Below are 68,836 nucleotides of genomic sequence, written 5' to 3' on the forward strand. Positions count from 1 at the left end.
AGCCGTTGAGCCAGGGCGGGCAGCCTGGAGGGTGGGGTGTATCTGCAGGCCCCGAGGTCTGTTGTCCGAGGTAAAGGCCTCTATCAGCAGGGCCGGGGCGTAGCTTCCTCTCGCCGTTTCCTCCTTCTCAGGCCCGTTTCCTCCCGGAGCCAGCCCTGCACGTCAGGGCTGTTCTCCAGCGGGAAGGTCGGGCCGCTGGGTGATTGTTTCTGTTTCTATGGCGCCTCAGGCTGGGGGCAGCAGGTGCCGGAATGGAGTGCAGGGCGACTCCCTCGCAGGGCCACCGCTCAGGCCCTTGTTTCCCCTAATTAAATGGTGCTTCTCGGATCTCCCCGCCCCCCGGGCCACCCGGGAAGGAGCGCTTCCCAGGCCCCGGCCTCACTCGAGACCCTAATCATTGACATCATTTCAGCACAGGCACTGAGATTTCCTTGTGGGCAGGGCTGAGCTGAGGCGCGGACCTGGGGCAGGGTCACCGTCTAAACTGACGGTAAGCCTGGGGTTTGGTCAGAAACTTACAGTTTCTAGGTTCACGCTTTGAATTCCGTCGTGCCTCCTCTTTCCTTCTTCTTAGCTCTATAGAAACATTGTTTTAAAAAAATTCCAGCCCGATCGTCACTGAACCAGGAACGGAGTGGCGATGTTGTTCCCCATAATTTCATCTAGAGTAGTGAAAAAGGCACAGTATTGAAGGTTGAGAGGCTTGGATGGAGACGCACCTGCGCCAGCGCCCGTTCCGGCCCCGGAGCCGGAGCCTGCTCGCTCGGACACGGAGGGCTTGGCTCCAGGAGAACCCCAGGACGGGGACAGGCAGGAGGCACTCGGACGGGGGGCACGGGGACCGGAGGCGGCTCCGTGCTCCTCAGGCTCAGCCTCCCCTGAGAACCCCCACACCCCGGACCCCCGCACGCGGGGCTGGAGCCGGCTGCGGCCGGGCCCTGGGAACCGACACCGTGCTTCTGAACTTAGCGTCCTGACCGTCACTCGCGCTTCAAAGTTTCATTTGTTGCTCTCGCTGTGATGCGAGCCTCTCCTTCAGTGACTCTTCTCCGAGTGTCGCCGTGCCCGCGTTAGTTGTGGTCGTCCGACCCTCCCGGTTACCTGGCCCTTCTCTGCCCCTGTGGGCACGCCGGGGGGGGGGGGGGGGGGGGGGCGGGGGCGCCGCCCCCACCCACCCTGAGCTGGGAGCCCCGGCTCTGCCCTTGACCCTGTCCTTCTCTCCGGGGTTCCCACGGCACTAACAGCCTTCGTGCGTGTGAGCGTGCACCTGTGACTCGGAAGGGAGGCGGGCAGGAGAGAGGAGGGGACTCTGGGTAAGGTTTCCACACGTGAGGGGTCGTGGCCGAGCAGCTGGCCCTTTGTACGCAGACCGTCGAGAGCCCCGAGCGGGCTCAGGCGGGGTGAGGTGCGCGCACTTGGAAAGCCTCCTGGTGGCGTCCCGGCGGGCGTTCGGAGCGGCCGCAACATGGTGCGTCCACGTCACCGGCTCGGGCCGCCCAGACGCCGCCTGCCGAGGCCTCTGGACCTCGAGCCGGTCGGTCCCAGACGCTCCTGGCTCCTTCCCACGTGGCTCGTAGCTTCTGCTCGCTTTTTGCATCCTTAGCTTCCAGTGGAACGTGAACGTAATGGTTATCACCTGCTAAGAAAACGTAAGCTGAATCGCATCCAGAACGACCTGAACTGTGTATCCTAGAACTTGTGCGTTTGGAGCCCAGCGTGCCCACTGTCCAGCCCCCCACCGTCTCCCCTCTCCTGCCTCTGTCCTTTGAACTTCCCTGGCAAGTCCGCGCTACGGGAACAGGCCCTCTGCGGTCCCCACCTCCCCGTCTCCCCTCAGGCAGCTTCCTCCCTTGGGCGTGACCTCCTCTGTCAGGGTGAACCCATCTTCCACGGGGAGTGTGTCCACGTGCAGTGGCTGAGAGCACGGCTTCCAGAGCCCAGCTTCCCGCTTGTGTGTCCAGCGCGTCCCGGCTTTGCCACGTGCTGCTGAGGACGATTGCCTTGAGCTTTGTGGCGAGCTTTCCCTTCTGTAACATTAGGAAACCATAGTACCCGTCTCATAGGGCTGTTGTGAAAGCCACAGGGTGCACCGTCCGTGATGTTAGCGGTCGTTTTTACTTACTAGCCCGCCACATACTGTTTGTGAACGTGTCTAGCTTCCTCAGTATTTTGAAACCGCCTAGAAGTCAGGAACTCTGTCCTGTGCACCTGTCTTCCCTCAGTGCGTGTGGCCCAGTGCAGAATGTAACGTCCCGTCGACTTTTATTAAAATACTGTGGTCTCAGCCCTCCACGAAGGTGGACCCTGGGCTGTGGGGCAGGTCTCCTGTGGCCATTTCTCCTTCCACAGGCTGCACGTGGCCCCGAGACGCCTGTCCTCAGGTGATGCCCGGTTGTCGGGCCGGACGGCGCGCCCGCCCAGGTGCCTGGAGAGGAGCCGTAGGTCCTTGCGCGGACAGGCGGCCCCTTCGCATCTGGGCCGGGAAGCAGTGTGGCTGTTCTCTGCCGCCTTCCCCGGACAGCAGGAGGCTTCCGTGGCACCCCGCCGTCGAGGTCTTACGTACGGGTGTTTTCCAGAAATCCGACGCCGAGGTTCCAAGGATCCCTTGGTGAAGGCCCTTCAGCTGCTGGACGGTCCCTGCGAGGCGGGCGACACCGGCACGAAATCGGAGACGTCAGCCAAGAGACGGAGCTCCAAGGACCTCCTGGGGAAGCCCCCCCAGCTGTACGACACACCTTACGAGCCCACGGACGGCGGCTCCAGGACAGAGGAGCGGAGGACACGACTGCCCGCGGGGGACGAGAGGCCAGCGGCCGAGTACGAGCAGCCCTGGGAGTGGAAGAAGGAGCAGATCGCCAGGGCCCTGTCAGGTGAGGGCTGCCCCCAGGCGCCGGGAACATCTCGTGTGGCTGGAAGGCCACGCGAGGCTGAGCCCTGGAGGCCTGAGACTCTGGGCGCCGAGTGCCTTCAGTGGCTTGAAACGCCCGCGTGGCCACTGCTCTGTCCCCACACGTCTCAAGCTGTCAGGTCGGGAGCGGGTCCTACCGGCTCCTGCTCGGGGCTGCCCCTCACGCCTGGTGAAAGTCCCGCTGAGGAAACGGCAGCACTGGGTGCGGTGCGTTGCAGGGGCCCCTCCTTGAGGCGCAAGTGTGCAGAATCGCTTAGGAGACGCGGGCGATGGGGCTCGGTGTGAAAGGTGGTCTCCCTCTGTTTGGCCGACAGCCTCTCTTTCCTTGGATTGGGAAAAGTCAGGGATGTCTTTTTCCCTCCACCAGCGAAGCCAGGCTGGTGGTGCCGGGGTGGTCCACACACAGGCTCAGTGGAGTTCGGTTTCCGTCCTGTTTTCCGCCGACCCCGTGGCCACCTGCTGTGCCGCGTGTCGCTCGTTGGTGTCTCTGCTCCGTGCGGCCTCGGTGGTGTAGCGTCCAAGGCACCGTTCGTAGTTTCTGTTTCCAGGTCGATCTGTTATTTCACAGTAAAAGCGGCTTATTTGGTTTCCTAGAATGTTACGCTCTCATCTCTTATTCTAAATTTACTAAAAGTTTTTAGAAGTACACGCTAGGCGCACTCTGGAGGCCCCCAGGACGCACCCCACCCTGGGTGGTCGGCACGCGTCAGCCCTGGCGCAGGGGGCTTCCTTCCCGAGGCGAGGCCGGCAGGGAGGCTGCCGCTTTGGCATCCGCCCCGGCCACCCCTGTGGCCTCCGTGTTAAACGAGCCTTCTTTCCAGTTCAGTTTGAAGGCTCTGAGCGACCTTCCGTCAAGGAGGACGCGGTGAGGCCGCACCCCCGTCAGAAGAGCTGGACCCCGAAGGTCTTGAAGCCGGCCGCCTCCGAGCACGGCGAGGGCGAGAAGGTGGACCCGGCCCTGCCGCTGGGGAAGCAGCCGTGAGTCTCTTCGGCACTCGGGGACGAAGGGTGGCCGGAGCTTTTGCGGGCGGGGGGGGGCACTTTGCACGATGAGTTTTGCTCGTGAATACTTGGTGGGTGGGGCTTAACAAACACCTGTTTTCAAAGCCTGTTGCATTTGTGCAGAGCGGAAAGGGCACCGCATCCCGGAGCCGGACTTCAAATTTCGTCCACCCGTGTGGACTGAAAACTCTTCGGTGACACCAGCCCCGTTAACTCCCTCTCATGCCTGATCCATTTTGTGATCCACGTTGACCCAAATCTGTGTCCCGTCTCTTCTGAGCGTGAGGCAGATTCTAGTCCAGGCTATGCAGCTCCCACCAGAAGTGCATTACAAATGATATGTTTTGGGGGCGCCTGGGGGGCTCAGTGGGTTCAGCGTCCGGCTTCGGCTCAGGTCATGATCTCGCGGTCCGTGAGTTCGAGCCCCGCATCGGGCTCTGTGCCGACAGCTCGGAGCCCGGAGCCTGCTTCGGATTCTGTGTCTCCCTCTCTTTCTGCCCCTCTCCCGCCCTCCCTCCGTGTCTCTCTCTCTCTCTCTCTCTCAAAAGTAAATAAAAACATTAAAAGAAAGTTTTAAATGATACTATTTTATGGAGCGAGGCCCCGTCTGGATTTGTTCTCTGATGTTGGTGCCCCCTTTACAGTTGGTACCATGGCGCCATCACCCGTGCGGAGGCCGAGAGCCGGCTGCAGCCCTGCAGGGAAGCTGCCTACCTGGTCCGCAGCAGCGAGTCCGGGAGCAGCCGGTACACCATCGCACTGAAGTGAGTACCGAGGCCACGAGCGCTCTGCCCGGGAGGCGGGCGGTGCGCCCCGCGGCCCTGTCCTGTCGCGGGCAGGTGGCTTCTTCAAAGAGGTACAATTTGAAGGCGGGGCGCAGGGGTGCGCCGGCTCGGACGACAGGGTGTGAGGGCTGGGGCTGGCACGCGGGGCTGGGATGGGGTAGATGCGCCGGCATCTCCGGGGACAGCGAGCGCCTCTGCTCTCACCCGTCGGTCGGTGTCCGCCTCGCCCTACCGGATCCAACGAGGCCCCCCCTGTGGGTCCAGCAGAGAGAGAATCCCCGACAAGAAGAGGAATTTCCAGTGGGACGGTTCAGTTGTTTTATTTCCTAGTGTTTGAGACTTCAGTACATCAGGTCCCTTGATGTCAAAATGCCAACTGCAATTGGACACCAGCTTCTCGTGGGGAAGAGGGAGACGCTGGCCGGGTGTGTCCCCCCCCCCCCCCCCCCCCCCCCGTAACCGAGCGCTCGCTCTGGCCCAGCGGAGCTCCTGTCATGGAAATTCTCGCGGCTGCGGGCCCAGTGCTAGAGGATCATTGTCAGAGTCCCTAACAGCATTTCCTTCCTGAGGAAGCGGAGCCCCTGAAACAATCAGGCTGGAGGGAGAGAGGCTGGGCTGGTCGGGCGACGCGGCCCGGAGCGGGCCGGCCGGCAGACACACAATGGCAGGAACAGCGCCACTGCGTTCCTGACGCGGGGCTCGTGCACACATCTCAGCCTGGGTGCCGGCTGTCGTCCTGTTCAACCAGGGACAGTCTTCCCAGTTTGGGGGGTGGGAGGGAAGGAAGGAGGAAACTGGGTTTTTCTTCTTCTTAACCTACTCTGTGGGAAGAAAGGAGGAAAGGACCTCACGTCCTTGCCCCGTGACGAGGAGGGGGCTTAAGGGGGATTTAAACCTCACCTCAGCGGTCTCCTGCTTGGGCTTAAGCACTAGCCTGGCAATTTGGGGACTGGGCTTTTCCCCCACTTTTGTCTTTTTGGTCCAGTCCCTGATGACCTGTGTGTTACGGACAAACAGCCCAAGTCTGACCCACCTTCGGCCGAGGCCTCGAAGCCTCCCGGGGCCCCTGGCGAGCGGGATACGTTTCTGTTCGCGTTCGTAACGGTTCCCGGCACGAGCGAGAGCGCGTCTGCCTGTGACTCCGGCCGGGATTGTTGTCCGTGGGGGACGACCCCCCGCTCGCTCGGTCCCATCTCCTCCTCGATTCTGTCTCGTTTCAGGACTAGCCAAGGGTGTGTGCACATCATAGTGGCCCAGACCAAAGACAGCAAGTACACGCTGGACCAGACGAGCGCGGTCTTTGGCAGCATCCCCGAAGTGGTGCATCACTACTCCAGCGAGAAGTTGCCTTTCAAGGGGGCGGAACACATGACCTTGCTGCACCCCGTGCACAGCAAGCTGCACTAAGGTCCGGCCAGCAGAGCGCCGGCCAGGCCCCTCCTCCCGTGACGTCGGCGCCCAACCAGCATCCCGGGGGGGCGAGGCGGGGACCGCGCCCCGGGACTTGGCGCGAAGCGAGTCTCCGTCCAGGAGGCAGAACCTGGGGTCCTAAATCCATTCCGCGACACTCGGTCGCTGACCTGTTGCTTTTCCACAATGAGAAATCACGATTTACCGGCTGCCTCCGCTCTCTGGGGTAGGTGTTCTGTTCTGGGGAGGGGAGACTCTCAGGAAAGGTGAGTCAGGAGGCCAGGAATGTTGTTTTCCAGACACGTGCTAGTTGTCACGCGGCGAACCTGGTCTCTAAACAAACCAACAAAAATGCAACTGGCATCAATGCGAGGCAATAAAAATGGTCACGTGGGCCCCGGGAGCGCAGGTTACGGACCCCTTTTTGGGGAAACGGACGAAGAGTGGGAAATGAGCGAACAGCAGGTGATCTGGAGAAAGCCGTGGAGTCCGTGAAGATTCACAAGTCTGACAAGATTACTTTGTTGCTCAGCCCTCTAAGAAAGGTGTGTTTTCTCAGTCTCTGGGGACTTTTTTATCATTATTCATAGAAGCATAAAGAGGCAGGAAGACGCCCTGGCTTAAGAATCAGCAGGATAAATTAAGCCTTGGCGTCGTTTTAATGCGGAATTCCAGAATGAGATACACAACAAGTCTGAAAATCTGAAAAGCTCAGCAGCCTCGAGCTGGATGGCTTTCGCTGGACGGTTTTGCAGGACCCTACCACCTTTGTTCCATCCCTGGGCATTTCGGCTGTCGGGGCTGGTTTTTAACATTTGCTCCCTAGTTTGATTTGCTTTGTGTTTGGGAGTAAATGTTAAGTATGCGCATATACGTACCTCTCTCCGTCCGTCCCTAGGATGTGACTGCCCGTGCTCCCCTCCGAAACGTGCAGTGTCTCCTGGGCTGTGCAGAGCAGGCCAGCTCCCGGCATAAAGATATTTCTAAAGAGACCAAGGTTTCCCTATTAAGATATTAAATTAATATTCCTAGTCTGCTTACCTTCATGGTTTATTGGGAACTTACATTGACCGTTGACTTACTGTGAAAAAATGATGTAAAAAACCACGAGAATGGCTTCCTGTGAGGAGACCCCGGGGACGGCCAGCGGTTAGAGCCCAGCAGACGCTTCTGTGTTCCGGGTCTGCCGCGTGGACCTCAGAACTGGCCCGCGTACACGTGCACCGTCACCCACGAAAAGCTCATTTTTGTGGCTCCTTTTAAATACACGGAAGAAGTTGATTCGGTTAATTTTTAGGAAAGCATATCTTTCTGGTTAGTAGTTCTCATTCTGTCACGATTTAGAGGTTAGTAAATCCTTGCTTCTTCATTCAGTTAAGGTTGTCGCCAACGGGTTGCGTGATCTTGGATTTAAAAACTTGAGAGGAACCTTTTCTTACCGAATCTCAATGATTTTATTAATAAGAGTCTCCTGTGTTTTAAATACTGACAGAATGTTTTCAGTGTGTATCCGTCCGTGTGTGACATCTTTGGCACAAGATTTTTTTTCTTACTTTTACCATCTACCGTTCCAATTCCAAATCAGCAAATATTTATTATCTTCCATATGCAAATCACTTATTAAACTTATTTTTAGTTCAACATTCTAAAAGTGAAACCGTATTTTCTACTTAGACTTATTCTACAGAACACAGCGGTTATCCTAATTGTAATAAATGCTAAAAGCTTTGTACAGTTTTTCCTTGTGCACTAAATGGTTTCTGTCGCCCCCGCCCCCCAACTGAGGAGCGTGCAGCGAAATGACATTTTGACAGCAAACCCGATGTGTTACGTGTTCATTAAGCTTCGATCACACGCTCAGTATTGTGCTTTCTCTGCAGTCATGACTCGTGACCTCCTTCATGCGCCTGGAGGTAGACGTGTGGGCTTCTAAATGGTCCAGCTCCCTCAAACCAGACGAGAGGTTGCAACCAGAAGAGGTTGTAACCGGAAGGGACGGAGTAAGTCAGGAGGGGGCTCGCCTGCTGTGCTCTTCCCCGCGGAGGAAAGCCAGGGGCTTCCCGGCTTCAGGTGCCCTGGAATCACTTCGGCCCAGCAGGTGTCACTAGAGGCTTCCTGGGGTTGGGGGCGCGGCTCCTGGGCCAGCTGATCCCAAACCCTGTGACGCGTTTCCACTCTGGGCTCCGAGTGCTTGGGTTTTTTGTCATCTTGTCTTGATGCAAGTATTTGGCCATAGTCTTCATCCTTGTGCGTTACCCCGGTCTCCCAGGGTATTTTCCGATTCCTCCTAAAGAGGATCACGTCCTCTAGCAAATCTGTGCTCCCTGGCCTTGAATATGCCATCCTCGGGCTTCGTCCGTCTGTGACCCTTCTCCATCACCGGCCCGTTTAAAAAATGATGAATTCAGTAACTTCATTTCCAGCCTATAGGACATTTCTTTTTACTTTGCTACCATAGCTGTTTCTCTCAGGATGGATTTCAACCAGTGGAGTTGCAGATTTTCAATAACTAGGAGTAGAATAACGGAGCATTACCATGTGTCCAAAAAGGAGAGTATTGATATGCCGCCTCTATTGGGGAGAGAAGTGTCCTTTTAAGTTTTCCAAAGTACTGTCTTCTTACGTGTTTAAAAAAAGAGCCTTTATTCTTTGCTGACTCGTCCGTCATTTATTGGCCTCTGCCGGAGGCTGGGGCCGCGAGTAGAAGTTGGAACGGGTGGGGAAATAGTTCTGATCGTTGCAGGGATTATTTGGCCGTAATATTACTCCGTTAATGGCCATTGTTAGTAGACCACACTTGATTCCGAAGAACTGAGCATCTGAGATAGTCTTTAGTTGCTTTTTGAACAAGGGCAGCCTTTCTGTTCTATTAAAATGCCCTTTTTCAGTCGGAGGTCCGTGCCTCCTGTTTCCTTCCGTTTAGGGGAGAAGGCAGACTCCCTTGTCCGCCACGCGCACCAGTTCGCGACACGTCCTTGGCGCCTGCCTCACAGACTTCTCTCCGTCGTCAGTTGTCTGCCCGCCGTTTTCCGTAAGCAGCACTGTTCTCGGGCTTCTGTGCCGGCCGCCCGATGACCGTGCGTCCAGGTGGCGCGTGCCCGCCGCCTAGCGGAGGGAGAGCGAACTGCAGGCGGCCCTGCGGCCCGATGGCGCGCCTCGCTTGCCATCTGGAAACGTGGCCTTTCCTGCCGCCTCGGTGGTTTGCGGACTGTGACTGGATAACGTCGTCTAGAACCTGAGCTGTGTTTTCATGAAGCTGCAGGCGGGCATCTCATTGGTCGAGTCCTTGACCGTCCGGCTACCTTGTTGGCGGGCTTTCCGTTTTCCCACAACTAACACGTACGTTTAGCTTTTGAAAATGCTGTTGGGACGTGTGTGACCCCAGCACCCACGTGTGGCACTTGAGTCATTTATGCCCGAGACATTGTATAAAATTCCAGCCCTCCTGAAGGTTTTACTCTCGGGTGCTGCTTCAAATAAACACCGTTCCAAGGAAACTAGTGTTTTTGCTCTCGGGTTAGTTTTGAGAATCCCGCCCTTTGTAAGCGCCTCCTGCGGCGGGGGCAGCAGCCCGGGGCGCCTTCCACCTGCTGTCATTGCTGACCTGTGGCAGGAAACCGCTGGACCCACCGGCAGACCCGACCCTACTTGTTTCTCCCGGGGCACCTGTCTGGCTTCTTCCCGCACCAGACGTAGTGTCGTGAGCGCCCCCCCCCCCCCCCCCCGTTTCCTCGGCATCTTGTGCGTGGACAGCTGTGGCCTGTGTCCTCACCTCTTACTCGGCTGTAATCGTACAGGTGCCCCTGTCCCACCCATGGGAGGTGATGCTTCAGTCTGTGGTGAAGCTTGAAATGTATAATTTTTTAAACTTGCACCAGGTGATCCTGATACCCAGCCGTGGCCAAGCACCCCCGGTGGCAGGTGCTGTTTAGGACAAGTGCGCAAATACATCCATTGAGGTTCTAGAAGAAGGCTGTCGTGTTGAGTTCTTCGGGATCAAATGGTTTTTTTTAAGTTTACCTATTTTGAGAGAGAGCACGAGCAGGGGAGGGGGAGAGAGAGAGAGAGAGAGAATCCCAAGACTCAGCACTGTCAGCGCAGAGCCCGACGCGGGGCTCGAACTCCCGAACCGCGAGATCGTGACCTGAGCCGAAGTCGGCCGCGTCACCGACCGGGCCCCCCGGGCGCCCTTCAGGATCCAATTTTCAATTCCCACCGAACGTTCACATAAGTGGCCTGGCGGTACGAGTGCCTATCGTGTCTTCCCGTCTGTGTGTAACGAAAGGAAGGTCGCGTTGAAAATGAGGTCCCCACCCCCCAGCAGTCAGAGTAACGGTTTTCAGGATCCAGGTTGAACACGCGTGTGAGAGCCCAGGCTGTGGCCGTTGAGAGTCAGGCTCCGACCCTGTGGACCGTCAAGGTGAGGACCCGGTGTTTTGCCGAAGTGCTTCCTTGCTACCTTCCCGCTCTCGAGTCCCGCGCAGCTCGCTGAGCCAGGCCGGGGCCCCCGTCTCCAGATCCGCACGCTCGGAAGAATCTGGCAGCGAGTCCCGGGCGAGTCCCGGCGGAGGGCGCCGGCCACAGCCTGCTCCTCACGGCCCGCGCCCTCCCCTCCCGCAGAGAGAGCAGGCCAGGCCGCAGAATCCCCCACCTTTGAAGAACACCAACGGGGTGACGGGTGTGAGCTAGCCGCGCGGTTTTGGTTAACGAGTGAAGCATAAAGTTAAGAGCAACACCAAGCCAATGGCCAAGACGTGGAAGCAACTCACGAGCCCACGGACTGATGAGCGGGCAAAACCAGGTGTGCTCACGACAGAACGGGACGGTAGCCGGCCTGAAAAGGAAGGAAACGCGGACGCGTGCTTCGGTGCGGGTGGGCCCGGAGGGTGCGTGCGGGGTGACGAGCCAGGCACGAGGGGACACGTATGGTAGGACTGCACGTATAGGACACCCAAGTTCACAGAAACGGTGAGGAGGATGGCGGGCGCCGGGCTGGGCACAGCGGGCAGTGGGGGGCTCTTTAACGGCACAGGGGTCGGGCTCTGCGAGACGAGATGCTCCGGAGGCCGTGAACGCCACGGTGCAAAGATACGTACCGCCTCCACCGAACTGCACGCACACAAATGGTCCAGTGAAAATTTTATTATGTCTTTCACCGGGGGATAAAACCCACAACGGTGCCGGTCTGTTCGACGTCCAGAGACCAGTGGGTTCTCTCCCCGTGTGTGAGCCTCGTGGGCTCGGGCCGGGAAAGCAGGGACCGGGTGTGAGGTATGGTCTCCACCACCGGACCCGTCAAACCCGTGCTGGGTCTGGCAGGTTGGCTCTGAGGGCCTATCCTCTCCCCGGCTTGGGAGAGGCTCTCCTCGGAGGAGCGATGGTCTGAGGCCCTGATAGTCAACGTACTCTTAGGCAGGGAGGGGATTCGGGCTGCAGAGTGCAGGTTATCACCTCCAGACCCACACGGGGCCCCGGAATTCCGGCCCCCCCCACGCTGTGAATCGTGACGGGGTGAGTCACCGGGCCGTCTTGGTTCAGACTTACAGTGCTTCCCACATGATATTTTTTTAATGATTCAGATTGCCTTCTGATTTGCGTTCATAAACGGGATTCCTGAGTTGGATTCATTGAGCGAAACATACGTTACTTGTGCCTATGAAAGCTAATCAGTTTATCGGGGTATCAACCGGCGTGTTGTTGACCAGCGTGCATCGTGGTCTCGGTGAATGATAGTTAAGACAGACACGTCGGGACTCATTTTGGGGTGTTTTCAATGGTACGTTTGCAAGTGAAACATCGCCCCTCAGATCCTTGCAGTTTTTAGAACGGAGAATGTCGGGGCTTTGGAAGGACTCTCACCAGGAGCCGCCCCCACCAGCCTCAGCGCGGGCTGCCTCGTCGCCACCTTTGTTCAACCCACGGCCGCACCTCCTCACGCTCCGTAAACGTTCTTCGTACGCAGCGTGGCTCCGCTCTTCCGCACCAGGGGGATTATAACTGCTAAATGAAAAGCTTTCTTCCATTGTGAAAAAACACACATGCTCATGAAAAAAATCCTAGCGCGTAAAAGAAAACAGGAGCTCCGTCGTCTTCGTGACTTCCCGGGCTCTGGAAAGTCACAGAACTGCTCAGCTAGTGCGTGTACCGGGCACCCTTGGCAAGCCTCTCCCTGCGAGGCCACAGCCTGCCTGTCCGCCTGCACCTCACACCGGACTGGCCACCCGCTCCTAGAGATGGCATCTGCTCAGAATTGTGGTGGGCACCCAGCGCCCTCCCGTGTCCCCGCGGCCGCGTCCTCCCGTGTCCCCGCGGCTGCCCCCTCCCGTGTCCCCGTGACCAGTGCCCCAACGCGAGGACACAGCACTGGTCAGGCAGACGGGGTTGGCGGCCTCGTTCAGCCTCTTAACTAGCCCGGAGTCTTGGGCCACTGCCTTCACCCCCGCCACCTCGTCTGTAAGCTGGCGAGAACGCTCACCTTGCCGCGCCCTTAGGCCGAGGGAGACTGTCCCGTTTGTGCATGTGCTGGACGGTCCACAAATGGTAGCCGCCATTATTAGCGAATTGTAACAGGTCCTTTCTACCAAAAAGGGGCCGTGAACTTCCCGGCGGCCAGTGTGGCCGGTGCCGTCCCTCTCTGCTGTCCCCAGATTTCGTCTCCAGTTAATGCTATACGCTGCCACAGAAGCCCGCTCCGGCCTCGTGGCCTCCGGCACAGAGACCCTCGCTTCTGGCTGCACAGAGGGGGACCTGGGGGCTCCCACTCAGGCCCGGGGACTCGGCTATCGTGAGTCAGCGGTCTGGGACTGGGGCGGGAGCTCCTCAGACCCTCGGACCTGTCCCCGGAAACGACGGGCTGAAGGACGCCACGTCCCGAAATGGGAAGCCCCCACAGCACCCGCCTCCTCCTAGAAATGGCCACATTTCAGTCACCCTGGGGCTCGTGACCCCCTTCCTCAGAACCACCTGGGGACCGACTTACCTTTCTGCGCCCACATCAGACCCACCCACGGAGTCCCTACAGTGCACCCGTGCGGGTCTGGGCCCGGGCGGGCCAACACAGGGTGCCATCTGTCCCCCAGCCTCTCCCTCACTCTTGCTGGGCACACACCCCAGGAAGTCACACAACACCGAATGTTGCAAAGTCCCTGTTGCGCAGAACGGAAACTCAAAGCCCGAAATGGAGTACGAGTGTCCTCCTGACCAATCCCGTTCTTCAAACAGGCGTAACGAAATGTTAAAATGCAGCTTCCGTGACTCAGTGAGCCATCCGTGAGCCCTGAGCGGCCGTGTTAAGCAACCTGAAGTTGCCTTAGAGCACCCTTAGCCGAGTATTTCATGCGTCTGTGGTATGAACCTTTCACGATTTTACTGAAAAAACTCTATTCGTGTGGATTGTCGCCTAAAACTTGTTACGAAACAGGACGTGGGTGAGGTGGTGTTTTGTTTTCTAAGTGACACGTTTGCGGAAGGCAGGGGCTCCCGCAACGAAAGCGCGGACTGGTCCGCATTTGGAGGCCGGTACGGGGCTCACGGTCCCTGACTGTCACTGCTCGTGCACCCGCCCCACGGCCAGCCCGCCTGCCACCACCCGGCACTGCCGGGCCACATCTGGAAGCTCGGGGCCTTAGGGCGCCCGCGGGCTCCGTCGGTGGGGTGCTCGGACTCGATCTCGGGGTCGTGAGTTCCAGCCCCACGTGGGGTGTAGAGATCGCTCTCAAGAAAAAACTTTTTGAATTCAAAAAAAGGAAGCAAGCTCGGGCCTTTGAAGAGCACACAGGCCGGCGGCTTCCCGCCTGTGGCCGGAACTGCTCACGGACCCCGAGAAAGGCCGGGCGTCCTCGCGCCTCACGAGCAGGAAGGGCTTCCTAAGCGGCTCCTCCAACAGCTGCGTGTCTTTGGCCTTCTCTCCGAGACGCGCCCACCGCCCGCCCGGGTCTCGCAGGAAAGGGCACTGCGACCGACAGCGACGCCCGGAGAAGAGCAGGGCACCTCCTTCTCCCCCCTCCCGCCCCCCGCGGACATCTGCTTCCTGCGGCGCCTTCTGCCGGACCGGGACCAAGCTCGAAGGAGCCGGTGGCGCCCTGGAGGCGGTGGGCCGGGCAGGCGCGGCCGTGGCTTCCGTGGCTTCCCTCCGGGCGCCCCGCGGGGCCTCGGCTCGCAGCCTGAGCCACGCGGTCTCTGGGCCCCCGGCCTGGCGCCGCGGACACAGAGCCGCTGCGGGATGGCTCTCGTCCGTCGGGGAGGCGCGGGCGGGCCGCGGCCCGGGTTTTCCTGCCAAAGACCCTTTGCGAGAGGGGACGGTTCCAGGCTGCCGCTGGGGACGCGGCGGCGGCTTTGTGATCCCGCCGACGCCCCCTGTTCAGTAAACGGCCTCCCGATGAGCCGCGGCCCATCCCCTTCCTTCCCCGCCGGGACGGTAAACGTGGCACCGGCACCCACACCCTTCCGGAAGCCCCGGGATTCGTTTGGGGAAACGTCTGTACAATTAAAGTCTTTCGAGAAATTGCTATTGTTTCTCGGACTTATCTGATTCTTTCTAGAGGCGACTTGGTCCTGCACGGGGCGAGCGGGGCCGAGGGCTCCACTCGCTGTTAAGCCCTTGTCCCCTTTCACCAGGCAAGTCCTTCCTCTAAGCAGCCCGGTGCCCGAGGCATAATCGCATCTCAAGCATATTTGTAGAAATTATTTATTTCAGACACTTACAGTTTTCACTTTAAACACAAAATAGCTGATAAAAAGAAAAACATATTGAAAACCATCATACTGACCCTTTGCCCCACATACAGACATCAGCGTTTGGTGTTTGCTTTCAGGTAATTAGGTAAAAAATAAACACAAAAATTAAAACTATTATTTCTCTCAAAAAAAAACCAACCACATTGTAAAGTTGAGGTATTGTGTTTAACAGACTCGTGACGCCATCCAGGTGTGGTTTCTGCACGCACAGCCTTGCTACGTGCTGTTCCTTTCTAAAGCGCGGACGTTCGCAGACTGGCAGTATTTCCTGATAATCATTAAGGTTGTCATAGAAACTCTGAGGCCCTCTGAGGCCCTGCGGGGGACGCTCAGAGGCTTCTGGCGAACAGCCCCGTTGCAGCCGGGGAGGCCAGGAAGGGCCACCCGGTGCCCGTGTCTCCAGATTGAGACAGCAACTCCCCCTGACGCCGGCTGCCAGCCTCGTGCCCAAGTGGGTCAGCCTTCAGGGCCTGTGACGAGGTGAGACAGCTCAGCTGGGCAAGACATTCTTGAACATTCTGCAGGAAACCCACCTGGCATGAGCACTCCCAGCCTGCTCTGTTCACCACCAGGCGGGCTCCAGCAGCCGACGGCACGCGTGATGATGGTGACCCACCCCGGGGCGGGGGGGTGGGGGGGTGGGGTGGGGGAGGGCGGCGGGGGGCAGGGATTCTGTGAGCCCGGAGCCCGGCAAACAGAAGGGCAAGGCCCCATCTGAGCAAGGAGCGCTCGGAGTTCCCAAAGGCTCTGCAGACACATTCAGCGCTACCCCCCAGACATCTCAAACGGATTTTCATTAATGCTACAGGAATTACTGACCACGTTAACTGACCTGGAACCAGGGCGTTTTCAGCTCTTCCCACCCGGCAGGATGAGCCGTCATTTCACACGTGACCGCTGCGGCGGCCGGTGTCAGGTGGGTGACATGGCCGTGGAGGCGTCACGGGCCCGGGGGGCGGCCTCGATTGGCACAGAGAGCGAGCTTGGCAGGGGCCCCTGTGCCCGCCAAGCAGCCTACAACCCAGAGGAAAACACTCTTCCTTCATTTGCGCTAGCTTATAAAGAAAGAAAGGGAGAAAACCCTCTTCAATACACACACACAAAAGGCAGTTTCATTACAATAATAACGAAAGCGGTAACAGCGTGGAGATCACAGCGGCCCTGGTGCCCTCAGCAGCCCAGAGCTCCGGATCGCCATCTCCCGCCCACGGCTCAGCCTGCCACCAGGGTAGAGCCTCGTGAAGACTCAAGGACCCACAGGCACAGAATCACCCTTTCTCATGCACACACCGGCTTTTCGTATTTCCCGTTCACAGCGTTTCTGCTGTTCTCAAAGAAACGGTATAGAAAAACAACAACAACAACAACAAAACCCCTGCCTAACTTCTGTCGGCTTAAGACCGGTTGTCAAGAGCAGCATCAGGGCCTGAGAGCTGCCCACAGCATGGCAACGAAACCCGCCCACCGGGGCAGGGACAGCGTGAGCCCGGCGAACAGCGAGCGATGCGTGGTCGTTCCACCCCGCTGCCGCCTGTCTGGTGCCGGTGGTTGTTTTTCTAAAAAGGTAGCTGATGAGAAAAGTCTGTGGTTCCTAAGTTTTCAGCCGTGGCCACGAGGCTGACTGATCACAGCTTCATCCTGGGACAGCCCGTGCTGCTGGAGGGCACTTGCTGGGGAAACCTTGAGCATCCCCCGGTTGTCACGGCCTGGACGCACGGCCACGGCCACACGCTCCGCGCTGCCCCCATCCCAGCTGAGCTGAACCGAATTCAAGGAACTGAAGAAGGCTCCACAGAAGCAGGCTTTGTAAGAAGGCCACCGCCCCCCGTGCCCGGGGCTGGGGTGGGGGGCTGGACAGCGTGTCCCCTGAGGCTGCCTGGAGGGGAACAGCTGCTTCGCCCCAAGTTCGAAAAGAGGCAGTTGTTTTAGGACAAAAAGACAAGACAGAGAATGAAACCTGACTCTGCTCGAAAAGGAAAATGGTCTCTTCTCCTCCTTTTCCCCTTGACGCAGTTTTGTGCTACACAAGCGTCCTCGTCCTCACCGAAGTGACTCCTGTCCCGACACAGGGCTCTCGCGGGCTCTCGCGCCCTCTCAACATCAAACAGCAGTTCTCGTAAAAAGCAGGTTAACAGACGTTCTTGCCAGTTCTTTCTGTCTTTTCACATAAATATCATCTTCCCTTGTTTCCTTGGGCTCAGCTGAAACGAAGGAGACAGAGCCGGAGCAAAGCGGGCGTGAACCCCTCGCCACCATGGAGGAGGCCCCCGCTGCCGGTTCTTGGGGGGGCGAGGAGGCCTGTCCCCAGCACCTGCCCCCCTCGCCGTCTCTCCTCCTTTAGTCCTGGGGTCCAGACGGGGAACTGGAGCCAGTGCACCTGCCTGCGGTCCAGCCAGCGCCCGGGACCCCCCTTCCCATTCAGCACGATGCGAGCGAGGAAGGTAGTACAATTCCACTTCAGACCCCCAGGCCCTGAGACGCTCTCCGACCCGTCTGTGCTGTTTTCAGGTGTGGGGAAGGCAGGCGAGCTCTCTCCCGCCCCCGGACCTGAGAAGACCGAATGTTGAAGGCACTTAGGACTCAAGCTGGGAGGTGGCTCGGTGCAGGGCACCAGGGGGCCGGCGGACGGGGGTCCCGCCTGCCGCAGGGTGCAGCTCGTGGAGGCGAGCGGGGTGTGCGGACGGCCAGCAGGTCAAGTACGCCAAGCCTGCACAGCCCACACCCGGCTCTGCTCCCCTGAGCGTCCAGCACGGTGGACCCACGAGCCTGCGTGGGCTCGGGCCCCTCGGGGGCGTGTGGGAAGGGGCGGTTCCCGGACACCAGCAGGGGCCGCACGCCTGTTCCAGGAAGCCAAGCGCCTCCTGCGAGGCCGCCCCGCGCCGCCGGCGCCCGAGAGGGGCCGGCTGGCGCTCTGTCCCGCACACGGCAGGGCCGGCCTGGCCCCCGCCTGCCCCGCGCGCCCAGCCAGCTATCTGGGTAAGAAGTAGTCTCTGTTACTGACGTCGTAAGGGCTCCGGGGGCCCCTGGCGTCCGGCCGGCCGTGCCCCGACGTGTCGTCAGACCCGAGGCTGCCGGGGTTCACGGGAGGAGAGAGGAGGGGGACGAGCCCCGGCCTGGGCTTGGGCCTCTCGGGGACCAGCTGCCCCAGAGCATACGGAGGCTGTGTGCTGGCCTTGCCTTCCTTCAGGGCCTGCAGCTTCCACGTCTTCCTGAACCTTCACGGAGACAGACAAAGACAAAGCACACGGCCGTTAGTGCCCCGGGGACGGACCCGAGTGAGAAACGCCGGCCGCTGGCTTCCCCGGGGGCCCGGCGCCGGCCTCCCGCTCAGAGGAGCGAGAGCCGTCTACTCCATCACAGGGGCTTACACGGCACGGCGCCTTGAAGAGCTGGGGGTTTCAAAAACACGCCAGGGGACACGTGTGTACTGTTGGTCCCACTTACAAACGGGGAAACTGAGGCACGCGTGGCCAGGCGTGTCCCTTCACTGCACTAAGCACGTCATCGGTCCTGTGCCACAGGCTGCGCACAGGTGCACCATGGGTCCCAGGCCCATTCACTTGGAAAAGAGAGGAAGGAAAACGGGCCTGTGGGTCAAGCTCCGGCCAGCGGGGCCGACGGCTGGCAGCCTCCATTCAGCAGGGGCAGGGCTGCCCCTCCGTCCGCAGCCCTGCTCCTCTGGGCCACTCCAGCCACGCTGGTGAGTCCGCACAGACCCTGCCGTGGGCACCGTCGGGCACAAGTGACTCATCTGACAGGAAAGCAGATCTTCAGCAGGAAGGAGATAAGCATCTCCGATCTCGGCTCCCCTCAGGCTGCTCTGCGCCGGGCCCACGGCCAGGGCGCAGGGGCCGAGAAAGTCACTCGCGGGCCAGAGTCTCCAAAGATACATCAGGCCCCTTCCTGAGGGGCCCCGTGACCACGCGGCCGGCACCCCGCTGCCACCGCTGCCCCGCTCCCCTCTGTCACCTCCCTCGGCCCCACCTGACGTCAGCTGCTCCAGGAAGGGCTTGGAGGGAGGAGGGAAACCAGTGTCAAAAACAAGGTTTGGGGATTTTCCTTGGGTTTCTTTTTATATCAACAGGCTATTCCTGTTCTGGTGACGATAAATCATTGAGAGTTGGCTCCAATCTGCCATTGGCTGCTAGCCTGTTACCCAAATGGAATAAACAATCTTCAGAATGTTCCTGAAGGCTCCGCCATTCAGGCACCGGGCAGGGAAGGCAGCGGGGCCCTTGGGGGGAGCTACCCTCCCTCAGGGGAGAGCCGAGGGCAGGCATGACACTCTGCGTTTCAAAATATTCAGACCCTCTGACCCAGGAGTTCCATTTCTGAGAAAACACCCCAAGGAAATAGCAGGGCTGTGGGAAAAGCGTTCCGCGCGAAGATGTTAGACTCGGCGTCGTCTGTGAAAGCAAACCCACCCGAACACCCATCGAAGGCTGCTGCAGTGAGCCTGGGCACAGCGGCCCGACAGTGGCTCAGGAAATTCCTCAAGTTCAGGAAAGTGAGGTGTGACGGCAGTGAAACGATGCGGGGAAAGCGCTTAGGTTGTAACTGATGCCAAATTCACAAGGCAGGACTCACGGCCGTGGATACAGGACAGTCACGGCGCCGTGAGGACAGAACTGAGCCGAGGACGAGGCTCGGGAAACGCATCTAAACGCCATGGTTCTTGATCGGGCTGTGGACCATTCGCTCACTTCGCGCAAGCTCGTGCACCTGCTGGCTTGGGACGTGTGCACTCGTCTGTGTCCGTCAGGCTTCGACCACATTCACGTTTTAACAAGCAAAAAGGCCGTCTTTGGATAACGCGGGATTTTTTTCTTCCTTCTACTTATCACCATTTAGCAAACAAATTTGTTTTGAAGCCTCTATCGGCATTATTTAACCTACAGGGAGAGCAGCGTCTGACCTCTTTTTTCCAAAGCAACTAACTGGATGGGTAACTAAGAAAGACGAGCTTTTCTTCTTTTGAAATATTTTGAGTGAATGAGACGCTTTCTACAAATGACTAGGCTCAAAGGGACTTCGGTTGCAGCCAGCCTGGGGGGCGTCCACGGCAGGCACTGCTCCGGCCTGAGCGGGGTTTCTGAGCAGGCCGGGGGCTAGAGAGGTTGGGACATGGGGGCAAAGAACAAAGCTGAGCGGCCAGACTTCATGCACCCCAGTCGCCACCTCGTGTCTTTACATATTTGGGCTTCATGATGTTTTAAGAAAAGTTTCTGCAGCTAAAAGAAAAATTTTAAAACATTTATAACAACTGTCACTCTTTTAAACAAGTAACCCAGTGAGAAGGGACACACAAGGTAGTTTGAAAACACTGGGATGAGGGGTGCCTGGGTGGCTCAGTCAGTTGGGCGTCCGACTTCGGCTCAGGTCATGATCTCACGGTTCGCGGGTTCGAGCCCCACGTCGGGCTCTGTGCTGACAGCTGGGAGCCTGGAGCCTGCTTCGGATTCCGTGTCTCCCCCTCTCTCTGCCCCTCCCCTGCTTGCTCTGTTTCTCTCTCTCTCTCTCAAAAATAAACATTTTAAAAAATTAAAAAAAAAAAAGAACTGGCCTGTTTCCAAATACATTTGCCTGATACGAGAGAAAACGGAAAGTCAGCAGGTGAGGAAATGAATTACTGTGTGTTCTCAACACGAGGCTGCGTAGCAACCACCCAGCGTCCAAGCACCATCCGCAGGCGCGCAAACAAGCTTCATGACGAACGGCAGGCGGTTAGCGCCCAGCCTAACGCTTCTCGCTCAGTGGTGAACGGCACAGCGAGACGGGGCCGCCGGTCAGTGAAGCCACCGGCCAGGAGCGGACGGGGCCGGACTCCCCGGGCCCACGTCGGCCCCAGCAGGCTGGCCTGGTGGGCGGGGACTCTCGGGGCTCGGGCTCTAGTCCTGGCTCCAGGCGCAAAGTCGCCCTACTTCTCGGGTCCGCTCCCTCATTTGTAAAAGTAAAGAACTTGCCGAAACGACCGTGACGGCCACATCCCCAGAACATGAGCTTGGGGCTTGAATCCTGGCCTTTGCAGCCGCCGTCTCCCACGCTCCCCCAGCTCCGGCCTCCTCGCGGGCCAAGTGGAGGCCCCGACGGTTCCTCGGTGGGGTCCGTGGCGGGCCCGCAGGCGGCAGGAGAGGGGCGGCGAGTGCTGGCAGGGCCCCTCTCTGCTCCAAACGTGTAAGAGCTGGTGAGACCTCGGCCTCCCGCGCTCTGGCCTCACCTGCACACCCTCCACACGACCGGCTCGCCACTGCGCTGGGCGTCCAAGCGGACGCCACCCGAACGCGGTGTGGGTCGTCACCCGGACCACCGTGGTGCCACGGCCGCTCCCGAGACTGCGCAAGGGCCCCGGGAGCGTGGCGGTCGCTCGCCCCCAGGCCTCCCCTCACGATCACCGGCGACAACCCGGACGGCCGCCACCAGACAAGAGGCAGGAGGGACAGGCTCCAGTTCGCCCTGCGCTGGTCCAGCCACCGGCCAAGCCTCCCGAGACCTCGGCACAGGCGACGCCGTGAGCTCCCGCCAAGGCCACCAACACGCCTCCCGCCCACGCCTCAGGAGCACTGCTGGCCGACGTGTCCGCAAGCTCGGTGTGAGTGACAAAGCCGGCGGCCACCCGGTGGGAGAGGCCACGTGAAGGGGGCACGGTGCCCATCGGCCTGTGTGTTTCCCAACCTCAGCTAGAGAGGTGCGAGGACACAGCGCTGAAAGGCGACCCCTGCAGGTCCCCGGGAGGTGTGGCCAGGCCCCTCGGACTCGCCCGGGGACAGACTTCCGTGGTGAGGCCCGCGTGGCACCCTCCCCGTGTCTGTACACGGCTCCCGTGGGACAGACCGCGTGGAACGGCACCGCGGCCCCAGGGCCGCCTGACGCCTCGCTTCTGCGTCCCACACACACCCCACCCCCCCTGCCTCCGTCAGCACGGCTCCCGGCTCCCCTTTGCGTCCACACAACCTTCCCGTGTTGGAATTCCGCACGGATTGTCCTGGCCTTGCCCACATCCTGTCTACATGCTCGCAGTCTCCGCGAGACTGACAGTCCGCCACACGCCCAGCTGCTGAGGCAAGAGACGTGAGGGTCACGCTGGACCCTTGCCCCTCCTCCTGCTCATCTGATCCGTCTTCAAACCTGGCCAGTTCTTCCTCTAAAACACATGCCGCCACCAGCAGCACAAGCTAGATGAGGAGGGGGAGGCCAGCACGGGCCCCCCGGGGCCCGCTCACCACGGGACGAGGCCACGGGCCCCTGGACCCTGCTCACCACGGGACGAGGCCACGGGCCTCCCGGACCCCGCTCACCACGGGACAAGGCCACGGGCCCCTGGGCCCCGCTCACCACGGGACGAGGCCACAGGCCCCCAGACCCTGCTCACCACGGGAGAGGCCACAGCCCCCCGGGGCCCGCTCACCACGGGACGAGGCCACGGGCCCCTGGACCCTGCTCACCACGGGACGAGGCCACGGGCCTCCCGGACCCCGCTCACCACGGGACGAGGCCACGGGCCCCTGGGCCCTGCTCACCACGGGACGAGGCCACAGGCCCCCAGACCCTGCTCACCACGGGAGAGGCCACAGCCCCCCGGGGCCCGCTCACCACGGGACGAGGCCACGGGCCCCCCGGACCCTTGCTCACCTTGGGACGAGGACACAGCCCCCCGGGCCCCGCTCACCACGGGACGAGGCCACAGGCCTCCAGACCCTGCTCACCACGGGACGAGGCCACGGGCCCCTGGACCCTGCTCACCACGGGACGAGGCCACGGGCCTCCCGGACCCCGCTCACCACGGGACGAGGCCACGGGCCCCCCGGACCCTGCTCACCTTGGGACGAGGACACAGCCCCCCGGGGCCCGCTCACCACGGGACGAGGCCACGGGCCTCCCGGACCCCGCTCACCACGGGACGAGGCCACGGGCCTCCCGGACCCCGCTCACCACGGGACGAGGCCACGGGCCCCCCGGACCCTTGCTCACCTTGGGACGAGGACACAGCCCCCCGGGCCCCGCTCACCACGGGACGAGGCCACAGGCCCCCAGACCCCGCTCACCATGGGACGAGGCCACGGGCCACCCGGCCCCGATCACCACGGGACGAGGCCACGGCCCCCCTGGGCCCCGCTCACCACGGGACGAGGCCACGGGCCCCCCGGGCCCCGCTCACCACGGGACGAAGCCACGGGTCCCCCGGACCCTGCTTACCTCGGGACGAGGCCACGGGCCCCCCGGGCCCCGCTCACCACGGGACGAAGCCACGGGTCCCCCGGACCCCGCTCACCTTGGGACGAGGCCACGGGCTCCCCGGGCCCTGCTCACCACAGGACGAAGCCACGGGTCCCCCGGACCCTGCTCACCTCGGGACGAGGCCATGGGCCCCCCAGACCTTGCTCACCTCCGGACAAGGTCACTGCCCCCCTGGACCCCGTTCACCACGGGACGAGGCCACGGGCCTCCCGGACCCCGCTCACCACGGGACGAGGCCACGGGCCCCCCGGACCCTGCTCACCTTGGGACGAGGACACAGCCCCCCGGGGCCCGCTCACCACGGGACGAGGCCACGGGCCTCCCGGACCCCGCTCACCACGGGACGAGGCCACGGGCCTCCCGGACCCCGCTCACCACGGGACGAGGCCACGGGCCCCCCGGACCCTTGCTCACCTTGGGACGAGGACACAGCCCCCCGGGCCCCGCTCACCACGGGACGAGGCCACAGGCCCCCAGACCCCGCTCACCATGGGACGAGGCCACGGGCCACCCGGCCCCGATCACCACGGGACGAGGCCACGGCCCCCCTGGGCCCCGCTCACCACGGGACGAGGCCACGGGCCCCCCGGGCCCCGCTCACCACGGGACGAAGCCACGGGTCCCCCGGACCCTGCTTACCTCGGGACGAGGCCACGGGCCCCCCGGGCCCCGCTCACCACGGGACGAAGCCACGGGTCCCCCGGACCCCGCTCACCTTGGGACGAGGCCACGGGCTCCCCGGGCCCTGCTCACCACAGGACGAAGCCACGGGTCCCCCGGACCCTGCTCACCTCGGGACGAGGCCATGGGCCCCCCAGACCTTGCTCACCTCCGGACAAGGTCACTGCCCCCCTGGACCCCGTTCACCATGGGACGAGGCCACGGGCCCCCAGGCTCCACTCACCACGGGACGAGGCCACAGGCCCCCAGACCCTACTCACCACGGGACGAGGCCACGGCCCCCCCTTGGACCCTGCTCACCACGGGACGAGGCCACGGCCCCCCCGGGCCCCGCTCACCACGGGACGAGGCCACGGGCCCCCCGGACCCCGCTCACCTTGGGACGAGGCCACAGGCCCCCCGGACCCCACTCACTTTGGGACGAGACCACGGGCTCCCCGGGCCCTGCTCACCACGGGACGAGGCCACGGGCCCCCCGGACCCTGCTCACCACGGGACGAGGCCACGGGCCCCCCGGGCCCCGCTCACCACGGGACGAGGCCACGGGCTCCCCGGGCCCTGCTCACCACGGGACGAGGCCACGGGTCCCCCGGACCCCGCTCAACTTGGGACGAGCCATGGGCCCCCCGGACCTTGCTCACCTCGGGACGAGGCCACTGCCCCCCTGGACCCCGTTCACCACGGGATGAGGCCACGGGCCCCCCGGACCCCACTCACCACGGGACGAGGCCACGGGCCCCCCGGGCCCCGCTCACCACGGGACGAGGCCACGGGCCCCCCGGACCCCGCTCACCACGGGACGAGGCCACGGGCCCCCCGGGCCCCGCTCACCACGGGATGAGGCCACGGGCCCCCCGGGCCCCGCTCACCACGGGACGAGGCCACGGGCCCCCCGGACCCCGCTCACCTCAGGACGAGGCCGACGCACAGGAGCGTTCCGAAGGCCAGGCTTCCTCCGGCCACCAGGAAGGTGGGCAGTGGCACCGAAGAGTCTTGCACTAGGAGGAGAGAGAACAGGAGGAGGAACAGGAAACCAGGTGCCATCAGGACCCCAGGGAACCTCGCCCCGGAGGCCTGCCCTGCTAGCCCTCCAGAGCCGGCTCCGGAGGACTCGGCCCAGCGCAGTGCGACCCCGGGCTCCCAGCCTGGCGAGAGACGCCCCCCCACCCCCCCCCGCTGAACAGCTCTGGCCCGGCCCCCAAGGCACGGGGGTGCAAGAGCCCGGAGGCTTTGGGGACCCCGTCGACGCAACTCCACTGAGGACGGAGTCAGGGGCTCAGGCAGGTGAAATCAAGCTTTCTCCACTGGGGTGTCACCTGTCACCCCACTTGGTCCTCAAGCCCCAGCCACGTGGACCTCATCTGTCCACCACGTGCCGTGTTCCTGCTCCTTCCGGACCCCCCCCTGCCCCCAGTCTCCTTCTTCCCTTCCAGAATGCTCTTCCCGCCTGAGCCGTCCAGCCCCAACCAGACCTTCGGCGTCGCAAGAGGTGATGCCATTTCTTCTGCGGAGCGACCTCGCTCCGGGCGCCCGTGGCACCTCTCCAGCTGCAGCTCGAGCTCCCGGCAGCGGGGCCACAGGTGTCCCCACGGTCAGCCCCCCCTGCTCATGCGGAGCCCGCACACATCAGGCTCTGCGGGGACCGAAAGAACAAACTGGTTCGTGGGCAACCACGTCCCCTCCCGCAGCTGCCACACGGAGCTGGTGCCCGGAGTCCACACTCTGTGGCTGGGCCCGCACACCCTCGCGGCTCCCGGGCTCCCCCCAGGCGTGTCCACCATGGGCCGCGATGCCTCCTGACGCTCATCACTTCAAGCGCCCGCTGGACGCGGCTGTCAGGAGCCCAGACCAGGCACCGGCTGCAGGACAGGTGTCCCCGCGCCTGGCAGAGACGGCCGTGTAACAGAGGCAGTACGACTGGCTTCCTCGCTAACACTTCACCGTCTTTGATATTTGTTCCTTCCCTCATTCAACAAATGTTTATTGACTATTTATCGATAGAAGTCTCTGTTCGGAGCCACAGGGATACAGGACGACAGAAAAGCTCCCGCCTTCCTGGATCTTACATTCTAATCGACAGAGAGACAAACAAATAAATGTCACGTGACCTTAGCAGGGACAAGGGCAATGATGACAAAGAAAGCAGAGGAAGGTCAAGGAGTGACAGGGGTGGGGGCTGGGGGTGGGGCGTCAGACGTAGGACAGGCCCCTAGCAGAGGGCTCTGAGCAGAGGCCTGGCTGTGTAAAGGAGCTGGCCAGGTCAGGGGAAGAGCACACGGGCAGAGCAGGCAGCGTGTGCAAAGGCCCCGAGGTAGAGAATGTGAGTGCAGAGCGAGCGACAGGGAGAGTGGACGAGGCGAGGTCTGAGACGGGCACTGACCTCGCAGAGACCAGAGCCCAGATCTGTGACTGCACAGTCGCTCTGGCTGCTGGCTGGAGAGGGTCTGTTGGGGGTTAGGAGGAAAAGACGGGAGACCCGCACCAGCTCCTGAAGTCCTGGCAGAGGGACGAGTCCCCGGGAACAGCAGGGCTCAGGGACTGGACGTGGGGCAGGGGTAGAAGAGGACGTGCGCTCGACCCCCTCCGCCCGCCCCCGACCGCCCTGAGCGGCCCAGTGCATGTGGCACCGGTTCCCAAGACGAGGAGGACGGAAAAGAAGAGACTGGGGCTGGAAAGGGCCGGGGGCATCAAGTGCTCGGTTTCCGACATAAGTATGAAATTCCCAGCGAGCGTCAGGCCACGGGCATGTGCCCACTGGGCGCTGGGCAGGGAGCCCGGCCATCGATGGACCCACGGACGGCCTTCCCGGAGACAGGGCTGGAGGAGCTCCTCGCTGAGGCCCCTCCCCACCGCAGCCCCTGAACTGCACCCCACCCCCACCCTACCACTCGAGGCCCGTTCAAACGGCACCTCCCCCAGAACGTTCTGTGATCCCAACTGCACACACCCTCGGACATCTCCAAATTCCCCTCGCTTTATCGATGCCTCTGCTTTGGCCGTCTCCACGCCGCTCTCCATCGCACTCCCTGCTTTCCTCCATCGGAGCCTGACCCCGGGAGGGTGGGGTGGCTTCGGTCCCCCCGAGCCCCCAGCTGTGCAGAACTCAGGCCCAGGTAGTCGGCAGGTCCTTCCCAGGTGCATTGTAGCGGGGCCTGCAACCGGGATGGGGCCTGGGCAGCCAGCATCCGGTGGGGTGAGGGCTTCCACAGAGAGCCGGGAGCCGTGCCGAGGCCCCAGCCTGCGCTCCGGGAGCCCACACGTATGGCGGACCCGGGTCCTTCCTGACGCTGGTGAGCTTTCCTGCTCTTGCAGGTACACGGGAGCGGAGCACTGAAATCCAGGCTCCCAGAGAGTTCCGCCAGCCTGCATTCCGCGTCAGACTCCAACCCTTTTGTTTGTGTTCTAGGCGAGCTGGGGCATATTTCACTGATCTGTGCCATTCTCCCTATGGTTCCCTCACCGTACGTCAGCCAACGGCCTCAGACGGGGGCCTGCAAAGTAGCGTCTCTGTCACAGCTCCTCCCCTTCAGCACACTGGCCTTCTGCCAACACTTCCGAATAAGAACGGACGTGATGCAGAGAAGTCCCTGTGCCCCTGATATCACCGGAGTGTGAATACACCCAGTCCTTACCTGGGAGGCTGGTTGCATTTGCAGAATCTTTCAAGAGATCATTTTCATCGTCTCCATCAGTAGTCGGTGCCTAAAACAGAGATCCCCCCTGTAAGCGCGTTTCTGCAGATTCCGCCATCATCTGGGACCAGCTCAGACCTCCTCCTCAACCCTCTATGGTCCATCCATGGCATCCTTCCCTCTGTCTCAGGGACCTCTCCACTCCTGACCTGTGCCTCTCGACGTCTGCACCGTCATTTGTGTTATTTGTATCTATACCTCGCCAGCTCGAGGCAGGACTCCTTCCCGGCTGCCTCTCCACCAGGGCTTGGGGCACGGCACCTCTCCCAAAGGAGAGGCTCCCCGGACAGGCTACAGCAGCACTGTCCCCCACGTCCCATGCCAGGGTGCGGGTGCCCCCATCTCCTGGGAAAACCGCGGGCCAGAATCCTGGACCCCCCACTTACCAGCTCTGTGACCTTGGACAGATCCTGTAACCCGCGTGGGTATCTGTTTTCCTCCCTCGCGGGCACCACCGCCTTAGCTCTGAACCCCGGCTAACGACAGGATCAAACAAGACTGCGGGTACAGGGCTCGACACCGAGCACATCTGGGCTGGCCCTCAGCCAGCGCCCACCCCGCACCTGGCCACACGGCACAGGCTGTACCCGGAGCCTCTTCCGCCGGTGCCTGGGAAGCCCTGCATCGGCCACATATGAGGTGCGAGGCCGGGGCTCCTTCCCTGGGCTGCTGGCTCCAGGAGGGGCTGAGCCTCCCAGTTTAGCTGGCCCTCAGGGGATTAAGGACCACAGGACAGGCAGCTGGGTGGGAAATTGGATTACCCAAAGATTTGTTAAGCAGCTTCAGAGGTAATCCTCTTTCCAGAAAATTATGACACCGGGAGCCACAGGGGAAAGGCTCAGATGCACCGAATTTGATTCCGAGCTCAGTGGCGTCTCTCAGATCAGAGACGAGACCTCAGCCACGAGGCACAGGGCCTTCTTCGAGCCCGGCCAGCCAACTCCACAGACCACCGTGGCCGCGACTGTCCTGGGACAACCGAACTGCCCTGACCCCGTCGTACAGAGGCTCGAAGAGAGCACGTGACTGGCCCGTGGCCACATTTCCAGTAAGTGGCAGGGCTGGGATCCGAACCGAGTTCCGTCCGGTGCCAGCCCACAATCCCCAGCCCAGGTGCTGCTGTCCTGGCCACTCACCTGCGTGGAGGGGGGAGCCTCCGTCTTGGCTGGGGGGCTCCTGGGTTCTGCGGGCGGAAGAGTCACAATTAATGATGGACAGACCCCGAACTCTCCCAGAGTAAGCTCGTTGCCGTGTTGGCGAAAAGAACGTTACGCTAGAATAAGCTGGTAGCCAGCCCTAGACAATTAGTTATGTAAGTATATATAAATATTGCATACAAAACTATATATAAATATATAATTAAATTCGTTACATAAATTAAATAGTTACATAAGTTAGGAGATAGCCATAGGTTGCAACAGTCTTTAAAAATAAAGGAGAGGGGCCCCTGGGTGGCTCAGTCGGTTGGACGGCCAACTTCGGCTCAGGTCATGATCTCGCGGTCCGTGAGTTCGAGCCCTGCGTCGGGCTCTGTGCTGACAGCTCAGAGCCTGGAGCCTGTTTCAGATTCTGTGTCTCCCTCTCTCTCTGCCCCTCCCCTGTTCATGTTCTGTCTCTGTCTCAAAAATAAATAAACGTTAAAAAAAAAAAAATTAAAAAAATAAAAGAAATAAAAATAAAGGAGAAAAATGTTGAGAATATAGTTATACGAAAAATACAAGACAAGGGAGGCTCATACGGTCTGATGTAAAGTCCCTAAAGAAAGAGATTTAGTCCACGGTCATAACACCCTGAACACGCCCGATCTCATCTGATCTCGGACGCTAAGCAGGGTTGGGCCTAGTTAGTACTTGGATGGGAAGAAAGAGATTTATATCACTGTTTATTATACATTATATACATACATATATATTTACACACAGGGAACAAACAAACAGAACAAGTCACTGGATGGAAGCACTATTGACATTAAAATTTTTTTTTTTAATTTTTTTTTTTAATTTTTTTTTTAACGTTTATTTATTTTTCAGACAGAGAGACACAGCATGAACGGGGGAGGGGCAGAGAGAGAGGGAAACACAGAATCAGAAGCAGGCTCCAGGCTCTGAGCCATCAGCCCAGAGCCCGACGCGGGGCACGAACCCGCGGACCGCAAGATCGTGACCTGAGCCGAAGTCGGACGCTTAACCGACTGAGCCACCCAGGCGCCCCTTTTTTAATTTTTTAAATGTTTATTTTTGAGAGAGAGACAAAGCGTGAGTGGGGGAGGGGCAGAGAGAGAGACAGAGGATCCAAAGGAGGCTCCAGGCTCTGTGCTGTCAGCACAGAGCCAGATATGGGGCTCGAACCCAAAAACCGTGAGATCATGACCTGAGCCCCCCAGGCACCCCAACATTTTAATTTTCTTCTATTCACCTTTCACAATAAAAAATAGTTAAGTTCTCATCCACCCGGGTGGGTTTGGTAGGCTTTGCCCAGTAAGGGACACGGTCCAGGCACACAGGAGGCCCCCCTTCCTGGGAACAGTATTTCTGCAGAACCCCGCCCCCCCCACCCCGCCACAGGAGGCCAGGCATCAAAGCAAGAGCACCAACATGAGGACAGGCCTTGCGGCAAGCGTGGGCCCGAGGGACCAGGGCCTGAACTGTGACAGGCCACGGGTGGAATGCTCTGGGGTTTAAATATTTTCTTTCCAGCCCATCATTTTTCCGTTGAGAAGTTAAAAACACTATGGAAACAGTTTACACAAAGATACGGAGCCTAACCTGAACCAGGAGTAGGATAAGGGGACAGAGAAGGTGACCACGCTTCTGCTCAGGAGGGAATGTCCAGCAGGACAGTGCTGTCCCCAGGAGGGCAGGAAACACACAGCAGCAGCCCTGGAGGGGACACCAGAGCATGTTCACCATCCCATTGTGCAGAGGAAACAGAGCCCAGAGAGGGAAAGCAGCCAGTCCAAGATCACACAGCCAGTCAGCCCGAGATCAGCCTGGGGAAGACGGGGAGGAGCCAGTGCCCAGCGGAAAACATGCAGCTGCACAGCGGGTGTCGGCCGGCCGAGCACAGGGCACGGGGCACCGACGAGAGCTAAAACCAGGAGTCGGGGCAGCCCTGTCGGGACATACAGCTGACCACAGACGGTCACTCGATCCAGGGCTTCCCAAGCCCAGCCACGTTCCCTTCCTGCGTGGCTCTTTAGATCCCATCCTTGGTCTGTGGCCTCAGAACCTCGGGGCTGGGACCCAGATATCAGGGGTTTTAAAGGCTCTACAGGCGCGCCCGGGTGGCTCGGTCGGTGAAGCATCCGACTCTTGGCTTCGACTCGGGTCGTGATCTCAGGGTCCCGAGTTCAAGCCCCTCGTCAGGCTCTGTGCTGACAGCACGGAGCCCTCTCGGGATTCTCTCTCTCCCTCTCTCTCTGCCCCTTCCCAGCTCGTTTTCTCTTTCTCTCTCTCTCTCAAAATAAATAAACATTATTAACAAAATACCTTAAAATTAAGTCTCACATAACGAGACTTTTTAAAAGTCTTAGGTGACCTTGATGACCATGGGGCCCTGATTCAGACCATTCTGTCCCCAGAGAGAGAAGGTAAAGTCTTTTGCATTGTTCTGAATAAAAACCATTTCCACTTTACAGACGGACACACCGGGGCTCAAGGGCAGTCAGGCCAAGACCGCCAGGAAAGTACCACGAACGCTGCCGGGACCAGCCTTTGTGGACGGCCACGACGCACCAGCCCCGAGGGGTCCAGGCGCCTGCAGTTCTGTCCCGTTTTACACTCAGCGTCCCCAGGAGGCAGGCACCGTGAGCTCAGGTTTACAAAGACACTGAGGCTCAGAGAGACGTCGCCCACGTCAGGGAGCGCATTGTGCTTTCCTGTTTAGGCAAAAGCATTTCTATTTCCTAACGTCTCCCCCCGGCCGGCGAGTTGGGCGAGAGAAGGAACACACACCCGTGTCCCCGTGTCCCCGTGTCCCCGCAGCTCCATATCCCCGTGTCCCTCATGTCCCTCGTGTCCCCGCGGCCCCGGACGTGCCGTGGCGGTAACGAGAGCCTGCATTTACGGAGCACCTACCACGTGCCAGCCTCCTACTTCACATGACTTCACAAGTCCAGGCTTCGGGACAGCACTCGGTCACTCTGTCACAGTCCCGTCACTCACCCCCATTCTACAGACGGGGAAACAGCCACAGGGACGTCCAACAACTTGCCCAGTTTTGTAAGAAGTGAGTGACCAATCTTTCTGGCTCTAAGAACGCACTTTTTTTCTTTATTTTAAAACCATCTCTAGATTGAACATTTCTCAGATTCAGAGACTGTATCTTGCTCATCTCTGTGAACCTAGTATTTAACACATTTTTTCTCAAGAACCGTGTAGTTAGTAAAATTTCGATTACGGAGAAGCACTTAGGAAGAAGACTACTTGAAACATGAAGCGTGTTGCCACTGCGGGTTTTCCTCGTGTGACGATTTCCGAGACGACAGGAGGCCCTTTCACATTCGTCACAAAATCAGTGAACTAACAGAGACCACACACGAGTTTCAGGCGTTTTTTTCACACGAGTTCTTAAAACAAGAAACTTCTTTCCGTGAACTTGAGGGTTGGTCTGAGTCTGTCTGCTCGGGTTTCGGGACAGAGAAGTCCAGGATAACCTCTCTTAGACACCGTCTCCTCATTTCTGAGCAAGGCGGACAGCTTCCTCCGGGACAGATCACCTGAGATCACATGCGCGGGAAGTACCCCAGCCTGGTGCACGGTATTTGTTTTAAAACGGACCTGGGGTGCCTGGGGGGCTCAGTCAGTTGAGTATCCAACTTCAGCTCAGGTCATGATCTCGCAGTTTGTGGGTTCGAGCCCCGCGTCGGGCTCTGTGCTGACCGCTCAGAACCTGGAGCCCGCTTCGGATTCTGTGTCTCCTTCTGTCTCTGCCCCTCCCCTGCTCACACACTCTCTCTCAAAAATGAATAAACATTAAAATAAATAAATAGATAGATAGATAGATAAATAAATAAAAACTGGCCTCAAGATTGGGAACAAAGAACGTAACAAGTCCTGGGGGCGGGGGTTGCCTGGCTGGCTCAGTGGGTTAAGCGTCCAACTCTTGATTTCAGCTCAGATCTCTCAGATCTCTCAGTTCGTGAGTTCGAGCCCCACATCAGGCTGTGTGCTGGCAGCTCAGAGCCTGCTTGGGATTCTCTCTCTCCGTCCCTCCCGTGCACTCTCTCAAAATAAATAAAGAAACTTTGTAAAAATTTTTTACAAAATCATAACAAGTCCTGGGGATGTGACGCACAGTACAGCGACCACAGTGAACAGTGCCCACATTGCTTATTTGAAAGTTGCCGAGACTGGATCTTAGAAGTTCCCATCACAAGAAACAGACTGTCTGTAATTATGTGTGATGACGGACAGACAGTGTGATCGTCATTCAGCAACATATACAAATACCAAGTCATTAAGTTGGACATCTGAAACTAATACGACATGATATGTCAATTATATCTCAATAAAACCGGGGAGGTGCAGAGAACATACATTTTTTTCTAAGAAAATATTTTTAAATCGCATATTATGACCAGTTAAGGGCAGGGCTCAGGGGTAGGAGTACAGAGAGCGAAACAAGTGGGCCAAGAATAAAAAGCGGAAAAAGAAAAAAGGAGGCCGAGGTTGCAGAGAGGTGAGGGGACAGGGACAGGGGGAGGAACCACAGAGCCAGACGCCCGCAGGAAGGGGGCCAGGGGACAGCTGTCTGCAGGGCCACCCACTCTGGGCTCAGTCCCTGCTTCCCACCTGCCTACACAGGCCACAAACCACCAACCAGAAAGTCAATCACTGCTCCTCCCGTGGTGCAAACACCAAAGCCCTCACGGAGGCGCTGACAGTCCCCTGCGGCCGGGCCCCAAGCACCCCTGGGTGGTCTGCAGAGAGCCCCCTAGTCTGAGGCCACAGGAGAAAACCTCGGGGGAGCAGCTTGGCTGCCGAAGCGTCTCACCCCTTCTTTATGACACGATGGAAAATGGCAATATGGCAACAGCTACATTTTACTTAACTATTCGCATCCTTACTGAGCAAAATTAAAAGTTGGCAACCACAGGGCGCCTGGGGGGCTCAGTCAGTTGAGTATCCAACTTCAGCTCAGGTCATGATCTCGCAGTTTGTGGGTTCAAGCCCCGCATCAGGCTCTGTGCTGACGGCTCAGAGCCCGGAGCCTGGTTCGGATTCTGTGTCTCCCCCTCTCTCTGCCCCTCCCCTGCTCACACTCTGTCTCTGTCTCTGTCTCTCTCAAAAATGAATGAACCTCTAAAAGTTGGCAACCTTATATGGCCCTAAAGCTCTCTTCAGAAATGTCACAGCCGGTGGAGGCCCAGCGCGCAGGAGTGAGTGCACCGGGCAGCGTGCAGGCAGGGCTCACCGGTGCGGCCCCCCCGGGTGGTGGGACACACGTGTGCAGGTGCCTGGGGCCGCTGGACCGGGGAGGCGAGTGAGCGGCCAGGCGTGGGGGTCAGCTGGCGGCCGCCCTGGGAGGCCCCTCGGGGCACAGCCTCTGCAGAAACCTGTGCCCGACGGGCTCCTGAACCCCGGCCGTTCCCACCTGGGCTCGGGGAGGCCCCCAGCTCCGGCCTCGGGACACCCCAAGGGCTCCTGTGCCCGCAAGCCCCGGCACCCGCCCGGGGCCAGGCCGCACGTGGGGAGCATGCTGGGGGAGCGGGTCCGAAGGGCTGCCCAGGCCCCCGCCCCACACTCGCTCTGCAAAGGGGCTCGCTCGATGCCACCCTGTCGGGGCCGCGGGAGGAGGGGCCTGGAGGGCGGCCTCCCGCTCGAGAGGGGCTGACCGCCGCCTGCGAGAGTTGTCAGGGGACACTTGGCCTCCCGGAGCAGCTCGGGGGGGTGGGGGGGATCCAAGCCGCACGGGCCCTCTCCACCCTGCACCAGCCCCCCCTGCCTGGAACAGGCCTTCCGGCACCTGCCTCATCCCAAGCCACCTTGTGCAGGTGCTGGACCTTCTGCTCGCTGCACGGCCGGCCTGCTGTCCCCTTCTCTGTGGGGACAGTCCCACACACCCTCCAGGACACGACACAACCCCTCCCCCCACCCCCGTGAAGCTTCCCCGGCTCTGTCTGGGCCACGGCCCCACAACGCCCCGTGTGCGGAAGGACGTCTCCTCTCCGGCCTCGTGCAGACTTTCACCAGGGCTCTCGGTCCCGGCCGGCCTGGCGGCCGCACAAGACAGCCACCGGACCTCCAGGCTCCGACACGCCGGGACAGGAGACAGTACGTGCCCGGCCATGAGCAGACAGGCAAAGCGACACTGGGCGTGCTCATCGACACCCGCCTGCCCTGCGGGACCCGGGCACAGAGCACCGAGCAGGGCAGCCGGGACCCACGCGCACAGAGGACACGCCGGGTGCACGCGTTGGCTCCCCGACCCACGCGGGTGTGACGGCACCGGAAGCCGGGACGGACTGGCAGAAAGTACGTCACCAGGAGCATTTCGGAAAACAGGCTGCAGCTCGTTTTACAGACGACTCCCCGAAGGGAACGAGACGCACCACAGCGTCCCCACTTTCCACACGGCCCGGCCGAGGCTCTGACGGGTCACCAGCCCTGACTCCGCGCTCCGCCGTGCTCCCCACGACCCCCGCGTCCCCCAGAGGTCAGCACCCCCAGGCCGAGGCCAGGGGGCAGGCGCGGCCTGCACGCGGGGGTCCTGCGCTTGGGGAGCGCCCTGATGCCAGGGCACAGACAAGCCCAACAGCCCTGGGACTGTGCTGGCGGTGGGGCGCTAACCCTCACGCCCACGGCGCTCCCTGGTGTCCAGCCCAAACCCCCTGGCTCTGCCCTCCACAGCGGGGGACCAGCTGGCTGTCTCTCGGCATCTTTACCGCTGGGGCTCTGGAGACCCCCCGAAACCACACACGCACAGGACGGGGTCTCCGCGCTTCCGAGGCTGATGCGAGAAGCAGCCAGGCGCGGTGTGTGAGCCCCACACTCGCTCCAGCCACAGGAACGACAGCGAAAACGTCAGAGGCTGTCCTCAGGGCTGGCGCTGCCTCTGTGGGGATGGGGTCAGTCATTTAAAGAGGGACATCCGCCAGTGAGACCCGGTGCAGGAAAAGGCAGCCAGACGGGGAGCCCCGCGGGTCGGGCCGGCTGCACCACAGCCTGGAAAGAGAAAGGCAGGCGGATGCGGGGCCGGAGGCCCACAGAGCAGACCAGCCGACGGGCTCGGGTTACCCCGGGGGGCAGTGCTGGGTTGACACGAGGAAGAACTTTCTTCTTGAACAGACACTCCTCCAAAGAAGATGCACCCGTGGCCAGAAGCACACAGAAAGTTGCTCAACACCACTAATCATTACGGAAAAGCAAATCAAAACCACAGTACTGCCTCACGGCAGTGGGACGGCGAGTCTCAAAACAAACAAACAAACAAAACCAGAAAATAACAAGTATCATGAGGATGTGAAGAAACTGGAACCCTGTTCGTTGCTGATAAGAACGCAAAACGGTGCGGGGGCGCCTGGGTGGCTTAGGTGAGCAGTTGAGCGTCTGACTCTTGATTTCGGCTCAGGCCACGATCTCACGGTTTGTGGGTTCGAGCCCCGTGTCGGGCTCTGCACTGACAGTGTGGAGCCTGCGTGGGATTCTCTCTCTCCCCGTCTGCCCCTCCGCTGCTTGCACCTGCACACACGCTCTCTCTCAAAATAAACTTAAAGAAAGAAGAATGCTGGGGCGCCTGGGTGGCTCAGTCGGTTAAGTGGCCGACTTCGGCTCAGGTCACGATCTCGAAGTCCGTGAGTTCGAGCCCCGCGTCAGGCTCTGTGCTGACAGCTCAGAGCCTGGAGCCTGTTTCAGATTCTGTGTTTCCCTCTCTCTCTGCCCCTCCCCTGTTCATGCTCTGTCTCTCTCTGTCTCAAAAATAAATAAACGTTAAAAAAAAAAATTAAAAAAAAAAGAGAGAAGAATGTAAAATGGTGCAGCCACTGTGGAAAACAGCCCGATAGTTCCTCAAAGAATTAAAAATAGAGCTACTATGTGATTCAGCAATTCCACTTCTGGGTCTGTACTCAACAGAACGGGAAGCAGGGGACCGAACAGATACATACACATCGTGTTCACAGCAGCATTTTTCACAACAGAGATAAGGTGGAAGGAACCCAAGGGCCCGACCACAGAGGAGCAGTTATGCAAGACGTGGTGTCTTCACACGATGGAATATTATTCAGCCTCAAACAGGAAGGAGATTCTGACACGTGTTACACAGATGAACTCGACGCTACGGCAACAGGCCAGTCACGGGGACAGCCGCGGGGTGTCCACTTATATGAGGCCCGGCAGCAGCGAAACGCACAGAGGCGACGGCGACACCAGGGGCGGGGGCGGGGGCGCTGTTTAACGGGGACAGGGTTTCAGTTTCGCAGGATGAAGAGTTCTGGGACACGGATGGCGTGGCAGCCGCACAGCGGTGTGGACGTGGGGACGTACTTTCATTTTAATACACTTACAAACGGTTACCATGTAAATTTTAAGTTATGTGTACAAATTGCACCACGATTAAGCATTTCTAAAGAGAAAGAACTTTCCAACGAAGCAATCTCTTGGAGCCGTTTGCGACCATCTGGATCCAGGGGTTGAGCGAAGAGGTGTGCGCCCAAAGCATTTCCCGCACACGAGGCTGCGCGCAGCTCTCTCCCCTCGCAAAGGCTCCGGGGCCCCGGTCAGGTTCAGCAGTCAGAAGAGGAGCGTGTTTGGGCTCCAAGTGTGTACAAACCGAACCATGGACAGGTCACCACAATCTAGCCTGAGGGACGTCCCCATGGATTTAAACGGTCCCCCTAAGTAAGAGAGAGGGCTCGGGCCTCCCTCCCCACCCGAGTCCTTGCGGGAAATAGGCTTTGGGAAGAGGGTCCGGCAGAAACCTGCCTGCTGCCCCTGACGGACGGGTGACGGGAAAAGGGCCGGCGAAGATCTGAGCCTGCACCGGACGTTAAGCGCATCCAACTAGGAAGAGCCCACGGCAACTCGTCCGGCTCCCCCGGGACACGAGAGGCACGGGCCTCATGTGGCAAAGCAGGGGGGAAGGGGGAACGCCGCGTCTCTTCCGGGGGAAGAACACCAACCTCTGTGTGCGAGCCTTCCCCCCGGGGCTGCAGTGCGAGGACGTGCCAGCCAGGTGGGGCTGGGCAATCGCTTTTTTCCCCTCATTTCTACCTTTTCCTCTTTATCCACATGTCTTCCCTTTTTTGTTTTACTTGCCTGGCATTTAAGAACAACTCATTTGTTTCGATGGTGCTTCTGGGGTAACGAGAGCTCAGCCTGAAGCCCGTGTGGAAGCCGTTCTATAATGGAAACACTGCAAACAATGGAGTGGGCTGCTGCAGTGGGTAGTGAGCTCTCCACCTCTGGAAGCATTCAACCAGAGGCTGGACAGCCTCTCCACGCACTGCGATCTGAGAAGTTCCTGCGCTGGCTCTGGGTCTGCTGAATCCTAACCGTTCACAGCAAGGAATCAAGATGTCTCAAGACATCTCAAATCGTTTCCTCAGGAAAAAGGCAAGGCCGCTGTGTTGGCCTGCTGCTCGGAGTTCGGGAGGCACCAGCAGAACGAGGAGCATCAGGCCAAGCAGCTTCCTCTGCAAAAGCAGGACTGGAGATGGCAAGTGGGGGACACGGGCCACTGTTCCCAGAAGCCTGGTTTGCTTCTTCGCCGTGAGAGCGTACTAACTTGATGAAAATTTCGGAAGTAAAGACAAGACACTGGGGGCACCTGGGTGGCCCGGTGGTTGAGCGTCCAACTCTTGATCTCGGCTCAGGTCGTGATCCCAGTGTCATGAGTTCCAGCCCCACGTCCTGCTCTGTACTGATAGTGTGGAGCCTGCTTCCGAGTCTGTGTCTCCCTCTCTCTGCTTGTCCCCGACTCTCTCTCTCTCTCAAAAGAAATAAACACTTAAAAAAACATTAACCATGCAGTTACCACACAATACATTTCCAAAAGTATTTAATGTGAGAATGCTCACAGTATTCTCCCCCCCACTCACACACATATTTAAGGAAAGGAAAGAAACCTATGAAAATGTTCTCTCTCACTGGTTTTCTCTAGGTGGCAAAAATACTGATGATAATTTTTCTCATATTTTTGCAGAATTTTTCATGTTCTATCACAACCACAGTAATTTCAATCATTCCCCAAAGGCAATTATTTTTACCTGTAACATCTTTTTTTTTAATGTTTGTTTATTTTTTTTTTAACGTTTATTTATTTTATTTTCTTTTTTTTTTTTTAATTTTTTTTTTTTTTTAACGTTTATTTATTTTTGAGACAAAGAGAGACAGAGCATGAATGGGGGAGGGTCAGAGAGAGAGGGAGACACAGAATCGGAAGCAGGCTCCAGGCTCTGAGCCGTCAGCACAGAGCCCGACGCGGGGCTCGAACTCATGGACCGTGAGATCATGACCTGAGCCGAAGTCAGACGCTTAACTGACCAAGCCACCCAGGCGCCCCAACGTTTATTTATTTTTGAGAGAGAGGGAGACAGAGCATGAATGGGGAGGGTCCAAGAGAGGGAGGCACAGAATCTGAAACGGGCTCCAGGCTCTGGGCTGTCAGCACAGAGCCCGACGCGGGGCTCAAACCCACAAACTGTGAGGTCATGACCTGAGCCGAAGTGGGACACTTAACCGACTGAGCCACCCAGGTGCCCCCTAATGTTGGTTTATTTTTAAGAGGGAGGGAGAGAGACAAAGCATGAGCTGGGGAGGGGCGGAGAGAGAGGGAGGCACAGAATCTGAAACGGGCTCCAGGCTCTGAGCTGTCAGCACACAGCCCGACGCGGGGCTCGAACCCACGGACCGCGAGATCACGACCTGGGCCGAAGTCGGTCGCTCAACTGACTGAGCCACCCAGGCGCCCCTGCCTTTAACATCTTTTTAAAACTAGGAAATATTAGTAACTGTGGTTCACTAAATACAGCTACAGATTCTCCGAGGCGCCCCAGCTGTGGAGCGATCCCCCCCCTCCCCCGGCACCGCTCGCGTCCCAGTGGCCGCAGGACAGCAGCACGCGTCGCCAGGGACCCACAGGCAGCACAGGAGAGGCCGGGCTGGCCTCTCTCTGAAGGCGCTGCTGTTTCAGCCCTGGTTTTGGGCTGACTTTGCTAAGACCGGGGTACCCGCCCAAACCCCACTCGGTACCTGTCCACGGGGCACCCGCGGCCTCCGGGCTCCACGCGCTCCAGGAGCCGTGCCCAAACTCCTCCCGGGCCCGGACCTGCACCCTGTGCCTCGCGCCTCTCCAGGCGTCGTGGATGATGCAGTGATGCTGGAGCTCCTTGACCTGGGGTGGGGGGAGGGGGCTCGGGTCGGCGGCTCCCCGGGGACAGCGTGCCCTCGGCGCCCCGCGCCCCAGCTGCACCATCTCGGGCCCCGTGAGCCACTTGGCCGCACCGTCACCCCTGCGGCCCAGAGTGGGCCGGGCCCCCCGCCCCTGCAGGCGGAAGCTGTATGTCGCGCCCACAGAAGCCCGCCTGTCACACCCGCGGCACACCTGCCTCCCCGGGTCACACTCATCCTCCCACACAGAGCCTCGAAGAGGAGGGCCCCGTGCCATCATTCCTGCCTGACAGACGGGACGACGGAGGCTCAGAACGGTTCGGGGACTCACCCACAGCCACTCGGGCGGCGACTCACAAAGCAGGACCCGGAGCCGCGTTATTCTTTCCAGAACCTTCCCACTGCCCCCGAGGACCCAGCGCCCTTCTCCGTCCAGAAGTCGAAGGAGAACTTACCATCCACGTTGTGAACGTCTTCGACCGCTCCGCCCGGTATCGGAGCTCAAACTGCAGCCTGTAGAAGTAGGAGTTCCAGGACGGGGGGTCCCGCCAGGTGACCCTGAGCCAGCGGGGGTTTCCGGGCACAGCAGTGACGGTGACATTGACAGGCGGGTCAGGCTGCACTGTGGGGAAAGAGCAGGCACGCTCGAGCCGAGCCGGGGAGCGGGCAGGACCCCAGCCCAGCCCCCTCTCCCTCCCCCCTCCCCCAGCCCCCTTCCCCTCTGGCAAGTAAGGGCCCAGAGGCACCAGCTCAGCAGACCCCACAGCCAGCCCCTCCCTGCCCCCCACGAAGTCTCGAGGGGCCCTCGGTCAGAGGGGACAGAGGCAGCTGAGGGCGGGGGTCCCAAAGAGCCTACTCACGGATTCCGTAGCCCTCAAACGTTTGGGGATGGCTGGACTTGCTCCCAGCAGCGTTGCTGACGCACAGGGACACCACGTACAAGGAGTTGTCCCCCTCGGGGACTGCCAACTGGCAGGAGAAGGTCTGCGGCCCCGGAAAGTACTGGCACGGCTCCTCCGAGTGTCCCATGGGGCTGGTCCCGCTGCACACAGGACACGCAGCCTCACCACCAGCTCCTGTCCCTTCTGGGAGGGGGGTGGGCAGCCGGACACACCGCCTCCTGCAGGCCGAGTGCTCTTGACCCTTCCCCCCCTCCCCCTCCCCTCAGGGGACCAGGACAGCCTTCAAAGTCAGGTCAGTGCAGGGATCAAGGCCAGGCCCGATCACGATCACTATCACCATCACGAGGAGGGAGAGAGTTTCTGGCAGGCTGACGAAATATTCACATATTCGAGGTGAGTCAGATTGGGGCCTACCTGGCTCGGAGGCCTGAGACTTCCCCACTTACGACATGTGTGGGCATGCAAGGCCCCAGCAGCCACTCGCCCTGCCTCAGGGGGACAGATCACTGCTGATTCAGGTTTAGACCCCGGGCCCAGGGCAAATTCTCTCCTTCTGGGAAACCTGCTCCTGCGTTCCCAGTGGGAGTCATCGCCTCTTTCCCTCCAACACCATCCTACCTCCATCCGGGGTGGGGGTGGGGGGGTGGGGGGGTGGGGGGGGTGGGGGGGTGGGGCTCTAGTAAGCGCCTAGCCCAAGGCTCTTGCTGACCTCACCCAGCGCTCGAGGGAAGGACCGGGGAGACAGAACAGGGGGTGAGGGTGTCCCCACGTGCACGTGCCTCTTCCCAGGGGCCCGTGTGATCCCCCCAGGCGCAGGGCCCTGTGGCGGCTCCCCCCCGCCTCGGTCAATTCAGGAGGGGGCCCAGGTGCCAGCAGCTGCTGGAGGGAAGCATGAGCCCCCACACAAAGTCCGGCAGCTCAAGCGTCACCTGGGTCAGTCCTCTGCCCAGAGCAGGCTGCGCACAAACACCTGCCAGGCCCCAAACTGTCACCCGAACGACCCGGCTGTAGGTTCCAGATGGTCCCGATTCTCCCCATGGGCGGCGGTGCCTCTGCAGACAGGCATCTACACAGCTCTACGTGGAGCCCGAAGCATTAATATTAGCACGCGACACTCTGCAGACAGACCCGGCAGAGACCGGTCCCCCGGTGCAGTCACTGCTTGGGTTTCCTGACGCTCTGAAAACTCAGCTCAGACTCCCTTGCAAACGCCCGGAGCAAGGGCTGAGGCTCTGGGACCGAGAGGGACTACCCAGAGGGTCATCTTCCACCTCCTGCCCCAGCCCCGCTCCCCCAGGCCCCAGCCTGCTCCTCTCCAGGCCTTTCTAGTGGAAGGAGCCTGATAAAGGCTCCCAGTCAAGGCGGATAAGGAGCCGGAGCCGATAAGGAGCTCTCCTGGCATTGGGACATCTCTCCCTGGGGGCAACGCCCAAGATCTGGCATTTTGAATAAAACCAGACAGGCTGGGATGTGATTCCTAGGAGAGCAACTACCAGCAAGATGGCCTCAAACAAGTTAATCAGTCTCTCAACTCAGCTCCTCCGTCTGCTAAACAAGGAAAATGACCCCCGCTGGTGGCGTGGCCCCGCCCCGGCCAGTCCCCGCTCCCTCCTCCCCACCCAAAGGATGACTTTGCATTGACGGCATCGGTGTCTGGGAACTGCTGGCCGCCAGTGCCCCCCGCGGGGCTGCTGGGGGGGGGGGGGGGCGCAATGAGGATGCAGACACACACCCCGACCCAGATACTCACAACTTCCTCACCAGAAGCGTGGCCCTGGTCGTCCCGGAGGGGGGGCTCCGAGGACCCCACTCACAGGCCACCTTGCTGAGGGGGCTCTTCCGGAAGCAGGTGATCTGGGGCTCCTCGGGAGGGGCTGGAGGGAAAGGGTGGCCAGTGTGAGGGGGGCACGGCCCTGAGGCCAAACAGCCCCCCCCATACACTCACTCATTCAATCTCTGCAACAACTCCAAGCAAGTAAAAAATTAACCACATTTGGGGCGCCCGGGTGGCTCAGTCGGGTGAAGTGTCTGACTTCAGCTCAGGTTATGACCTTGGATCTCGCCGTTTGTGACTTCGAGCCCCGCGTCGGGCTCTGTGCTGACAGCTCAGAGCCTGGAGCCTGCTTCGGATTCTGTGTCTCCCTCTCTCTCTGCTTCTCCCTCGCTCATTCTCTCTCTCTCTCTCCCAAAAATAAATAAATATTAAAAAAAAAAATTAAAAAGGGGCGCCTGAGTGGCTCAGTTGGTTGAGCGTCTGACTTCAGCTCAGGTCATGATCTCACGGTTTGTGGGTTCGAGCCCCACGTCGGGCTCTGTGCTGACAGCCTGGAGCCTGGAGCCTGCTTTGGAGTCTGTCTCTCTCTCTCTCTCTCTCTCTCTGCCTCTCTCTCTCTCTCTCTCTCTCTCAAATAAATAAAAAACATTAAAAAAATTTAAAAAATTAACCACATTTGCCAGCGAGGACACGGAGGGGACAGAGGTTAAGCCGTGAAGGAGGAGCTGTCAACCAGGTCTCGGCCTCGGGCAGCAGGGTGGGGTCCCTGTCAGCCACGCGCCCCCACCTACGAGGAGCCTCCTCCAGTCTCAGTGCTGGCAGATGTCAGCGGGTCTTCCCCTGTAGGTGTCGGGCCAAAGAAATAACAGCAGTCGAAAGGGACAGCCGGGGCGCTCTGAGCACACAACTGACCTTCCACCAGCAAAGGCACAGTTCCAGCCAGGCGGCCGTCGCGGTAACAGGAGTAGTTTCCAGAGTCGCTGAGCTGCACCGACCTCAGAAGAAGCCTCCCTCCCACGTCAGCACCGCGTTCCTGCTGTGAGCCTGGGACCCGATTCCTCAGCAGCCAGTGAACCGTGGCACTGTCTCCAGTCTCCTCGCCCGGGCAGGTCAGGGTCACGTTGGCCCCAGGCCGGGCGGTCACCACATCACTCAGCACCTCTGGGCACATAGAGGACACCCCGTAAGCCCACAGCAACCAGGAAGGACTCTGCTTCTGACACGAGAAGCCACAGGAGTCAGAACTGCCCACCTGTTGAGACCGCCCGCCGGCCGGCCCCCCGGGCCACAGCTACCTCGGCCCAATTAGGGCAACGGCCTCCCACCCCCCCACCCCCGAAGCCGCCCCGGCCCCCAACTCCTTCGATTAGAAAACCCATCGAGGCTTGGTGTTGTCCCCGCGTGAGTCCCCAGCGTGAGGCGCACAGGGACTTCTGCCTCCTGGTCCCCCACCCCCCCACTCCCCACGCGACTTCCTGTGTCAGGTCTCAGCCTGACTATCCCCTCCCTGAGGCCGTCCCTCAGCCCCCAGCTGGACTAGGCCCCCCGGCTGCTGTCTCCCTCACGCTATCTCCCATCCCACACTGAGGGCGGCGGGTCCTTTCCAGGGTTTTCTATGTCGCAGCGTGGCTCTCGACTTTCTCACGTGCAGCGCTGGGTCATTTGCCCAAGACTCCCCCCGAGAGGTACTCGGACGTGTCACACGTGTCCTTTTGCTTCAGGACTGAACACACAGTCCAGTGTGTTTAAGCCGAAGGTCCCCTGATGGGCATGTCCGGTCCACATGATGACTTGCACGTGCGCCCGAATGAGGTTATGCTTAGAAGACCAGACCCACCCAACACTTTTTTTTTTAAGACTTACTTCATTTTTAAGTAATCTCTACACCAAAGTGGGGCTTGAACTCATGGCCCTGAGATCAAGGGTCACATGCTCCAACCAGGCAGCCAAGTTCATTTTTTTTATTTTTAAGATTTTCTTTTTACCACTCGACACTTTTGATCACCACATCCAGTTCTACTTTTCCGTTTTCCACCGACAACGCGGCTCTAGGGATAAAACTTCACACGGACGTCAAGCTCACGCACAAATCGCCAGCACCGTGGGAAGGAGGACGAGACCCTGCCACGCGGACTGCCTGCTGGTGTGCGTGGTGCTTACAGCACCCTACAGACGGGAGGCCGCATGCGGGTCCAGGTGGAGGTCAGGGGCTCACGCTTTCACTGGCACCTTCACAGGACACTGTCCCCATCCCCAACCATGACTGCGAGACAGTGAGCTCCCGCTAGCACTCATCAAAGAACTTGGTAGGTGCTTAGTAAACGCTTAATGTAGGGTGCCTGCGAGGCACCCTCGGGCACAGGGGCTCCACACAGAAAGCACCCCCCCCCACCCCGTGCTGCGTTCCCACCGTGCCCCGGGAAGCCCCATGCTGGGCAGCGGGGAGCCTGGCACAACCAGGAGACGCTGTGGAGCCGGAGGGAGCCCCCTTCTGCACTTGCCGGCTCTGGGGGTCACCTCCCCCCACCCCGCCCACGGAAGCTCCTGCCGCGTGTGGGACCAGCCTGAACGACGGGCTGTTCCTTCCCCGCTCGCTCTAACAATGGCAAAGCACTGGCAAGCTCAGAGAAATAGCAAATAAATAGGCTTTTCTTCTCGTCCACAAAAACAGAGCTCTGGGAGCAGCATGAGGGCCTCCCTCTGACAAGGAGCTTGAGTAATGGTTTTCTGAATCTTTAAAACTGAGTCACTGTTTTTTTTTTTTTTTTTTTAATGAGGGTGATTAATTATAAACCAGCTATTGGCAACTATTGCTTGTTCCAGTCCTTCTTCAAAAGATGTCTCTTCTAGGGGCACGTGGCTGGCTCAGTAGGTACAGCCTGCGACTCTTGATCTCAAGGTCATGGGTTCAAGCCCCACGCTGGGCAGAGCCTACTGAAAAAAAACTGTGCAAGGTACATTTCTTGCAAAACCTGTGAACAGCACTGTGTTAACTGTGCTTCTGAAAGCAGTACGCACTGGACAGACAGACAGACAAGAAAGACCAACAGGAAACAAACATGCTGAAGCCAACCCAGCCCCCCACTCAGCCCCACGCCTGACGAGGCTCTGAGCCGGGCCGTGGCACCGCGTGGCCGAGCGGGAGCCTCGGGGCCCCTGGCCTCCTGCCACGTCCGCCCAGCCCTCCAGAGGCTGAGACTAGAGTGATCTCCTCCCGTCTTCCTCTACTTTGGGGATTTTCTACGAGCCGCGTCACTCTCAGAATGAACGTGTACAGGTACTTAAGACAAAGAAGCTACATAGCCTGGGTCTGTCCAAGTCATTCAGCCTCAGGAGGAGGGAAGGTGGGGCAGAGAACAAGGGGACAGGGGACAGGAAAGGGTGACAGTAGGCTCCTTCAGGTGGGGGAGAGTGCATTCCCCCGCCCTCGGGCCCAGTGCTCCCTCACTGCCCTGGGGCCCTCAGCCCCGCTGGCCCCAACCCCTGGGCCACTCAAGGTCATGGTCCCTCCCCGCGTGCCTCTGTTTGTCTGCTCCCTGAAGCAGCCAGGAACCCCCCCTCCCAAAGCAAGTCTCCCTGAGAGGGAAGGGCCAAAGGAAAGAGACACAGCAGGTGAGCAGAGTGCCCCCGAGAGTCCCTTCTTGTTCAGTCGCTCCCCCCGCCCCCCGGCGATGGGGCGCCAGGCGGAGCTGACCCTGCGCACCGACACTGAACAGGCAGCACCCCTGTAGCACCTGCCAGCTGTGTGGGGCCAGGGCCCGCCCTCCTGAAGAACTCAGGATGGTTGTGCCCGTCCTGTGCCAGGTCACAAGTGCTCAGGGAGCACTAACAGCAAACACCTACTATGCACCAAGCCTCCTCTTTGTCCACACTGCCATCCTCGAACCCCACACAAAACCCTGCAGGGAACCTACAACGGCCTGTAATACAGGCCGCCCTGACATAAACATCAGGATGTGTGGAGGGATCCAGGGAGGGGACACTGAGTGGGGGGGGGGGGGGGGTCTGACCATCTGACCAGTGGAGCCGCAGGGAGGGGCATCCCATCAGGACGCAACAGCTGGAAAAGGCACCAAACAGAAAGGCCACAGAGGGCAGCAGCGGGGGTCCTCAGGGGCCGAGACAGAAGCCAGGAGAGCGGGAGACTCCAGCCCCAGCCCCTGACGGGAGCCAGCCCTATCTTTCCTTCTGTGTATCCTCCAATCACCTGGAGAACAAACCAGCTGTCCCCCCGTCCCCTCCGGCTCCACCAGGACGTGCCATAGAGTCAGGGGAGGGGAGGCGGGCAGTCCAGGGCCGGGAGCTTTCTTCCTTCTTCCCACAGCTAGTGTCAGACGCACAACGGCACCCTGCTCCCCAGCTTCCTGTGAAGGAAAGGGTCCCACAGAGGCCGCAAGACGTCACCGGGGCCCAATATCTGAAGAGTATCCGCTCCCGAAAACAAGCTCCAACATCTCCTCCCCGAATGCCAGGCACTTGTGGGCCGACAGGGGCAGCCCGGCGTGGAGGGGACAGGAGGCCCGAGCCCATCCCCGGTCTCATCAACGATTCACAGGCCCCGGCCAAGCCCCAGTCTCTGTCTGTGAAGTCTGAAGGTCCCTCTCTACTGCCCCCACTCCTGCCTCTGGCATCTTGCCACGTGGGGTCGTCAGCTCTGGGAGGTCAGGAAGCACGTCTATTATCTGTCTCAGCTTGAAAACACACAATTGACAGATTTATTATTTAATACTTGATGACTTTGCTTTGGACAGGGATGTAGCCGGACCCCTGTGCCCTGAGACAAATGCTTGTCTTCCCCCCGCGAAGCCCTAAGGGAGGGGGTCCACAGCCTCCCTGCCTCCCCTTCCTCAAGAGGAAGAGAGCTGAGGCCCTATAGCCCCACGCAAGCCCACTCCCCGGGGCACTGGAGCCCCCTTGGGGGTGGGGGGCTCTACGGCACAGCTCCGGGAAGCGGGGAGGAGCCCCATTCCAGACCTAAGGTCAGGTGCCAGAAACCGAAACAGCTTTGCTGTTTTTCTACTTTTTTTTCCCTCCTCAAGTAAACTTGCAAATGTCAATAATCAGAAAAACATGCCCACGGAGATAAATTTCTCAACTCTGTTGCAGCTCGCGGCCGCTCTTGCCAGCAAAAACAGGCTCGCTTCCCCGCCCCACTTATGCAAGCGGTGAACCAGTGAACCGGCTCCCCAGCGCACGGCCGCGGAGGACCCAGGCTTAGTGCACGCCTGCGAATCCCACCCCCGCTTTCTGAGCAGGGACTCGGGTCTGGCTGACCAGCCGGCTGGCACCACAGGACGGACTCCAGCCTCTCCGGCTGCCGAGGCCCAGGGTCTCAGAAGGGGTCACGGAGAAACCAGGTCCCTTCTCGGCAATAACGGCCTTGAACTGGAAGGGAGTGGCTGCTGCGAAGTCTCCAGAGGAACGTGGGTACCTGTGTCCAGAAGCGGGATTCAGTCCCGGGGAGCCCAGAGGACGTCCCCAGCGCTCTCCGTCTACCAGCTGGAACACACGTCCTGCTCTCCACGTGACAATCGTACCGCTCACCACCGATCGTGAGCTCAGCGGCTCGCCCACGAGCCCGCTGCTCCTCGCGATCACCTCGCTGGGAAGGCAAAGCCCGTCCCATATCACGGCTGAGGTGACACAAGTTCAGGGGAGTTCAGGAACTTGCCCAACTCGCACAGCTATCAAGGGCAGTAGTCTGCATCGGCTCCAGGTATCTGGCCACGCGTCTCTCTCCCCCGGGCGGGGGCCTCTCTGGGCTCCCCCCGGCTCCCCCTTCTCCGGGCTGCCTGCCAACCGTCTCTCCCCACTCTTCCCGTGCCTTTCCACCCATCACGGAGGCTGGTGGAGGGGAGCCCTGGGTGTGAGGGACCTGAGGGCAGCAGGCCCCCTCGGCAGAGCCCCCCACCGGAGCAGTAGGTCCAGGGCTCTTACAGGAGTCAGGGGCCAAGCACCCTGACTGTCCCCCGGGGCAGCAGCTTGTGAGACCCTCCACGCACACACACACACGCACACACGCACACACACTCCTGCTCTCACAGGGCACCCACTCACAGGCCTAAACTCCCCGGGACGCAGGGAGAGGCCAGCCACCTTCTCTAGCTCAGCCCCCAACCCCGTCTCTTCCCCTGCCCGCGGCCGCACCCCTCCTCTCTCGTTTGTGGTGCTGTACCTGCTTGTATTTGCCTTGTATCTGGCAGAGCCGTGTGTACCTTGGCTCCGCACGGTGACCACGCCCTGCGCGGGGAGAGGAGGCTCCTCAGGACCCACACAAAGGTGCTGCTGGATGCCTGGCCCGCGGACCAGCACCCGGACCAAGTCCTCCAGAGACAAGCCCAGGACCCTGCCCCGGCGGCCTCGGAGGGAATGTGCTGGCCCTGCCCAGGTCTGGCCCGGTCACCTCTGAGAGATTAGCACCCAATTAGAGGAAAAGATACGGAAGGGCCGCCCCTCAGGCCAACGGGGGCCAGGTGCCCACGGGCGGCAGCATGGGGGGGACTGGACCCTGCCCTCCGCCCCCCCAGTCGTGTCCACCCCTCGCCGGCCCGGAGCACAGCCAGTCCTGTCTCCGAACTCGGCCGGCTCGCGGAGGGCACCACCAGGCGCCCCCAAACGCTGCCCACCGCCCTGTGGAACTAACGGTTTGAGGCGCCACAGCATGGTGGGGGAGGGGGGGGCCTGGTCGTGTCTGCTCCTCGTCTGAGGGGCAACCGCAGGGGCACGCCATCTGTGACAATTCCCCAAGCTGCAGGTTTACGCTGAGCACACTGGTCTGTGCGTGAGGCACGGCCACGCACATTTTAATGAAGGCCCCAAGTCAGCTCCCAAGGTCCCACCGCTGCCTGAGCCCGGGCCTACAGCCCCTCCCCACGCGGGCGCGCACACGCACCACGCACCTGCACGCACACACACGCCTGCACGCACACGCACCCGTGAGCCACAGCGATCGGTCCAGCTTGCCCCGCGTCCCCAAGAAGGAGGCGGTTCCGAACCGGCAGCAGGCAGCCGCAAAGCCAGGAAGGACCCTGGCCCCCCAGCCCCGCCATGCGCTGAGACAGGAGGACTCGGCATCGTGAATGGCAGTGCTCCCTACACCCATCTCCAGATTCCACGTGACCCTAATAAAAATACCAAGAGGAACGTTTTGGACTGGACGCACGGATTCTAGAGGTCAAGGGCAGCCAGAACGATTCTGAGGAAGTGGAGGGAGGAGATGGGCATCAGCCCACCACACCTGCAAGTCACAGTTGTGAGAGCAGCAGGCACCGGCACTAACAGACTGAAGCATGCAAAAGACTAGAAATGGTTCAGAAATAACGACCCCAAACAGCTTAGTCTGCACTAACGAACTGCACACCCTAAAATGGCTAGGATGAGGGGCACCTGGGCACCTCAGTTGGTTAAGACTCCAGCTCTTGATTTTGGCTCAGGTCATGATCTCACGGTCATGTGATGGAGCCTCACATGGGGCTCTGCACTGACAGCACAGGGTCTGCTTAGGATTCTCTCTCTCTCCCTCTCCCCGGCTCACACTCTCTCTCTCAAAATAAATAAATAAACTTGAAAAAATAAAATGGCTAAAATGATAGATTTTATGTGTACTTTATAATTTTAATTTTTTTTTAACGTTTATTTATTTTTGAGACAGAGAGAGACAGAGCGTGAACGGGGGAGGGTCAGAGAGAGGGAGACACAGAATCTGAAACAGGCTCCAGGCTCTGAGCTGTCAGCACAGAGCCCGACGCGGGGCTCGAACTCATGGACCGCGAGATCATGACCCGAGCCGAAGTCGGCCTCTTAACCGACCGAGCCACCCAGGCACCCCAAATTTTATGTGTACTTTACCACAATTTTTAAAAAGTAGTTCATGGGGCGCTGGATGGCTCAGTCGGTTGAGCGTCTGACTTCAGCTCAGCTCTTCGGCTCAGGTCATGACCTCACAGTTCCTGAGTTCGAGCCCCGTGCCGGGCTCTGTGCTGACGGCTCGGAGCCTGGGGCCTGCTTCGGATTCTGCGTCTCCCTCTCTCTCTGCCCCTCCCCCACTCACACTCTGTCTCTCTCTCTCTCAAAAATAAACATTAAAAAAATTTTTTAAAGTAGGATACAAAACCTAGACATCGTAAAAGAGATTGGTAAATCTAACTACAGTAAAAATAATCTGCACGGCAAACACCATCTCCCCCCAAAAAGTCAAAAGACAAATGACAAACTGGAGAAAAATATTCATAACTCACATCATAAAGTCCTTAATATATGAAGAGCTCCCATAAACACTAAAAGACCAACAGCCCAATGAACGCGAACACACAGTTCACAGAAACAGACGAGGCAAACGTCTCTCAAACAAGAAAACACCTGTACAGTCTCACTCAGATAAAGTGAACGCGAATTAATTCCACACAGACACCATTTTCCACGGAGCAACCAGCTCGACAAGACACTTGGCAAAGGTGCAGGGGTCACAGCCCTTCTCCCCTCGCTGCTGGGGGTGGCTTCTATCCTCTCTCCGAGTTACGAACGTACACGCCCCGGGACCGCGTTCGCCCCGGGAGGAGTCTGCCCCGAGTGTGGACACGCCTGCACCAGGAGGGGCGGGGCTCGTCCCCTGCAGCCCTGCAGACAGCAGCACAGCGAGGCCAGCGTAAGCAGGGGCCCGTGAGGGGGACCCGGCAGATCCACACAGTGAAACACCGCAACGCTCACGAGGAAGTTCTTTGTCTGAACTCTCTCCCAGTCCGCTGGGTGCGGGCTCGGGGGCCAAGCCCCAGCCCCGGCCGTCACTCACAGCCATGAGCCTCCTCTCAGCCTCTCCATAAAATGGAAACATACGAACACCTCCTTCAATGGCCGCGTCGAGGGTCACACTAGACGGCTGCGGTGAGAACCTCAGCGCTATTTTCCAGATGCACCTGACGTCTCCGGAAACGCAAGCAGTCGTAAGGGCTACACCCGCTGCCGGAGCGTCTCTCCCCTTTTCCGCGGCAGAGTCCTGCCGTGGCCTCCCGTCCTCCCAGCCGGGTGCGCTCTCAGGGCCAGCGACACCCATCAAGCCCCGCTTCCCGGTGAGGAGTCTCGTCCGCCTCGGCTTCAGGTGCCCTGCCCCGAGTGGGCGGCGGCAGAGGGCCCGGACCACCGGCCCCACGCAGACCAGCTGCCTCTCTTCGGGAAAGCTCGCCGGTAGGGACCACGCTTGCAACGGCGTGGGAGAAAGTGACGCGAACGCCCACGAGGGAGGGGGCGCTGTGCACCCCTCAGTCAGTGAGAGGAGGCAACAGGACCCTCCCTCTGGGCCACAGCGCGCTGTGTCCGCCACACCCACGGCATGGTGTTGCCGAGTCTCCGACGAGGATGCTGTGAAGAGAAGGTGACCTTGGCATCCTTGCACTTCGGGGGCGGGCGGGGGTGGAATCGGCAACACACACGATTTAGTGCCAAGAGCAGGGTTCGGAGTCTCGCCTGCCACTTCCCTGCTGTGTGAGCTCGGGCAGGCTGCTAACCTCTCTGAGCCCTATTTCCTCCCACCCACTCAAGGATACTGCTTCAGCAGCTTCTCACCTCTGTCCACTTTTGGTCTGTGCCGCATCACTCCCGTGAGCACGCAAGCGGGCAGACAGTCCGGTCATCTTTCCAGAAATCGTTTTGCTGGATCCCACTCGTCCGGCTAAGGCACACTCCATTTCTTCACCCCCTTTACAGCCAACCTCCTCAAAAGAGGAGCCTCCGCCCGCGGTGCTGTTTCCCCACTCCCGTCCGCTCGTGAACCCACTCCAGGCTTTCCGCCTCCTCCCGAGTGCACTACTGTCCCTGCCGCCGCCCTCACGGGGCTTCCAACTCTCCTGGCTGCCTCTGACCTCACTGCTCTCACCTCCCGGGTCCCCTCCTCTGCCAGCCTCACACGCTCGGCCGGCCGGGCCTCTCCTCTCCAGCTACACTCGCCCCGCGTGAGGCCGGCCACTCTCAAGGCTGGGTAGAACACGCGCTTTTACAGACTCCCACATTCACACCTCGAGCCCGGTCCTCGTGCCCAGACCGCAGGTTCCTGCGTCCCATCTCATCGACGAACGTCATCGGTTGTCTGATAGACATCTCCATTCCAGCGCGTCCAAAACCGACCTCCGGATCTCCCCTCCAACGAAACGTGCCGTCCTACGGCCCACCCCACGTGCTCCAGGGGTCCAACCCCGGGGTCCAGCGCCTTTGGCTGCCGTGAGGGGTGGAACCGCGCGCACCTGTCTGTGTAACCGTCACTGTAACACATTCGGAGGAGAGACCGAAGGATGCTTCTCAGGAAGGGCACTTGGGAGCTGGAGGGAAACCGAGAGCAGGTGCGGGGGAGGCAGCCTGGACGCAGGGCCTCGGGGCCCCAGAGCAGAGCCAGCAGAGGGCAGCTGAGAGCGGGGGGGCCTGCTAGGGGCAGAGACGTCAAGCCTGGACCCGGCACCACCTGGCACCACCTGGCCCTGCCCGGGGCTGCAGAGCTCTCTGGATCTCGAGCCCAGAGAGGAAAGCACACAGGTTAATCATCCACAGGAAGCTCCTGGGGCTTGGCCGGGGTGGGGGGGGCCGGGGAGGGGGGACCGGGGGGGGGGGGTGCTGAGAGCTAAAAGCCTTCCTCCATCACTCCAGGCCTCCAGGTTCTCTTCTAAAGACTCCTGCCACGATGGCAGTTAATGATGCGACATTTAGCACTTCCTGTCCAGCTAGTGTCCCCAGGGAGCCCTCTGCTCCAGGCCCTCAGGATCAGAGAGCATCACAGCGCTAAAGAGGACGGACTTTCCCTGCCAAACTGGTGTCTAAGGGATCCCTGAATGCTTTCGTATTCCCTTCAGGCCCTCATCCAAATATCCTCTCCGTGAGAACTTCCCTGGCCTTCCCTCAGAAAGGTCCACGCTATAGGCCCCTATATCTACACACAGTTCCAACCCCCTCTTACTCTTCCTCCTTGGCCCTAGTAACCATCATATTATGTATTAAGCTCACATCTCCATAGGATGAAGCCCCAGTGAGCCAGGATTTTTGTCTGTTTTGCTCATTTTAGCATCCACAATTCTGAGAGCAGCATCTGGAACAGACGAGGAGCTCAAAACACTTTTTTCAAGGGGCGCCTGGGGGGGCTCAGTCGGCTGAGCATCTGACTCCTGGTTTCGTTCAGCTCAGGTCGTGATCTCACGGTTCATGAGATCAGCCCCACGTCGGGCTCTGCGCTGACAGTTCAGAGCCTGCTTGGGATTCCCCCCCCCCCCCTCTCTCTCTGCCCCTTCCCTGCTCTCAAAATAAGTAAACATTTTTTAAAATCTTTAAAAATACTTTTCTCAAATGTGTGCATTATTAGCTATATATTCTTCAGCACTTGCTCTGCACGATGGACTGTTCTATACACTCTGCATAATATCTTCTTTCCTCTTTAGCTGGTACAATTATTTCTATTTTCTAGATGAGAACAGTGAGTCTCCAAGAGGCAAATTCACTCACACAAACTCACATCATCTCTACACGGCAGGACTGGGCAGAGATCTGTCCCAAAACCTGAACCATCCCCGGTGACGATGGGCTGTGTTCAGGCGGAGAAGAGAAGGTCCAGAGAGGGGTAAAGGAAGAAGCAGCAGGAAGGGTCCGGAAGAAACTGTCTCGTGCTCTACAGCAGCAGCACGTCCCGCAGAACTTTCTGCCGTGACGGACGTGCTCTGTGTGCAAGACGTCAGCCACTACTCACAGGTACCACAGAGCACCTGACACGTAGCTAGTCCAACAAAGGAACTACATTGTGTGTTATCTTGTTTTTGTTTTTGTTTTTTTGGTGGGGGGGAGGGGAAGCAAGCGCACACACGAGCGGGGGAGAGGAGCACAGGGAGAGAGCGAGTGGAGCTTGGTCCCAGGACCCTGGGGTCATGACCTGAGGCAAAATCAAGAGTTGGCAAAAACAGAAACAAAAAGAACCAAAAAAAGACTCGGACACTCAACTGACTGAGCCACCCAGGCACCCCAAGGAACTACATTTTTAACTTGACTCCATTGTAATTCATTAATTCAGTTTATTTTTTTATGTTTATTTATTTTTGAAAGAGAGAGGGACAGAGCGTGAGCAGGGGAGGGGCAGAGAGAGAGGGAGACAGAGAATCGGAAGCAGGCTCTAGGCTCCCAGCTGTCAGCACAGAGCCCGACACAGGGTTCAAACCCACGAACTTCGAAATCATGACCTGAGCCTAAGTCAGATACTCAGCTCAACCAACTGAGCCCTCAGGCAGCTTCAGTGTAACTGATGTAAATATAAATAGACACACCTGGTAAGTGGCTGCAGGACAGGGGAAGGAGGGGAGAGGGGAAGGGGATGCATATCTACAGCAGTGAGCTCCCCGCCCCGGGCTGCTCCCGGTTTGGTTTACCCACCTGCACCTGCTGCCTGGGGTCCCCTCGCCCCTCAAGGAGCTTCCTCTCTGCACCTTCCCCCACACCAGACAATCTGTCTTTGGGAAGTTGGTACCAAAGGCCTTTAGGCAGCTGGATTTTCTCAGCCTCTCTCTGGGATTTACATTTGGCCATTTTCAAGCTCCTTTTAGGGTGGAGTCTGGGTAGCTGGTCCCACACAGGCCCCACAGGGCTTTACGCGGACTCAGCGCCTGCTGCGACGAATAAACAAGGGCAGAGGGAAAGCGGGGAGAGATTTCTGGCAATGAGAAGCCTGGCTTCAGCTCCTCAAGCACACCCTTCCGTGGGTCATCCTCAGACCCGCGACTCACAAACAGTATGGGTTGGAAAGGACTCTTCCCGAGCCTCACTTCCAGATACTTCTCTTCAGTAAATCTAGGGTGGGGAACGGGACTTGGCCAGCTCACGTGCACGCGCGCGCACGCACACACACACACACACACACCAATTCTGATGCAACTAGCCCCAGTGCTACCCTTCTGAGAAATACTGATTCAGGGTGAGGCTGGGAACGGGGGGACACCGGGGGCAGGAAGAAGGCGCCCTAAAGGGGAGTTCAGCAGTTGAGAAAGGACTTTTGAGAGACTTCGAGTTGTACGTGCTTGTTTTGTGTGCCAGCTCGCTCTGCAGAAGGCGGAAGGAACCTGAGTCACCCGTGTCCAGGCCTTCCACGCCCAACAACACCTGAGTCCCCGCCTGTCTGGGCCCCAAGTTCACCTGAGCGGTCCCGTGGGCTCCGGGCTCAGGCTCGCGCGGGCAGCGCTGGCTGGCGGGGGAAGCACGCCTCCTGGCCACAAGAGCCCCAGCCTGGAGAAGCAGCGGGGTTCCCCCTCTAACTCAGCTCCCTCCAGCCTCTGCTGCCCCCTCACTTCCCCAAAGCCAGCGCTTCTCAGCCATCTGCTGTGCGCTTCCTGTACAGTGTCTTTATTTCTCCTCTCCAGCTCGCGGGCTGTGTGGGTGTGGGAGGAGAGCTGGGTATTTTCTACTTCTCGGCATTTTCCTTCTGAGCTGCGCTTTCACTTCCTCCCCCAATTCTCAGTTCTGCCTTTCGTGGGCCGCCCAGGCCTGGAGACCACCTCGCCCGTCCCTCTGGAGCACCAGGGGATAGAGACCCACTGCAGTGGGCGGCCCTTTGCCATGCCCAGCGGCCAGGCCACTTAGGAGCCAGAGGGCACAGAAACCGCAGCAGGAAGCTTCCCGGGGCAGGTGTCCTGGGGTGCGAGGAGCCAGACGCAGGCAGGCCGGGGAACCTCGCTCCCTCCCGGGGGTGGGGGGAGAGTGTGGCCTCGACCCTGCCTGGCACACCTCTGGCACCACAGCAGACAAACCCAGGCCTCACTCCCCTTCCCTGGCCCCTCCTGCCCCCGTCCTCAGCCAGCAGGCAGGGCTCTCAGCTCAGCTCAGGCAGAGGACTAGCTCTACTGTTGGGAATCTCGGGCCCGCCTCCACCAAGGGCCTGACCGCATCCCATCCCAGCCTCTCTGAGCCTGTGTCCACTTTGGAACGAAGTACATCATATATATGTATGTGATGTATATATATATATGCGTATGATGTATATGTATGTATGTATATGTGTATGATGTATATATATACATATGATGTATATATATATATACACACACACACACACACACACATATATATACACGTGTATATATATGTAAATATATATTTACATTTAGTTATTTTTGAGAGACAGAGAGAGAGCACAAGTGGGGGAGTAGTAGAGACAGAAGGAGACACAGAATCCAAAGCAGGCTCCAGGCTCCGAGCTGTCAGCACAGAGCTGGACGCGGGGCTCGAACTCACAAACCATGAGATCATGACCCGATCCCAAGTCAGATGCTTAACCGACTGAGCCACCCAGGAATCCCAGGAACCAAGTATATTTTAGATCCAGCAGAGAACCAGAACACATGTGGAAGGTACCTGAAGCCTCGGTCAGCAGTGGCTGCCACCTGCAGGGCTTCCCAGTGTGTGCTGAGAAGGGGGACCCCTCCATTCTCCTCTGTGCGGCACAAGGGGCACCACCGTCCAGAAAGCAAAGCGCTCACCCCCCTATAGCTTCTGGAGTCCCCTCTCCCAGCAGAGAGACGGTTGGGCTGAGGATGTCTGCCCAGGACAGGACCCACCTGCTCCCAGAAACCTGCAAGCCGCTCCTCAAAGAGGCCCCCATACCCGAAAAGAAGCCTCTGGAGAAGCGGTGGCCGGAGAGCCCGGACACAGCTGGGCGCGTGGCCAGAACCCATGGACGGGCTTGGCTGCCAGGGGCCGATTACAGGCAACAGGAGCAAAAGTGTCCGCTGCCCTCTGCCCCGCCCCTCCTGTCCTCTGGCCAGGGAGCCCAGCGTGCGCCAGCCCCAAGGCTCCCGACTCCCCTCCCGGGCCAACCTCCCCACCGGGGTTAAATTCCCTGGCCGGGGGCCGCGGGAGGTGCCAGCCCCCTCGCAGTCGGGGCTGTGACACACACACACACACACACACACGCGTGCACCCGGGGCCGAGGCGGAGGGGGAAGGGCCAGCGACGCGGCCCCCAAAGCCAACGCCGAGAGCGGCGCCGGTGCCCCGGCCGCCCCCGCGGGAATGCGCCCCCCTGGGCCTCCGCCGCCCCCCGCCCCGCGTCAAGACCCCCGAGGGCGCAGAGAAGGAGGTTCGAGACGCGGCCCCCCGACCACACGCCAAGTCGGCGGCCACGGAAGAGGGGTGCCGCCCCCTCCCCCCGCCGGCCGCCCCCGCCCCCGCCCTCCAGGTGCGCGCGAAGACCTTACCCGGCGCGGGACAGCCCCCGGGGGTCAGGGCGGCCCCTGGCGCGGCCAGCAGGGCGGTGAGCAGCGCGCAGCGCAGGGCCAGCATGCTTCCTCCGCGGCTGACGCGCCGAGGTCCCGGGGCGGCGGGGCCGGGCGGCCGGGCGGCCGGGCGGCGGGGCGGGGCGGGCCGGGGCGGGGCGCGCGGTGGGGCGGGCTCAGGCCCCGAGCGCGGCCGCCGTCCCCCGGGTCCCCGCGCTCTCCCGGCCCGGGCTCCGCGGCAGCGTGACTTCCCGCTCGCACATGACTCAGCCGCCGACCGTGCCGGCCGCGAAGGAAAGCCCTGGCGGAGCGGGAGCGGGAGCGTCCCCGCCGGCCCGGGGCGCTGTTGCGAAAGCCGAGCGCGCGCGCCGCCCGTCGGGGAGCCTCTTCCGGCCGCGAGCGCCGCACCTGGGCCGCGAGCGCCTCGCCTGGGCCGCGGGCGCCGCCCCAACCTCCCCGGGGCCCCCTGTCGCGCGCGGTTTCGACTTTTGGTGAGGAGACCGGGATGGGACTTTGCCGTGAAAGGAGCACCTGGACGAGGCGAAGGGACTGAGCGTGCCGGTGATGCCGTTTCACGGCCCCCGGGGGGGGGGGGGCCCTTGGAATCACCTGGGGAGCCCTCATAACCACCCTCAGAGATTCCGATTTGACGGATCTGGGATGAGGCTTGGGCAACCGAAACCTGCATTCTCTTACTGCCTCCTCCCGCCCCGAGCGTGCATTCCGGGGTTTGGAGGCAAGCACAGCAGCCCCGGTCCCGTGCAGACCTCCCCCTACTGTTTCTGCCACTGCTGTTCCAACTCTGGGTCTTCATTTTCCTCATCTGTCAGACACAGATAAGAGCGGCTAGCCCGGTCAGGGAGATTGTGAAGATCCCAGATGATGTCTGCCCATCTGGACAGGTCTGGGCCATAGGTGATCAGAGATGTCGGAACCTGCACATCCGCCCTCCTGATCTGGCAGAAACTCGTACTTGACTTTCAGGAGCAACCGCAAAGAGCTCTTGAAAGGCCCCACCAGTATTCCCCAGGGAGCCTGAAGCTGCCAGGGTGGCCTCAGAGCTCAGCTTGAAGGGGGTGGGTGGGGGTGGAAATCCTGAAATAAGGTCTAGGCTGAGAAGTTTCTGGACAACCAGCAACAACATGCTAATTAGAATGTGCGTTTCCGCTTTGGGCTTCAGGATGGTCCTAACCCAAATCAAGGTCACGGGACAGCTGGAATGGGCCTGTGCTGACAGGAGCTCCCAAGTGGATAGAATCTGACAGGAAGGGACAGAGCTCCTGAAATGCAACCTGCCAGACCCCATGCATCTAGGTCTCTCTGTGGGAACCACCCATCTGCAGGACCAGCGCTCACCAGGAGGGCGCCACGGACACAGGACTAGGACACTCCGTCACCCGCAGGCACTCCAGGATAGACAGGCTGGGGACAGTGGAAGAGTAGGAGCTGGCACTGGGGATACCCTTTTTTGGGTCCCCCAGCCCCCTGTCCCCAACCAGGGCGTGTTCCTGCAGTCACCCTTTGTCTCCCCAGGGAAGCTAAGGGCTGGATCACTTTTATCAGACGCTTCCTGCCTGCCAGCCCCCTCTCACCTTGGACCTGGAAGCTAACCTCTTAAAGTTTGCCACCAACAGGGCTCCATTAGAGACCTCCCAGAATAAATACACGGATTGTTTTGAATCCAAAAGGTACTCATTCACGTCTGTTCCTCCTCCCTTGGGCCTCAAGAGGTAGAACGGTTCCCCAAAGGGGACGGCCAGTCAAGGCCCCTAGACCCTAACTCAAAGAGGGTGTGTTTTCTCTTTTCAGTTGCCCCACCCCCACCCCTCAGGCTTGGGCTGAAGTTGACTGGGAGAGTTCAAACAATACCCTTTGTTCTCTGTCACCTATAGAGGCTATGACCCTAAGTGCTGGGTGGGTTGGGCTGACAAGCAGACCCCTCCTCTGGCCTCTGGCCCTAACACATCAATAACTGCCGGAAAGTGCCCTTTATTTCCCCGAAACCTTCCCCTCCCTTTCTTGTCAGCCGGGGAGGAGGCTGACTGTGTGGCCAGCTGAGGTATCACACAGGGTCCCTCTGATCAGCAGAACTCAGTGTCCCAGGCCAGTGGCACCCCCTAGAGTCAAGCCCCAGACAGGGCCCGGTGCCCTCAGCCTTCCTGGGGACACCTGTCCACTTTCACCATCGGGGGGTGTGGCATCCCCGGTCTGGTTCCCCCCACGCGCCACCTGCAGCAGAGTTCTGCCTTCTGCTGACTCGCCAGCTGAGTTTACCCCGAGAAGGGATTTCTAGCACCGTCGTCACAAGGGGGTTATAACATCTCCCCTTCTGGTAATATCTACAGAATGTCGGGGTTTTGTAACCGTTCGGAAGCAACATAGTTAAAATTAAATACAGACTTATCATATGACCTAAGCTCGTGATTTGGGGCTTACATACAAAAGAATTGAAAGCAGGGACTTGAACAGATATTTGCACCCTGTTCGTGGCAGTATTGTTCACAATGGCCAAGCGGTGGAAACAACCCAAGTGCCCAGCCACGGATGACCGGATAAACAAAATCCGCGATCTCTAGACAAGCGAATATTATTCAGTCTTAAAAAGGGAGGCAGTTCTGACACACGCTCGAACATGAATGAACTTTGAAGACATTTTGCTGAGAGAAACAAGTCAGACACAGGACAAACACTAAATGACTTCACTTGCATCAAGAAGCCAGAGTGGTTAACTCATAGCGACAGAGTCCGGTAGTGGCCGCCGGAGGCTGGAAACAAGAATGGCGTTATTGTGGGATGTGCGTGGAGCTTTACTTTTGCCAAATGAAAAGCGTTATAGACGCGGATGGTGGTGATGGCCGCACAGCAGAGTGAGTGTGCACACTGGGCTGTGCACTTAACCGTGGTTCAGACGGGAGCTTCCGGGCTGCTTGCGCGTTGGGGGTGGGGGTGGGGGGAGTGGCACCCGGAGGGCTGGGAAGTCCAGGCCCGCTCCTCTTCTATCTGACTTCTCAGTTACATCCTTTTAAAATGAACCTGTGGCCTTGTGGCAGATTGGTAGCATGTGGCATCCAGAAATCACTGTAATTGTGACAGTATCTCATGCAACTGTGGAAGAGTATTCTCTGTTCAAGGATTTAAAAACACTTTTCTAATGTCTTTAGGACTCCCTTCGTGTTACTGAAGTTCATTTTTCTAGATCATTCCTAATTTTCATGGCATATACTCTTGGCCAAGTTTTATTTTTTTGTTTTTAATTTTTTTCAAGTTTATTTATTTTGAGAGAGAGAGACAGAGAGGGTGAGTGGGGAAGGGGCAGAGAGACAGGTAGAGACAGAATCCCAAGTAAGCTCCTCACTGTCAGAGTGGGGCCCGATGCAGGGCTCGAACTCACAAACCATGAAATCCTGACCTGAGCCGAAACCAAGGGTTGGACGCTCAACCGACTGAGCCACCCAGGCGTCCCAACTCTTGGCCAACTTTTTAAAAAGAAGACCCACTAGTCTGTGAGCAGAAGCACCGTGATGCACAGATAAAGCATGTCGTGGGGCTCCTGGATCGGCTCAGGTCATGATCTCGAGATTCCTGTGTTCGAGCCCCTCGTGGGTTCAGGCTCTGTGCTGACAGCTCAGAGCCTGGAGCCTGCTTCAGATTCTGTGTCTCCCTCTCTCTCTGCCCCTCCCGTTCTTTGCTCTCTCTCCCTCTCTCTCTCTGCCTGTCTCTCTCTCTCAAAATATATAAACATTAAAAAAAAAGAAAAAAAGCATGTCCTGATTCCATTGCTCAAAAAGAAGGTGTGATCTTACTGCTAACTGGCCAAGGTCGCTCCAGAAAAACAAGGGCTGAAGCATAGTTGCCGCCCCTGGGAGCCCAAACCTGGGGTCCTGGTGTTTGAAGAACACAACACCGTTGACTCATTGCAGCTGTGTCAGAAATCCAATGGGCATGAACTAAAGTTACTTCATTTGCTTGAAAATTATCTACTAAAATGAACTCAACCTTTGTTTCTGTTTTTTATACTTTTTTTTTAGTTTATTTATTTATTTTGAGAGAGAGAGAGAGAGAGAGAGAGAGAGAGAATCCCAAGCAGGCTCCAAACTGCTAGCACAAAGCCCGACATGGGGCTCAAACTCACAAACCATGAGATCATGACCTGAACTGAAATCAAGAGTCTGACGTTCAACTGACTGAGCTACCCAGGCACCCCAGTACTTTTTTTTAAAATAGGCTACATGCCCAACATGGGGCTTGAACTCACCACCCTAAGATTAAGAGTCACATGCTCTACCAACGGAGCCAGCCAGGCACCCCTCAACCTTTTTTTTTCCTAAAAATAATAAATAAATACCAGCACACTATTTCCTAACCTGTGTTCCCCTGAATTAATTGTAGTGGGTAATGAAATACAGCGTATGTCTTCTTGTTTTTGAAATAGAGAGTGTGAGCAGGAGAGGGACAGAGAGAGAGGGAGAGACGGTCCCACACAGACTCCACACTATCAGCACAGAGCCGGATGTGGGTCTCAAACTTATGAACCCTGAGATCGTGACCTGAGCCAAAGGCGTTTGCTTAACTCACTGAGCCACCCAGGTGCCCCTAATTCAGTATGTGTCTGCTACCTTGCAAATGTTTCTTCTCTTGTAAGAAAATGACAAACATAAAAATTATATATTTTAACGTGGTAAATATTCCATTATGTATATTTTACCAACTTAAAAAAAAAAAAAGCCTCACTATTTTAAGGTTAAACAAACTAGGAGCTTGAAAATGCAGATATACCAAACAGACGCATGTGAGCTGTAGAGCAGGGGAGGTGACTCATCTCATTTTAAGGGTGTGATGTGACATTCCTTTAGACAGCAGATTTCCTACATGCAATTTACAGTGTAATTCTGTCTACACGGACTCTGAAACCAGACTGCCTGGGTCTAAATTCCACTCTGCCACTCAGTAGCTCTTTGTCCGAAGACAAGTGACTTGATGTCACTGTGCTTCAGTGTGTCCATCTGTAAAACAGGGGAAATAGAAGTAACTTCTTAAGATTCTTATGAAAATTAAATTGGCATATGTAAAATGTTTGTAACAATGTTTAACACATGGTAAGTTCTAGATGAGTATCGGTTTTTTTTTTTTAATTTTTTTTTTAATGTTTATTTGTGTTTGAGAAAGAAAGAGACAGAGCGTGAGCAGGAGAGGGAGACACAGAATCTGAAACAGGCTCCAGGCTCTGAGCTGTCAGCACAGAGCCCGACGCGGGGCTCGCACTCACGAACCGCGAGATCATGGCCTGAGCCGAAGTCAGATGCTTAACCGACTGAGCCACCCAGGCGCCCCTGAGTGTTTGTTAAGTGTGTGTAAACATGTACTCTTCCCAAAACACATTCTTGCCAGGCAGGAGACTCTCTGGATGTCTTTAATCACAGCCCATTGTATCCCCTGTAAATTGAACAGGTCGAAGTAGAATTTGGCCACGAGATGCCCCGGGAGGCCCCTTCCAGCTCGTGGGTTTAACAGTGTTCTGGATTCCAGAACAATTTACCAGCCGACCTAACAGTTCCAGCCAGGTTTGCTGCCGACGCCAGCAGTGATCTCGTGTCACCTGGGGCCTGTCGGCCCCGCGTCCCCTCTCCTGGAAGATGCTGTGAACTCGGACCGCCGTTCGTTTCTGCACTTCCCCGCGGAGGCTGCTTTACTCTCCGAGGCTCCGCGGACGGAGGCGCGAGGAACAGTCCCCTTCCCACGGCCAGTGTCCTGCATGCACCGCGGTGTCTGCGCCCGCACGCACGTGCAAGCAGATTCCAGAGCCAAACTGCCTGAGTTCACATCCAGCCGTGCCACTAACCAGCCGGGGACCCTTGTGCGTTGCTGGGGGCACGTAAAATGGCACAACCTCTGTGGAAAAGGCTGGAAGTTCCTCGGAAATTAAACATAGAAATACTATTAGAACCCAAAAGAAGTGAGAGCAGGGACTCAACACGCACTTGTATACCCGTGCTCATAGTAGCATTCATTATTCATAATAAACGGCAAGAGAGAATTCTTCCTGCCGGGTGGCCTTCAAACCGGACTTTTTCCTGCCTTTGGGCTTGAATGAGAACGTCATCAGCTCTCCCTGGGTCTCCAGCCTGCTGGCCTCCTGAGTCTCGGGCCTTCCGATTTGGACAGAACTACACCGCTGGCTCTCCTGGGCCAACGGCCAACTCGGCCTGCAAATCTCAGCACGCGTCAGCTCCCCGAATCCCGCGAACCGATTCCTTACAGTAAATCTGTTATGTATTGTAATAAATTATATAATAAACATATGTATAAAGAGATGTATAGATTTTTAAAAAAATTTTTTAAGCGGCACAACAAGACGCCTGGGGGCTCAGTTGGTTAAGCGTCTGATTTTGGCTCAGGTCATGATCTCATGGTTCGGGAATTCAAACCCCGCATTGGGCTCTGTGCTGACAGCTCAGAGCCTGGAACCTGCCTCAGATTCTGTATCTCCCTGTCTCTGCCCCTCCCCCATTCACACTCTGCACTCTGTCTCTGTCTCTTAAATAAATGAACATTACTTAAAAATTTTAAAAACATGGCAACAGAAATAAAAGAGTTGAGGTGAGAAAGTTAAATATAAATATAAATGGAAGTGTTGAAAGATCAAGAAATGTCGGGGCGCCTGGGTGGCGCAGTCGGTTAAGCGTCCGACTTCAGCCAGGTCACGATCTCACGGTCCATGAGTTCGAGCCCCGCGTCAGGCTCTGGGCTGATGGCTCAGAGCCTGGAGCCTGTTTCTGATTCTGTGTCTCCCTCTCTCTCTGCCCCTCCCCCGTTCATGCTATGTCTCTCTCTGTCCCAAAAAAATAAATAAAAAACGTTGAAAAAAAAAATTTAAAAAAAAAAAAAAATGTCCCAGAAAATACAACAAGAAAACCCAAAGAAATGAAGAGATGATAAGAAACGTAGAGAAACAGTCCGGGAAGTACGCTACTTGAATAATCAGAGAGGAGAAAAGAGGAGAAAAGAAATAATTAAAGTCATTCAAGAGGACTTCTCGGAACTCAGGGACCCGAGTTTCTGCTGGGCCCGAAGAACCGGGTGAGAGCCCCTCGCAAGGGACGAGTCTAGATACCCACCAAGCAGGACCAGGAGTGACTGCAAGCTCAGAGACAGAATAACCACCACAAAGGACCCATGTGCCCCTGGACAAGTTCCTGCTGCACAGCTTTGAATGCCTCCTCAGTGATGGCGTCCCGGATTCTGCCAGCATTTCTGCCTTACTGTGAGCGCGTGCTAGGCTTTCCAGGTCGAGGCGCTGAGGGGCACGGGGGGAGGGGGGAAGGGGCTTTTCCTGCGGTTCCGCCAGCTGCGCCCCACGCCCCACGTCAAGGACGCTCTGGGGTGCTCTGCCCCTGCTCCGCCCCGCCCCGCATCGTCCCAAAGCTGCAGCCCTTCCCACGGGGCGCTGTTGCACCAGACCGTCCCCCCCCCCCCCCCCAATACACCCGGCCACCTGTGTCCCGAGGGCCTTGCTCCCAGCTCCGGCCCAGCAAACCACCCAACTTCTAAGCCGTCCCGGGGCCACAAGCACATGTCCTCCGGGGAGCTCTGAACCCCTGCCTGGGGGAGGGCCCCTCCCAAATGTTTCCTTCCCTGGCTCTTCTCAGCCCTCTGGGACCACGAAGGCGTCAGCATCTTGGAACCTTTCTTTCGTCCTAGTCCGATGCTTCTCTACAGTAAAATGCCCCGTTTCAATCCCTGAGGGATTCTGACCGCGGGCTGGACCCAGACCGTCCCCCAGGAGGCAGAGCGACTTGCTTTCAACAGCACGATGACGAGAAGCCACCCACGGAGCAAAGCTCTCAAATTGGATGGGGAAACACGTCCAGGCCAGAATTCTACACCCAGCCAGAGTGCAAGCCACACTGGGGGACACAGGGTCACACTGGGGGGGGGACACAGAGTCACCCTGGGAGGGGACACAGAGTCACCCTGGGCGGGGACAGAGTCACCCTGGGGGGGCACAGAGTCACCCTGGGGTGGGACACAGAGTGACACGGGGGGGGGGACAGAGTCACCCTGGGGGGACACAGAGTCACCCTGGGGGAGTCACAGAGTCACCCTGGGGGGGACACAGAGTCACACTGGGGGACACAGAGTCACCCTGGGGGGGGCACAGAGTCACGGGGGGGGGACAGATTCACACTGGGGGGGCACAGAGTCACCCTGGGGGGGGGACAGAGTCACCCTGGGGGGCACACAGGGTCACCCTGGGGGGACACAGAGTGACACCGGGGGTGACACAGAGTCAGCACAGAGTCACCCTGGGGGGGGACACAGAGTGACACCGGGGGGACACAGAGTCACCCTGGGGGGGGCACAGAGTCACACAGGGGGGCACAGAGTCACCCTGGGGGGGGACAGAGTGACACTGGGGGGGACACAGAGTCACGCTGAGGGGGGCACAAAGACGTTTGAAAGGAACCCCTGAGAGTTTGGGGCTCAACAGAGACATGTGGCCTGGGACAGCGGAACAGAAGAGGCCTGTGGGATCCACGGGAGGGAAAGAGCAGCGGAGCCCCCCAGGGCCACCTGGGAGGGGGTGCGGGGTGCACAGGCCTGGGTCTGCGGTGCCCGTGGGTCTGCAGTCTGCACACAGCCCACCATTTCCTCCTGGCTCTCGCCTCCAGACACGCTTAGCCCTGGGGCTCCTGGGGACTTTCCAGCACCTTCCTTTCCCTCCCCACTCCCCTGTCTTCAGCCCTCAGAGTCCCAAGTCAAAAAATCAAAGATGCACACTTCTGCCTCCGGGCACCACGCCCTGCCCCCTTCCTGCAAGGCCACCCCCACCCAGAGGCGGGGGGGGGGGGGGGGGGGGGGGGGGGGGGGGCGGGGAGCGGAGGGAAGGCTCTAGGTTCACTTGAGAAAAAACAAACTGGAAGTTGACCTCCCGTCACCTCTGAGCCACAGGAAAGGGCAGGAGGGCAAGAAGGACCCGGAAAGTGGCCGAGCTGGGTGGGACAAACTCTCCCCCTTAACACCCCGAGGGCTCTGGCTTATTCTCAGGACGAAGCTGAGCGCCTTGGGCGAGCAAAGGGTCCGCCCTCCTTTCACCCACCTCGTCTCTGGCCACTCTCCCTCCACTGCCTGCCTGGGCTCCAGCCACAGCTAACCGTGTTCTCGAACACCCACGCGATGTGAGTGTGTGGGGTGGTTTCCCTGGGCCCCGCACTCAGAACGCTCCGCACCTCACGCACACGCACACGCACACGCACACGTGCAGCACCTCCCTGGGGAGGCCACGTGCTTCGGTCTGAACACAGACAAGATGCACAGCCCGGGAGACCCCTCCTGTCCCTTGCTCTGGACGGCTGAGTGCAGTCGTGAGGCCTGGGAAGTGATGTGGCCCCAGGAGGAGCCGGGCCCCTGGAGTCACCGCCACCCGAAGGACACCCACAGACGACCGGGCGGAAGCCCGCCCGCCGCAGTTTGGACCCTGCCGACTCCGGCCCGGGGTCAGCCAACCCCGGTCCTCAGGCCGCGGCGGGCCGCCGCGTCTTTTAACAGCACACGATGGATGGCTCTCCCGAACGGAAAAGAAGCCAGACACAAAAGTGTGCGCCGTACACGATTCAATTTGTATAAAATGCAAAACCTGGCCAAACGGGCGTGTGGCCTCCGGGGTGGGGGGGCGGGGGGGCGGGGTGAGGACAGGGGTCGCCTTTGGGGGAGTGGCGGGCAGTGTCTGCAGCAGGGCACAGGGAGGCTTCCCGTGGCGGTTACATGGCAGTTCACTTCTCAGAATTATTTCCAGATATTTGTCTCTGAAGGCTGTCATATATCGCATTTTTCTTTCTAAAATACCTTTACGGAAACACACATAATCACAAAGCACACCAAACTTAAGTGTACAGCTCAGTGAATCTTTACAGAGCAGTACATCCGCGGGAGCCCCACCCAGATCGAGGTTAGATACTGCAGACACCCCAGAAGCTTCTTGCCCGGCCCCAGCCCCCACAGGAGTAACCACTACTTTGAGAATGACTGCTGATTGGGTCTGCCGCGTCCTCGTTGTGGCATCGGTGAAATCATACAGAATGCTGCCTTCTGTGTCTGGCTTATCCTGTTCAACCTGACGACCGTGAGGTTAATCCGTGTCGCCGTTCGCGTCCACGAGTCCGTTCTCCTCGTTGCCGCGTAGCGTCTTACCTGGCGAACGTGCGATTGGTTACCTAGTATTGGTAGACACGTGGACACTGGGCTTTTCTGACTTTCTCGCTGCCGGGAATAAAGTTGCCGTGAACATTCTCGGACCTGTGTCTTCCATGGATTTACACGCACACACTCCCCTCACCTGGAGCGGGGCCTCTGGTCAGCGGGCGGGCACGCATTTGGCTTTAGCTGGTCGTAGGAGATACTGCAGTTTTCCGGCTGAGAATCCTGTCAGCAAGACACAAGAGTTGCCGTTACAGCCTGTGCTGGCCCACGGCCGGGATGTCACCTGCCCTGCGTGCGCCGTTCTTGTCCGCGTGCAGTAGGACTTGGTTGTGGTTGTAATTCCCGTTCTCCTGTTGTTGAACATGGTGTGTATGTCTGTTAGTCCTTCGGGTGTCACCTTTTTTCGAAATGGCCACTCAGGTCTCATGCTTATTTTAAAATTGGATTCTTTTTCTCTTTTCTTATTTATTTGTAGTTCTTTACGTGGCCTGATGTAAATGGTCTTGTCGGATGTGTGTAATGCAAATGTTTTGCCAGTTGAGAATGTACTTTCACTCTCTTATTAGTGATGTTTTGATAAACGGAAGCTCTTCATTTTAATGAAATTTATAGTTTATTGATATTTTAGTTTTATGGTTAATATTTTTTGTGCCCTGTTTAAGGAATTTCTCTCCACCTCAAGGCCATAAAAGAAGTCATTATTTTCTTCTAGAAGTTTTATTGTCCTATCTTTTCTATTTTGGCCCATGATTCGTGTTGAATCAGTGTTTTGTATATGGTGTGAGGTAAGGGTTAATACGTATTGTTTCCATATCTAGCACTATTTATTTTTTTTTTTTATTTTTTAATTTTTTTTAACGTTTATTCATTTTTTGAGAGACAGAGAGAGACTGAGCATGAGGAGGGGAGGGACAGAGAGAGAGGGAGTCACAGAATCCAAAGCAGGCTCCAAGCTCTGAGCTGTC

General features: G+C 58.8%; 3 protein-coding genes and 1 long non-coding RNA gene across 7 annotated transcripts in view; 1 reads left to right on the forward strand and 3 right to left on the reverse strand.

Annotated features, from left to right (window-relative positions):
- SHE (Src homology 2 domain containing E) overlaps window positions 1–7,746 on the forward strand; it is a 15,016-nt gene extending 7,270 nt beyond the window's left edge. Inside the window, exons 3-6 of one of the 2 annotated variants that reach the window (XM_060644779.3) lie at window positions 2,577–2,870; window positions 3,730–3,886; window positions 4,555–4,674; window positions 5,916–7,746. In XM_060644779.3, the coding sequence (XP_060500762.2) occupies window positions 2,577–2,870; window positions 3,730–3,886; window positions 4,555–4,674; window positions 5,916–6,102 (758 nt within the window). In that variant the 3' untranslated portion in view covers window positions 6,103–7,746. Of the gene's footprint in view, window positions 1–2,576; window positions 2,871–3,729; window positions 3,887–4,033; window positions 4,528–4,554; window positions 4,675–5,915 lie in introns of those variants that run through there. The other variant, XM_078441339.2, reaches the window with a different exon arrangement.
- Window positions 7,747–14,775: 7,029 nt separating this feature from the next.
- IL6R (interleukin 6 receptor) lies at window positions 14,776–57,856 on the reverse strand. 3 transcript variants are annotated; one of them, XM_060644781.3, is made up of 10 exons: window positions 57,657–57,856; window positions 43,367–43,615; window positions 42,431–42,554; window positions 40,639–40,820; window positions 40,234–40,400; window positions 39,641–39,782; window positions 28,586–28,632; window positions 27,390–27,459; window positions 24,665–24,755; window positions 14,776–18,056 (listed from the first exon to the last, which is right to left on the reverse strand). In XM_060644781.3, exons 1-10 carry the CDS (start codon window positions 57,739–57,741, stop codon window positions 17,810–17,812), a joined length of 1,404 nt encoding a protein of 467 aa, XP_060500764.1. In that variant the 5' UTR covers window positions 57,742–57,856; the 3' UTR covers window positions 14,776–17,809. The 3 variants fall into 3 exon arrangements, with proteins under 3 accessions (XP_060500764.1, XP_081648119.1, XP_078297466.1); XM_081791993.1 differs by lacking the exon at window positions 57,657–57,856 and adding an exon at window positions 56,816–57,002; XM_078441340.2 differs by lacking the exon at window positions 57,657–57,856 and adding an exon at window positions 52,462–52,963.
- On the reverse strand, window positions 19,753–22,431 carry LOC144614944 (uncharacterized). The gene is made up of 2 exons (XR_014136464.1): window positions 22,128–22,431; window positions 19,753–22,090 (listed from the first exon to the last, which is right to left on the reverse strand). It is a non-coding gene; the product is annotated as an uncharacterized LOC144614944 (long non-coding RNA).
- LOC132686832 (uncharacterized) lies at window positions 50,306–52,455 on the reverse strand. Its single transcript, XM_060644783.2, has 2 exons — window positions 52,013–52,455; window positions 50,306–51,808 (listed from the first exon to the last, which is right to left on the reverse strand). Exons 1-2 carry the CDS (start codon window positions 52,038–52,040, stop codon window positions 50,847–50,849), a joined length of 990 nt encoding a protein of 329 aa, XP_060500766.2. The 5' UTR covers window positions 52,041–52,455; the 3' UTR covers window positions 50,306–50,846.
- Window positions 57,857–68,836: the final 10,980 nt, after the last annotated feature.

This window comes from Panthera onca, chromosome F1, assembly GCF_046562875.1.
Source record: "Panthera onca isolate mPanOnc1 chromosome F1, mPanOnc1 haplotype 2, whole genome shotgun sequence".
In the NCBI taxonomy this organism is placed as follows: Eukaryota; Metazoa; Chordata; class Mammalia; order Carnivora; family Felidae; genus Panthera; species Panthera onca.

Excerpts from the sequence above, each read along its gene's own strand:
- LOC132686832 (XM_060644783.2), bottom strand. The coding sequence starts at position 52,040 with ATGCGGCACAGACCAAAAGTGGACAGAG. Across the intron at positions 51,809-52,012 it reads CAGACCAAAAGTGGACAGAG|CATCCTCGTCGGAGACTCGG; the intron begins GTGAGAAGCTGC and ends TTCTCTTCACAG.
- IL6R (XM_078441340.2), bottom strand. The coding sequence starts at position 52,549 with ATGGAGATGTCTATCAGACAACCGATGACGTTCGTCGATGAGATGGGA. Across the intron at positions 43,616-52,461 it reads GCACGAGGACCGGGCTCGAG|AGGTGCTGAGTGATGTGGTG; the intron begins GTGTGAATGTGG and ends CTATGTGCCCAG. Across the intron at positions 42,555-43,366 it reads TGTGCCTTTGCTGGTGGAAG|CCCCTCCCGAGGAGCCCCAG; the intron begins GTCAGTTGTGTG and ends CTTTCCCTCCAG.